General features: G+C 37.8%; 2 protein-coding genes and 2 pseudogenes across 3 annotated transcripts; 1 reads left to right on the forward strand and 3 right to left on the reverse strand.

The window, feature by feature from the left end:
• Window positions 1-16,772: 16,772 nt before the first annotated feature.
• Window positions 16,773-22,301, reverse strand: LOC149095567 (uncharacterized). The gene is made up of 4 exons (XM_089281900.1): window positions 21,567-22,301; window positions 20,477-20,519; window positions 18,636-18,683; window positions 16,773-17,381 (listed from the first exon to the last, which is right to left on the reverse strand). Exons 1-4 carry the CDS (start codon window positions 21,717-21,719, stop codon window positions 17,293-17,295), a joined length of 333 nt encoding a protein of 110 aa, XP_089138026.1. The 5' UTR covers window positions 21,720-22,301; the 3' UTR covers window positions 16,773-17,292.
• An 87-nt stretch (window positions 22,302-22,388) lies between these two features.
• On the reverse strand, window positions 22,389-29,232 carry LOC149095568 (uncharacterized). Of its 2 annotated transcripts, XM_089281898.1 has the most exons (5): window positions 29,041-29,232; window positions 26,161-26,427; window positions 24,036-24,242; window positions 23,592-23,804; window positions 22,389-22,817 (listed from the first exon to the last, which is right to left on the reverse strand). In XM_089281898.1, the coding sequence occupies exons 2-4, from the start codon at window positions 26,227-26,229 to the stop codon at window positions 23,607-23,609; spliced, it is 474 nt and encodes a 157-aa protein (XP_089138024.1). In that variant the 5' UTR covers window positions 26,230-26,427; window positions 29,041-29,232; the 3' UTR covers window positions 22,389-22,817; window positions 23,592-23,606. The 2 variants fall into 2 exon arrangements, with proteins under 2 accessions (XP_089138024.1, XP_089138025.1); XM_089281899.1 differs by lacking the exon at window positions 29,041-29,232 and having other exon boundaries at window positions 26,161-26,573.
• Window positions 29,233-55,976: 26,744 nt separating this feature from the next.
• LOC149095569 (uncharacterized) lies at window positions 55,977-58,388 on the forward strand (annotated as a pseudogene).
• Window positions 58,389-65,154: 6,766 nt separating this feature from the next.
• Window positions 65,155-66,477, reverse strand: LOC149095570 (uncharacterized; annotated as a pseudogene).
• Between the last annotated feature and the right edge of the window lie 5,612 nt (window positions 66,478-72,089).

Consider the following 72,089-nt stretch of genomic DNA (forward strand, 5'->3'; position numbering starts at 1 on the left):
TTGGTTTAATTTGCAGAGAAATGGACACAGGTAAAACGATCTTTCCTCGGTTTCGAGCTTTTATGCCGAAATATAGCAAATCGAAAGGAAATCGAGCCAAGGTTGCTCAAGATCGGGATGTGCGCAAGGCGGTCTCGGCTACTCTTTCAGTTTTAAAATGAAGTGGGGCTATATTACGGCCTAAAAGCTCGAAACTGAGCGTGCGATCGTTTTACCTGTGTCTATTTCTCTGGAAACCACGGCCATCAGGAGTTACTTTAGGGACCCGGGACTGGAACATATCCCATAAATTCCGGGAAAGCAAGCCAAAGGTTGTTAAAATCACGACGCGCACAAGGCGGTCTCGGCTACTCTATTAGTCTTAAAATGAAGTGGGGCTATATTTCGACCTCAAAGCTCGAAACCAAGCGTGCGACCGCTTTACCTGTGTTCATTTCTCTGCAAACCAAGGGAAACAGGAGTTAGTTTACACTCCCTGGGACTGAAAAATATCCTTCAAGTTCCGGGAAATGGAGCCAAAGTTGGTCAAGATCACGATGCGCGTAAAACGGTCTCGGCTACTCTTACACTCTTAAAATGAAGTGGGACTATATTTTGGCCTAAAAGCTCGAAACCGAGTGTGCGATCGTTTTACATGTGTCCATTTCTCTGCAAACCATGACCATCAGGAGTTAGTTTAGAGTTCCTGCGACTGAAAAATATCCCCCAAGTTGCAGGAAATGCAGCCAAAGTTGGTCAAGACGACGATGCGCGTAAGGCGTTCTTGGCTGCTCTTTCAGTCTTAAAATGAAGTGGGGCTATTTTTCGGCCTAAAAGCTCAAAAGCAAGCGTGCGATCGTATTACCTGTGTGCATTTTAATGAAAACCAAGGCCATCAAGAGTTAGTTTAGAAGCCGTAGAACTGAAAATATCCCCCAAGTTCCGGAAAATCGGGCCAAAGTTGCTCAAAATCACCAAGGGCGTTAGGCGGTCTCTGCTACTCTATCCGTCTCAAAATGAAGTGAGGCTATATTTCAGCCTAGAAGCTCGAAACCGAGCGTTCAAATATTCTTCCTCTGTCCATTTCACTGAAAACGAAGCACATCACGAGTTAGTTTAGAGTCCCCAGGACTGAAAAATATAACGCAAGCTCCTGGAAATCGACCCAAAGTTGGTGAAAATCGCCCTGCGCGTCAGGCGGTCTCGGCTACCTTTTCTTTAAAGTGAAGTGGGACTATATTTCGGCCTAGAAGCTCGAAACCGCGCGTTCAAATATTTTTCCTCTGTCCATTTCACTGAGAACCAAGGCTATCAGGAGTTAGTTTAGAGTCCCCAGCACTGGAAAATATCCCCGCAAGTTCCAGGAAATCGAGCTAAAGTTGGTGCAAAACGCTCCACGCGTAAGGCGGTCTTGGCAACCTTTTCTCACTCTTGATATGAAGTGGGGCTATATTTCGGCCTAGAAGCTCGAAACCGAGCGTTCAAATATTTTTCCTCTGTCCATTTCACTGAAAACCAAGGCCATTACGAGTTACTTCAGAGTCTCCAGGACTGGAATATATTCCGGAAGTTCCTGGAAATCGATCCAAAGTTGGTGAAAATCGCCCTGCGCGTAAGGCGGTGTCGGCTACCTTTTCTTACCCTTAAAGTAAAGTCGGGCTATATTTCGGCGTTGAAGCTCCTAAAGCGAGCGTTGAAATATTTTACCTCTGTCCATTTTACTGAAAACCTAGCCCATCACGTGTTAGTTTAGAACTCCTGGGACAGGAAATATCCCGCAAGTTCCTGCAAATCGATCCAAAGTTGCTTAAAATCGCCCTAGGCGTAAGGCGGTCTCGGCTACCTTTTCTCACCCTTAAAGTGAAGTGGGTCTATATTTCGGCCTAGAAGCTCTAAACCGTGCGTTCAAATATTTCTCCTCTGTCCATTTCACTTAAAACCAAGCCCGTCACGAGTTAGCTTGGAGTTCCCGGGACTGGAAAACATCCTGCAAGTTCCTGGAAGTCCACACAAAGTTGGTGAAAATCGCTTTGCGCGTAAGGCGGTATCGGCTACCTTTTCTTACTCTTAAAGTAAAGTGGGGCTATACTCGGCCTAGAAGCTCCTAAACGGAGCGTTCAAATATTTTACCTCTGTCCATTTTACTGAAAACCAAGGCCATCACGAGTTACTTTATATTCCCCGGGACTTTAAAATATCCTGCAAGTTCCTGGAAATCGACCTAAATTTGGTGAAAATCGCCCTGCGCATAGGGCGCTTTCGGCTACCTTTTCTTACTCTTAAAGTGAAGTGGTGCAATAATTTGGCCTAGAACCTCAATATCAAGTGTTCAAATGTATTTCCTCTGTCCATTTCACTGAAGACCACGGCAATCACGAGTTAGTTTAGAGTCCCCGAGACTGGAAAATATCCCCGAAATTCTTGGAAATCGACCCAAAGTTGGTGAAAATCGCCCTGCGCGTAAGGCGATCTCGGCTACCGTTTCTTACTCTTAAATTAAAGTGTAGCTATACTTCGGCCTAGAAGATCGAAACCGAGCGCTCAAATATTGTTTCTCTGTCAATTTCTCTAATAACCAAGGCCATCAAGAGTTAGCTTAGAGACCCCGGGACTGGAAAATATTCCGTAACTTCCTGGAAATCGACCCAAAGTTGGTTAAAATCGCCCTGCTCGTATGACGATCTCGCCTACCTTTTCTCACTCTTAAAGTGAAGTGGGGCTATATTTCGGCCTAGAAGCCCGAAACCGAGCCAAACAGAGCGTTCAACTATTTTTCCTCTGTCCACTTCACTGAAAACCAAGGCCATCACGAGTTAGTTTAGATTCCCCAGGACTCGAAAATATAACCCAAGCTCCTGGAAATCGACCGAAAGTTGGTAAAAATCGCCCTGCGCGTAAGGCGGTCTCGGCTACCTTATCTCACTCTTAAAGTGAAGTGGGGCTATATTTTGGCCTAGAAGCTCCAAACCGAGCGTTCAAATATTTTTCCTCTGTCCATTTCACTAAAAACCAAGGCCATCAGGAGTTAGTTTAGAGTCCCTGAGACTGGAAAATATCACCCAAGTTCCGTCAAATCGAGCCAAAGATTTTCAAAATCACGATGCGCTTAAGGCGGTGTCGGCTTTTGCTCAATTTGCCGAAACTTGGGGGATATTTTCCAGTCCCGGGGATTCTAAACGAACTCTTGATGGCCTTGGTTTGCAGAGAAATAGACACAGCTAAAATGATCGCATGCTCGGTTTCGAGCTTTTAGGCCCAAATATAGCCCCACTTTATTTTAAGACTGAAAGAGTAGCCGACACCGCCTAACGCGCATCGTATTCTTGACAAACTCTGGATCGAGTTGCCGGAACTTGGGATATATTTTCCAGTCTCGGGGGACTCTAAAATAACTCCTGATGACCTTTGTTTACGCAGAAATAAACACAGGTAAAACGATCGCACGCTCAGGTTTGAGCTTTTAGGCCGAAATATCGCCCCGCTTCATTTTAAGACTGAAAGAGTAGCGGAGAACGCCTTGCGCGCATCGTAATCTTGACCTACTTTGGCTCGATTGGCCGGAACTTGCGGGATATTTTCCAAACCCAGGGACTCTAAACTAACTCTTGATTGCCTTGGTTTGCAGAGAAATGGACACAGGTAAAACGATCTTTGCTCGGTCTCGAGCTTTTAGGCCGAAATCTAGCAAATCGAAAGGAAAGCGAGCCAAAGTTGGTCTGTGCTACTCTTTTAGTCTTAAAATAAAGTGGGGCTATATTTCGCCCTAAAACCTCGAAACCGAGCGTGTGATCTTTTTACCTGTGTCCATCCCTCTGCAAACCAAGGCCATCAGGAGTTAGTTTAGAGTCTCCGGGACTGGAAAATATCCCCCAAGTTCCAGGAAATCGAGCCAAACTTGGTCAAGGTCACGATCCGCGCAAGGCGGTCTCGGCTACTCTTTCGGTTTTAAAATTAGGTGGGGCTATATTTCGGCCTAAAAGTTCGTAATCAAGCAAGGGATCGTTTTACTTGTGTCCATTTCTCTGCAAACCAAGCCCATCAGGAGTTAGTATAGAGTCCTTGGGACTGGAAAATATCCCCCAAGTTTTTGGAAATCGAGCCAAATTTGGTCAAAGTCACAATGCGTGTAAGGTGGTCTCGGCTACTCTTTCAGTGTTAAAATGAAGTGGGGCTATATTTCTGCGTAAAAGCTGGAAACCGAGTGTGCGTTCGTTTTACCTTTGTCCATTTCTCTGCAAACCAAAGCCATCAGGAGTTAGTTTTGAGTCCCCGGGACTGGAAAATACCCCGCATGTTCCAGAAAATCAAGTCAAAGTTGGTCAAGATCAGGATGCACGTAAGGCGGTCTCGGCTACTCTCTCAGGCTTAAAATGAAGTGGGGCTATGTTTTGGCCTAAAAGCTCGAGTTCGAGCGTGCGATCCTCTTACCTGTGTCCATTTCTCTGCAAACCAAGGCCATCAATAGTTAGGTTAGAGTCTCCGGGAATGGAAAATATCCCACAAGTTCCGGGAAAGCAAGCCAAAGTTGGTCAAGATCACGATGCGCGCAAGGCGGTTTTGTCTACTCTTCCAGGCTTAAAACGAAGTGGGGCTATATTTCGGCCTAAAAGCTCGAAACCGAGCGAGCGATCGTTTTACATGTGTCTATTTCTCTGCAAACCAAAGGCATCAGAAGTTACTTTAGAAAATCCGGGAGTGAAAAATATCCCCCAAGTTCCGGCAAATCGAGCCAAAGTTGGTCAAGATCTCGATGCGTAAAAAGTCCGGCAAATCGAGGCAAAGTTGGTCAAAATCTTAATGCGCGTTAGGAGGTCTCGGCTACTCTTTTAGTCTTCAATTGAAGTAGGGCTATATTTCGGCCTAAAAGCTCGAAATCGAGCGTGCGATAGTTTTACATGTGTCCATTTCTCTGCAAACCAAGGCCATGAGGGGTTAGTTTAGGGTCCGCGGGACTGGAAAATATCCCCCAAGTTCCGCCAAATCGAGGCAAACTTGGTCAAGATCACGATGCGTAGAAGGCGGTCTCGGCTACTATATCAGTCTTGAAATGAAGTGGCGCTATATTTCGGCCGAAAACCTCGAAACCGATCGTGCGAACGTTTTATCTGTGTCCATTTCTCTGCAGACCAAGACCATCAGGAGTTAGTTAAGAGTTCCCGAGACTGGAAAATATCCTCCAAGTTCCGGGAAATCGAGCCACAATTGATCAAAATCACTATGCACGGAAGGTGGTTTTGGCTACTCTATCATTCTGAAAATGATGTGGGGCTATATTTCGGCCTAGAAGTTCAAAACCGAGCGTTCAATAATTTTTCCTGTCTCCATTTCACTGAAAACCAAGGCCATCACCAGTTAGTTTAGAGCTCCTGGGATTGGAAATATCCCCCAAGTTCCCGCAAATCGAGCCAAAGTTAGTCAAAATCACGATGCGCGTAAGCCGATCTCGGCTACTCTATCAGTTTTAAAATGAAGTGGCGCTATATTTCGGCCTAGAAGCTCGAAACCAAGCGTTCAAATATTTTTCCTCTGTCCATTTCACTGAAAACCAAGGACATCGCCACTTAGGTTAGAGTCCCTGAGACTGGAAAATATTCCTTAAGTTCCGCCAAATCGAGCCAAATTTGGTCAAAATCACGATGCGCGCAAGGCGGTCTCGGCTACTCTATAAGTCTTAAAATAAAGTGGGGCTATATTTTGATTTAGAAGCTCAAAACCGAGCGTTCAAATATTTTTCCTCTGTCCATTTCACTGAAAACCAAGGCCATCACCAGTTAGTTTAGAGTCCCTCGGACTGGAAAATATCTCCCAAGTTCCGGCAAATGGAGCCAAATTTGCTCAAAATCAAGATTCGCGTAGGGCGGTCTTGCTACTCTATCAGTGTTAAAATAAAAAGGGGCTATAGTTCGCTCTAGAAGCTCGAAACGGAGCGTTCAAATATTTTTTCTCTGTCCATTTCACTGAAAACCAAGACCATCACGAGTTAGTTTAGAGTCCCTGGGACTGGAAAATATCTCCCAAGTACAGGCAAATCAAGCCAAAGTTGGTCAAAATCACGATGCGCGTGAGGCGGTCTCGGCTACTCTATCAGTCTTAACATGAAGTGGGGCTATATTTCGGCGTAGAAGCTCGAAACTGAGCCTTTAAATATTTTTCCTTTCTCCCTTTCACTGTAAACCAAGGCCATCACGAGTTAGTTTAGAGTCCCTGGGACTGGAAAATATCCCCGAAGTTCCGGCAAAGTTGGACAAAATCACGATGCGCGTAAGGCGGTCTCAGCGGTCGATTTTCAGCAACTTGAGGGAAATTTTCCAGACCCAGGGACTCTTACCTAACTCGTAATGGGCTTGGTTTTCGGTAAAATTGACAGACGCAAAGGGATCGCACGCTCAGTTTCGAGCTTCTAGGCCAAAATAGAGCCCCACTTCATTTCATGACTGAAAAAGTAGCCTAGACCGGCTCACGCGCAGCGTGAGTTTGACCCAACGTTGGGTCGATTCTCTGGAACTTAAGTTTAAATGCTTGGTGTACTTTACATGCTTGGTGTACTTTACTTGCTTGATGTACTTTAATTGCCTGGTGTACTTTACTTGCTTGATGTACTTTACTTGCTTTGTGTACTTTAATTGCTTGATGTACTTTACTTGCTTGGTGTACTTTACTTGCTTGATGTACTTTACTTGCTTGATGTACTTTACTTGCTTGATGTACTTTACTAGCTTGATGTACTTTACTTGCTTGATGTACTTTACTTGCTTGATTTACTTTAACTGCTTGGTGTACTTTACTTGCTTTGTGTACTTTACTTGCTTGATGTACCTTAATTCCTTAATGTAGTTTATTTGCTTGGTGTACTTTACTTGCTTGATGTACATTAATTGCTTGGTGTACTTTACCTGCTTGATGTACTTTACTTGCTTGGTGTACTTTACTTGCTTGATGTACCTTAATTCCTTAATGTAGTTTATTTGCTTGGTGTACTTTACTTGCTTGATGTACATTAATTGCTTGGTGTACTTTACCTGCTTGATGTACTTTACTTGCTTGGTGTACTTTACTTGCTTGATGTACCTTAATTCCTTAATGTAGTTTATTTGCTTGGTGTACTTTACTTGCTTGATGTACATTAATTGCTTGGTGTACTTTACCTGCTTGATGTACATTAATTGCTTGGTGTACTTTACCTGCTTGATGTACTTTACTTGCTTGGTGTACTTTACTTGCTTGATGTACCTTAATTCCTTAATGTAGTTTATTTGCTTGGTGTACTTTACTTGCTTGATGTACATTAATTGCTTGGTGTACTTTACCTGCTTGATGTACTTTACTTGCTTGGTGTACTTTACTTGCTTGATGTACCTTAATTCCTTAATGTAGTTTATTTGCTTGGTGTACTTTACTTGCTTGATGTACATTAATTGCTTGGTGTACTTTACCTGCTTGATGTACTTTACTTGCTTGGTGTACTTTACTTGCTTGATGTACCTTAATTCCTTAATGTAGTTTATTTGCTTGGTGTACTTTACTTGCTTGATGTACATTAATTGCTTGGTGTACTTTACCTGCTTGATGTACTTTACTTGCTTGGTGTACTTTACTTGCTTGATGTACCTTAATTCCTTAATGTAGTTTATTTGCTTGGTGTACTTTACTTGCTTGATGTACATTAATTGCTTGGTGTACTTTACCTGCTTGATGTACATTAATTGCTTGGTGTACTTTACCTGCTTGATGTACTTTACTTGCTTGGTGTACTTTACTTGCTTGATGTACCTTAATTCCTTAATGTAGTTTATTTGCTTGGTGTACTTTACTTGCTTGATGTACATTAATTGCTTGGTGTACTTTACCTGCTTGATGTACTTTACTTGCTTGGTGTACTTTACTTGCTTGATGTACCTTAATTCCTTAATGTAGTTTATTTGCTTGGTGTACTTTACTTGCTTGATGTACATTAATTGCTTGGTGTACTTTACCTGCTTGATGTACTTTACTTGCTTGGTGTACTTTACTTGCTTGATGTACCTTAATTCCTTAATGTAGTTTATTTGCTTGGTGTACTTTACTTGCTTGATGTACATTAATTGCTTGGTGTACTTTACCTGCTTGATGTACTTTACTTGCTTGGTGTACTTTACTTGCTTGATGTACCTTAATTCCTTAATGTAGTTTATTTGCTTGGTGTACTTTACTTGCTTGATGTACATTAATTGCTTGGTGTACTTTACCTGCTTGATGTACTTTACTTGCTTGGTGTACTTTACTTGCTTGATGTACCTTAATTCCTTAATGTAGTTTATTTGCTTGGTGTACTTTACTTGCTTGATGTACATTAATTGCTTGGTGTACTTTACCTGCTTGATGTACATTAATTGCTTGGTGTACTTTACCTGCTTGATGTACTTTACTTGCTTGGTGTACTTTACTTGCTTGATGTACCTTAATTCCTTAATGTAGTTTATTTGCTTGGTGTACTTTACTTGCTTGATGTACATTAATTGCTTGGTGTACTTTACCTGCTTGATGTACTTTACTTGCTTGGTGTACTTTACTTGCTTGATGTACCTTAATTCCTTAATGTAGTTTATTTGCTTGGTGTACTTTACTTGCTTGATGTACATTAATTGCTTGGTGTACTTTACCTGCTTGATGTACTTTACTTGCTTGGTGTACTTTACTTGCTTGATGTACCTTAATTCCTTAATGTAGTTTATTTGCTTGGTGTACTTTACTTGCTTGATGTACATTAATTGCTTGGTGTACTTTACCTGCTTGATGTACTTTACTTGCTTGGTGTACTTTACTTGCTTGATGTACCTTAATTCCTTAATGTAGTTTATTTGCTTGGTGTACTTTACTTGCTTGATGTACATTAATTGCTTGGTGTACTTTACCTGCTTGATGTACTTTACTTGCTTGGTGTACTTTACTTGCTTGATGTACCTTAATTCCTTAATGTAGTTTATTTGCTTGGTGTACTTTACTTGCTTGATGTACATTAATTGCTTGGTGTACTTTACCTGCTTGATGTACTTTACTTGCTTGGTGTACTTTACTTGCTTGATGTACCTTAATTCCTTAATGTAGTTTATTTGCTTGGTGTACTTTACTTGCTTGATGTACATTAATTGCTTGGTGTACTTTACCTGCTTGATGTACATTAATTGCTTGGTGTACTTTACCTGCTTGATGTACTTTACTTGCTTGGTGTACTTTACTTGCTTGATGTACCTTAATTCCTTAATGTAGTTTATTTGCTTGGTGTACTTTACTTGCTTGATGTACATTAATTGCTTGGTGTACTTTACCTGCTTGATGTACTTTACTTGCTTGGTGTACTTTACTTGCTTGATGTACCTTAATTCCTTAATGTAGTTTATTTGCTTGGTGTACTTTACTTGCTTGATGTACATTAATTGCTTGGTGTACTTTACCTGCTTGATGTACTTTACTTGCTTGGTGTACTTTACTTGCTTGATGTACCTTAATTCCTTAATGTAGTTTATTTGCTTGGTGTACTTTACTTGCTTGATGTACATTAATTGCTTGGTGTACTTTACCTGCTTGATGTACTTTACTTGCTTGGTGTACTTTACTTGCTTGATGTACCTTAATTCCTTAATGTAGTTTATTTGCTTGGTGTACTTTACTTGCTTGATGTACATTAATTGCTTGGTGTACTTTACCTGCTTGATGTACTTTACTTGCTTGGTGTACTTTACTTGCTTGATGTACTTTACTTGCTTGATGTACTTTACTTGCTTGATGTACTTTACTTGCTTGATTTACTTTAATTACTTTGTGTACTTTAATTGCTTGGTGTACTTTACTTGCTTGGTGTACTTTACTTGCTTTGTGTACTTTACTTGCTTGATGTACTTTACTTGCTTGATTTACTTTAATTACTTTGTGTACTTTAATTGCTTGGTGTACTTTACTTCCTTGTTGTACTTTACTTGCTTTGTGTACTTTAATTGCTTGGTGTACTTTACTTGTTTGGTGTACTTTACTTGCTTGGTGTACTTTACTTCCTTGTTGTACTTTACTTCCTTGTTGTACTTTACTTGCTTGGTGTACTTTACTTGCTTGATGTACTTTACTTGCTTGATGTACTTTACTTGCTTGATGTACATTAATTGCTTGATGTACTTTACCTGCTTGATGTACTTTACTTGCTTGGCGTACTTTACTTGCTTGATGTACTTTACTTGCTTGATGTACTTTACTTGCTTGATTTACTTTAATTGCTTGGTGTACTTTACTTCCTTGTTGTACTTTACTTGCTTGATTTACTTTAGTTGGTTGATATACTTTAATTGCTGGGTGTACTTTACTTGCTTGGTGTACTTTACGTGCTTGGTGTACTTTAATTACTTTGTGTACTTTAATTGCTTGGTGTACTTTACTTGCTTTGTGTACTTTAATTGCTTGATGTACTTTAATTCCTTAATGTAGTTTATTTGCTTGGTGTACTTTACTTGCTTGATGTACATTAATTGCTTGGTGTACTTTACCTGCTTGATGTACTTTACTTGCTTGGTGTACTTTACTTGCGTGATGTACTTTACTTGCTTGATGTACTTTACTTGCTTGATGTAGTTTACTTGCTTGATGTACTTTACTTGCTTGATGTACTTTACTTGCTTGATTAACTTTAATTGCTTTGTGTACTTTTCTTCCTTGATGTACTTTACTTGCTTGATTTACTTTAGTTGGTTGATGTACTTTAATTGCTTGGTGTACTTTACTTGCTTGGTGTACTTTACTTGCTTGATGTACATTAATTGCTTGGTGTACTTTACCTGCTTGATGTACTTTACTTGCTTGATGTACTTTACTTGCTTGTTGTACTCTACTTGCTTGATTTACTCTACTTGCTTGATGTACTTTACTTGCTTGATTTACTTCAATTGCTTGGTGTACTTTACTTGCTTGGTGTACTTTACTTGCTTGATGTACTTTCCTTGCTTGGCTTACCGTACTTGCTCGGTGTACTTTACTTGCTTGATGTACCTTAATTCCTTAATGTAGTTTATTTGCTTGGTGTACTTTACTTGCTTGATGTACATTAATTGCTTGGTGTACTTTACCTGCTTGATGTACATTAATTGCTTGGTGTACTTTACCTGCTTGATGTACTTTACTTGCTTGGTGTACTTTACTTGCTTGATGTACCTTAATTCCTTAATGTAGTTTATTTGCTTGGTGTACTTTACTTGCTTGATGTACATTAATTGCTTGGTGTACTTTACCTGCTTGATGTACTTTACTTGCTTGGTGTACTTTACTTGCTTGATGTACCTTAATTCCTTAATGTAGTTTATTTGCTTGGTGTACTTTACTTGCTTGATGTACATTAATTGCTTGGTGTACTTTACCTGCTTGATGTACTTTACTTGCTTGGTGTACTTTACTTGCTTGATGTACCTTAATTCCTTAATGTAGTTTATTTGCTTGGTGTACTTTACTTGCTTGATGTACATTAATTGCTTGGTGTACTTTACCTGCTTGATGTACTTTACTTGCTTGGTGTACTTTACTTGCTTGATGTACCTTAATTCCTTAATGTAGTTTATTTGCTTGGTGTACTTTACTTGCTTGATGTACATTAATTGCTTGGTGTACTTTACCTGCTTGATGTACTTTACTTGCTTGGTGTACTTTACTTGCTTGATGTACCTTAATTCCTTAATGTAGTTTATTTGCTTGGTGTACTTTACTTGCTTGATGTACATTAATTGCTTGGTGTACTTTACCTGCTTGATGTACTTTACTTGCTTGGTGTACTTTACTTGCTTGATGTACCTTAATTCCTTAATGTAGTTTATTTGCTTGGTGTACTTTACTTGCTTGATGTACATTAATTGCTTGGTGTACTTTACCTGCTTGATGTACATTAATTGCTTGGTGTACTTTACCTGCTTGATGTACTTTACTTGCTTGGTGTACTTTACTTGCTTGATGTACCTTAATTCCTTAATGTAGTTTATTTGCTTGGTGTACTTTACTTGCTTGATGTACATTAATTGCTTGGTGTACTTTACCTGCTTGATGTACTTTACTTGCTTGGTGTACTTTACTTGCTTGATGTACCTTAATTCCTTAATGTAGTTTATTTGCTTGGTGTACTTTACTTGCTTGATGTACATTAATTGCTTGGTGTACTTTACCTGCTTGATGTACTTTACTTGCTTGGTGTACTTTACTTGCTTGATGTACCTTAATTCCTTAATGTAGTTTATTTGCTTGGTGTACTTTACTTGCTTGATGTACATTAATTGCTTGGTGTACTTTACCTGCTTGATGTACTTTACTTGCTTGGTGTACTTTACTTGCTTGATGTACCTTAATTCCTTAATGTAGTTTATTTGCTTGGTGTACTTTACTTGCTTGATGTACATTAATTGCTTGGTGTACTTTACCTGCTTGATGTACTTTACTTGCTTGGTGTACTTTACTTGCTTGATGTACTTTACTTGCTTGATGTACTTTACTTGCTTGATGTACTTTACTTGCTTGATTTACTTTAATTACTTTGTGTACTTTAATTGCTTGGTGTACTTTACTTGCTTGGTGTACTTTACTTGCTTTGTGTACTTTACTTGCTTGATGTACTTTACTTGCTTGATTTACTTTAATTACTTTGTGTACTTTAATTGCTTGGTGTACTTTACTTCCTTGTTGTACTTTACTTGCTTTGTGTACTTTAATTGCTTGGTGTACTTTACTTGTTTGGTGTACTTTACTTGCTTGGTGTACTTTACTTCCTTGTTGTACTTTACTTCCTTGTTGTACTTTACTTGCTTGGTGTACTTTACTTGCTTGATGTACTTTACTTGCTTGATGTACTTTACTTGCTTGATGTACATTAATTGCTTGATGTACTTTACCTGCTTGATGTACTTTACTTGCTTGGCGTACTTTACTTGCTTGATGTACTTTACTTGCTTGATGTACTTTACTTGCTTGATTTACTTTAATTGCTTGGTGTACTTTACTTCCTTGTTGTACTTTACTTGCTTGATTTACTTTAGTTGGTTGATATACTTTAATTGCTGGGTGTACTTTACTTGCTTGGTGTACTTTACGTGCTTGGTGTACTTTAATTACTTTGTGTACTTTAATTGCTTGGTGTACTTTACTTGCTTTGTGTACTTTAATTGCTTGATGTACTTTAATTCCTTAATGTAGTTTATTTGCTTGGTGTACTTTACTTGCTTGATGTACATTAATTGCTTGGTGTACTTTACCTGCTTGATGTACTTTACTTGCTTGGTGTACTTTACTTGCGTGATGTACTTTACTTGCTTGATGTACTTTACTTGCTTGATGTAGTTTACTTGCTTGATGTACTTTACTTGCTTGATGTACTTTACTTGCTTGATTAACTTTAATTGCTTTGTGTACTTTTCTTCCTTGATGTACTTTACTTGCTTGATTTACTTTAGTTGGTTGATGTACTTTAATTGCTTGGTGTACTTTACTTGCTTGGTGTACTTTACTTGCTTGATGTACATTAATTGCTTGGTGTACTTTACCTGCTTGATGTACTTTACTTGCTTGATGTACTTTACTTGCTTGTTGTACTCTACTTGCTTGATTTACTCTACTTGCTTGATGTACTTTACTTGCTTGATTTACTTCAATTGCTTGGTGTACTTTACTTGCTTGGTGTACTTTACTTGCTTGATGTACTTTCCTTGCTTGGCTTACCGTACTTGCTCGGTGTACTTTACTTGCTTGGTGTACTTAACTTGCTTGCTGTTCTTTACTTGCTTGGTGTACGTTAATACAGGTGAAACTTGACTTTGTTGATAGCTTGCAGCCATGCCTGATGGGGGAAAGATCATTCACTTTGCGCCACGTTAAATATGAAGAGGTCCTCAAGGAAATCAAATTAATTCGTTCCGATACATCGACAGGACCTGACCAAATACCAGCTAAGTTCCTAAAGCCTGTAGCCGACCTGATTGCAGGACCTTTGACAGACGTGATAAATTCCTGTATTGCCACATCAACATTTCCCGACGCTTGGAAAGTTGCGAGGATAACCCCAATCCCTAAGACCAGTGGCTCTACCTTCAGTGTATCAGACATGAGACCGATATCAATACTTCCGGTCCTTTCAAAAGTTTTTGAAAGACTCGTACACCACCAAGTCATCGATTACATTGATTCTCACTGCCTGTTAAAAGAGAATATCTCAGGCTTCAGGAAAGGACACTCAACGACTACTGTTCTATTAGGGATCAGAGATGACATTGTTCGCGCCATGAAGCGAGGAGAAGTTACCCTCATGGTACTAGCCGATTTCTCTAAGGCGTTTGATACCATCAAGTACAAGACTGTTCTTGAAAAGCTCAGCCTGTTGGGCTTTTCCAAGGAATATCTTAAATGGACGATCCAATATCTTACAGGAAGGAAACACTTTGTGCAAGTCGACGACAAAACGTCAGAGCTTTGTAGGGTGAGTTTCGGCGTACCTCAAGGTTCTATCATGGGGCCACTCATTTTCAATCTCTACGTGGCTGACCTTCAGTCATATGTACGCGGAGTTAAATGTCATCAATATGCTGATGATACCACATTGTACACACAGTGCAAACCAGCAGATCTTCAATCAACTCTAACTGAACTTTCTGCAAGTATAGGCAAATTGGAAGCGTGGTCACGTGAAGCAAACTTAGTCATTAATCCTTCCAAGACTAAGCTGATGTTATTATCTACTCCGCAGTTATCAAAGGTCCATCATTTAAACACTGAAAAGTTCGACATCACAATCAACAGCATCCCCTTGGAACGAGTGACCACCACTAAATTATTGGGGTCTCACATCCATGAGCATCTGAACTGGGAAGGAAATGTCAGACAAGTAGCAGCGTCCTGCTATGCTACTCTAACAACCCTAAGGAAGTTAAAGAACATCCTGCCTTTCCATATCAAAAAGAATTTGGCACAGGCATTGGTTCTAAGCAAGCTATATTATAATGACATAGTATACCACTCACTCCCAGATTATTTAATGAAACGTCTCCAGAGAGTACAAAAGGCTACAGCTAGTTTTGTGCTTGGTAGACTTGTGTCATCCGAAGACATCCTTACGAAACTCAAATGGCTTCCCGTAAAGGAACAACGCGAATGGAACCTACTTAAGGTTGACGGAGTCTGAGCTGGGCTTTCAGAATTAAAAAGCCCTTGAAGTGTCTGCTTATTACAGGTTTTGTGCAACAAAATGGGTTAATATTGGTGTCCGTGTCCGCTTAACTGAGGTGTCCGCTGAATGCACGTTTATTTTGGAGTAAATGTAAGAAAAAAAGGTGGGACTTGAGCAGGTGTCCATTTAATAGAGTGTGTCCGCTTAATACGGGGTCCGCTTAATACAGGTTTCACTGTACATACTTGAGACTTTTCGCTATCTCGATCGAGATGTTTTTGCGTACTGTTAATTCGTTGATTACTAAAGATGCGTTCCTTACTTTCCAGCTGTTGTTACTGAGAAGAAGCTAATTCAGGGCGTGGGGAGAGGGGTTTCTACCCTATATAAGGTATGTGCCGCCTTTTTGAAGGCTATGGCTTGTCAACCGTTTTGGTTTGAAAATGGGTAGAATGATTTCGCCGGTTTGGTCCGCGAAAGTATGGCTTAATTTGAAATAAACCATAATATAGACATTACTTGAAATTTATGTCTCTTTTTGTCGAGTTTATCATCTTCAAACAAAAACGAGAGGAATCAATTTTAATACCACGATAAAGCGCGATTTGCCTCGCAGAATACACTGAACGGTCATGCATATTTGAAAACAGCATTTTAGAGGTCAAGCCTAGAAAAGGGTATGAAAAGTGACATTTATTGGTCTGAAATGGGGTCAGGATTTACAGAACTGGCAGGCACGCGCCTGCCAATGATTCCAAGGAATACTGCACCCCCTTTCGGTATTTGGGAAGCCTACAGTGTTTATTATTTTAAAGTGCTCTACAGCCTGCGAATGCAGACGTATTTCCGCCTGTCGCTTGTCTACACCCAAAAATAACGTCAGCGAACTCGAGCCAGAAAACGGTTCTGTGACATAGCAACTTTTGTTTTCTGTTGGCCAATCAGATTTCATGATAGAATTAAACTCGAGTGGCTCGCGGCTAATCTCATACCCAGATTTCACTCTGTTTGACCCTGAGAAGTGAAATCTCCCTTCTGCTTGGTCTTGGAAGATCTGGGTTCTAGATTAATTCGCGGCTTCCCCGCTCGATGGTCGATTAATAAAACACCAACGAATATTTCTCATGTTTTCATTCCGCCGTTCCTCACTAACCAAACGCCTGGAACAGGCTATTTGCAGTTAACTGTAAGTCCGCATGTGTTAATTACACTGGACACCAACCGGAGGTGCACCAATCTCTGGTGGTTTCAAGTACGAAATTTGAAGCTAAAATTTGAAAGTTCTAACAAAAAAATTCTGTAATAGGAGATTTCGAGTCCACATGGAGGAGGGTGGCTCACTATGGAAAAGCACTACTTTTCGGCGGAGAGGGGGACAAGACATGCTTTACGGCTGAAGAGTAAATGATTGCCATGCCGTCCCACATGTTTGATACCAAAAGAAAACATTCACTGTCAGTTTTGCTTTTTGTGCTCATGTTGACTTCATAAAATATCCAAAAACACTGACGTTCTCCTTTCAGCGCGCGCGGATTACTCGACTTTTCGTCCTCAGTGCGCGTGCGATCGTAAAACTATAGGGAGCCACCTTAAATACTGATTATGTGAAAAGAGTTTGGGGAAATACAACACTAAAATAAGGTGGCATTGTGGGAAGCTTTATTATAACAAAATAGAGAAATTTACAGAGACCGTGGTAGTGTGAAATTCTTCAGAATGTGCAATGCTCTTACTTACAAACACTATTGAGTACAAGCTGAATAATGCGATAACAGCCAATATCCCTCATTCGCACTGTTCTTGAAAAACATTTGCCAGGAGTTGTAAAATAAGCCCTATTTATATTCGATTTTAAGTAAACCAGTAATATTAGTGTTTTAATATAAATCACTGACTTAACGCTTTTCTCAGTACTGTAAAAAAATCCAATTTCATGTTAAACCACACCTGAAAAAAGTAAAAATCGATCTACATTTGTCAGGAACGGGAACGGGAACGATGGTTAAAATTGATGAAAAGAGCATTTCGACATTATTTAGCTATTCGAAGGAAGATATGATTATCAATCTTGTTTGACCATGCAGTCGTAGCCACCTTAATTGCATCCTCCGCAAGGCCTTTCGTTAGTACAATTACGAGACAAAGTCAGTTGGATGAATGATTTACAGTTCCCAGAACTGAATTGTCAGAGAAAAAGAGTAATCCTCTTCAAGGTGTTTCTTCCAACTTTTTCCTTTACGGTTCCTCTTGCCTAGAAGATAATAAATTATAAAAGGTGAGTGCCTTTGTTCTTATTTGTTGTGTCTGTTGACTACTTGATCCTAGCAACTTTGAAGAAAAGTATCCAATGAAGACGCTTATTGAGAATAAGGGGAACCATCCTCGTAAATGGATCAAGAACGTTAAAGGTTAAGTGTCTTTTCTTTGGCTCTTTCAAGTTAAAATACTGTGTATAATATGTAATTATGAATCATAGTTGGCCAGGAAATATGGGATCCGTAGAGTAGGCAGCATAGAGGTTTCGGTGCTTCACAAATTCAACTGTGTTCGTTCTCAATTGGTTTCAAATTTTCTGGACTCCTAAACGACACTGGTCTGTATACGAAAAAGATCACCTTCCCTGGTTCCGATTGGTCATTTTTCTTCGAAGTGGCCAAATTCCATGCAGGTCAGAAATGGGTCGAGGGCTTCATTTTGAAATATTTGCAAAGCTCTATTTCAGTGCCCTCCAAACCGTCCACTTAAGTTCTATTCCTGTCTTAACATGTAATTAACGGCCTGTTGAGCTGATCTCTGTATACTGGAATTCAAAATGCTTCATTGTGCCCATACTAGTTCCACTCCTTTCTACAGCTAGAGACAATTTATGTATTTAAAAAGTAATTAGTTTTGCTCTGCTCCACCCCTTTAAATGTTGAGCTTACTGCAAAATTACCCACATGGAATTGTTTTGTGTTGCTACAGCATTGGAAGAGGAGAGGGAGGGCAGCCTATCAAAGAGTTTATGTTTGGTGTTTCCTGGGTTGAGTTTGCAAATTGCTGGAAACGTTATACTTTTAAAACAATCCCAAGTGCGTTTGTCTTTGGAGAAAGCTGCTTTAGGTAGCCTTGCTGATAGCTTCAGTACAAGGCAGGAAAAAAACACCACTTGCGATTGCCCAGGGCAAGTAAATTTTGCTCTTGGGCTAGTGAAAATGGAAGATTGATAGTCCGGTGGGCAAGTGAAATTAGCCTCAGCAGTCTTGTTAAGGCCGCCGCACACTAGCCGATTTTTTGTCGGCCGACAAAAAATCGGCTAGTGTGCGGCGGCCTTTAGTTGATAAGGAATGAACAAAGCAGACTTATTGGGCAATTAATATTTTAGTAGGGGCAGCTGAAAACTGAAATGTACTGGCCCACTGAGCAACAGGATTTCATTGTTTTCCTGCCCTGCAGTACCATTCATTTTCTATTGGTGCCATTTTGTTCAGTTCATTTTTCCACATTTACTTTGATGTAAAAATACCTGTTGTAAGACCTTGGTGTAGGCCATCTACTAACTGCTTGTCAGCACCTAAAACAACAAAGAACTGAGTCAATTTAAATCACTATTACTGTTACTGTTATTAAAAACCATAAAATGTAACCCCTTTACAACGACCACAGAGGAGAAACAAAAATGGGGTCGTATAACATGTGTACCAGGGTAGATTCTAATTATGATAGCAGTACTGATGTGCGTAATGAAATATGCATTTTCCTTTAAATCATGTGACCAACGACTACCTTTTGGAGTCCGAACATCATGCTTTCACTTTGAATAATTTACTTCTTTGATACTATCATCCAAAATGCCTGATGAGCAATTATAAATTAGGGACAAGAAAGGCGGCAAATAGTAAATATCAATTCCATTGACGTCATGACGCGCGTTCCAGTACGACTTTCCGGCCTTGCTTTTCCCTCGTGTAAGCCAGCTGTTTAATCCTCATTTTAACGCTTTTTTCACTGTTTAAACAGCCTAGTTCGAAGATAAAGTATGGAATCATAAAATTCCGTCCAAAATAAATGTTTCTTTGTCATTTCTGCAGAAAATTTAAACGATTTAACCATCTACCGTGAGCGACAGTCGTATTTGTACCGGGCCGAACAGTCGCAGATGACGAGCTCCGTATGTACTGAGCTGAGCTATAACTGTTTTTTGCTGTTCAAAATGTATTTTATTAGGATCAAACTTTTTTTCTTGCTGATCACGTTGTACAAACACCATGATCCTGCTGTAATCGAGCTTTTTATCAGTATTATCTTGTTTTGTGGTTGAAATTAAGCCTGAGAGGCAAATCCACATAGGTCTCGCAGATGTAAAATGGATGCAGGAGAAAGAAATCCTCGTCATTAATCAAGCCTATGTGGTAGAATAGAATAAATTCCCTGGTTTTGGTGAACGAAGCCATTTTTGTTAAGACTCGTAGAGGCCGCACACGCCGTTGCGCATGCCGTACAGCACAATCTCAATCAAGTCCATCCTTCATTCATTCATGAGCGCGCACTTAAATAAATAACCACGCGTGACACCACGCGTGTTTTCCTGATTTTTTTGGCGTCAGCGTGACCAAATAAATGCTAATTTTCTCGCGTTCCCTTGGGTGAATTTTTCTTTAATTTGGCTCAGTTCTAACCACAAACAATTCCAATAAAATACCCTATTTTTGTGAAAATCTCTCAGAGCTAATCTAATATATTTAGAATAATGACAAATTACAGATTATTGGAAAAACCGTCTGAACAACCTTGACTTTTTACCAATTCAAAGTGTCAGCCAGTATCGTTTCCATGATGTGGAGAAGTATGAAACAATTTCACCAAAGGAAAGTATAAATATTAAGGAGTTTAGGTCAAAATGAGGAATACATCTGCCTGTCATTAGATTAGATTTTGCCATAGTAACGGCGTTAATCCAAAAGTTGACAACCAAAACATAAGCCTTATTTTAACAGTACCCATACTGGTAAATCTCTTCGGGTAAAACTTTAAGAGAAATTAACTAAGTTTCGTTTTCTAACTCGCGCTCTATAGGGAGGGTGTTCGTAATTACCCTAGGGAGCCACCTTAAAAATAACCAATGAAAATGCTTCATGGAGGCTGCTTTTGGTGTTTTTACTTTATGTGCACCACAACATAAATGGTAATTTTGCAATATATTGCTTATTTTGTTGCCTTTTAACGCAGCCTAACCTTAATAAATCAGTAACTGAAAGACTGACAGACTGATTTACTGACTGACTGACTGACTGACTGACTGACTGACTGACTGACTTACTGACTAAATTAATACATTAAGAAATAAATAAATATTATGACATTTACCTTTTCTAACCAGGGCAGCCTTTGTGAACTCTTCATCCAAAGCCTGTTGATCAGATGTTGATATAAGAATCATGAACAAGTACTGTGAAACTAAAGCAACTGATATTTTACTAGGCCGAGTTCATACTTAAGTTTTCACTTGTATTAAATGATTCTAAAAACTCATCACATGTGATCAGTCAGTCACATTTGATGAATTTCGCATTCGGATGGTAATATTTACCACTAATTAACCGAGAGTGAGGTCTTTACGGGAAAATCTCAAACCGGGACCATGCCGCATTAACCGAGCAATAGAGAGTTTAAGAAAGCCACGACGGCAACGGCAACGTCGCTAAACAAAAGGTTTAATGAGCAGAACAATGACTGTGCACGCGCGTTATGATTCTTGGTACATTTCTTTGCCGTCCCCTGCAAAACAAGAACGTGAAATGGCCAAATTCCGCGTTGTCTGAACAACGTAAACCACAACAGCTAAGGTTTGAAATTTCTATTTCAAATTTATCTCTGTGTCCCAGATTCAGTTTCGTGATACTTTTGACAGTCATAAACAAAGTAAATGACTTAAGAGTATCACGAGATTCGTAGGTAACATATAAATTCATTTTTTAATCGACGTTTTCCTCGGCGTCGTCGTCGTAGCTTCTTAAACTCCCTAATAGCAAAGTCAATACGGCAAGGCCGTGGCTTGAGATTTTTCCTTATGGACTGAATGTTCGAGGTTAATAAGTTGTTTATTATATGGCTTTTTGCTTTAGTTTAGCAGGCCCGTAATCGACCCGTGGGCATTACGGGAGAATAATGCCGTATAATAAGCTAATCAGAGCTCGCATTCTAAAGGCTACAAACACAAGCCATCTAACAAAGCGTTGTATTGTTTTTCCATTTTTTAGAAGAGAAGTTTTCATTCCTTTTCATCCACCTTATTGCCAAATTACATCATTTGATTACAAACTTCTGCAAGGAATTACTTTCCAACATGCCTGTCTGAGCATTTACTTAAACCTTTTGTGTAAAACATTGTGGTAACTGAAAAAACGTCAGTACTGTAGTGCTTTAATACACAGCTAATCCCAATAAACAGATTTACCAATTTGTCCACATCATCCTGGTCCATTCTGGCATTACTGTTGGTACCTAAATATATAGAAATCAACAAAATTGAGACAGAATACTTAGTTGTTTGAGCCACTAGTTGGACATTTGTATAGAATTCTGTATAGTTTCTTTCAGTACCTCTCATTTCAATAAAAATATCATGAAATAAATATTTTAATTTTAATTATTATAACTTAGAGATATATCATTGCCATCAGAAAGTAGCGCAACTATTGCATTTCTAAAGTGCATTTATACTGCCAAATAAAATTTATAATTCATCACCTTCTTCCTTTCCAGTTTCTGGCCCTTTAGACCTATGAGATTCCATTTCTGCAGGTATCAAAGATGAAAAGACCACAGTCAATTATAACCATTTGTCATGGTTTGAACATACAAAGCGTATTACAAAGAGAACTGTTATTTATAGCATTAATTTTGATAGACAGTCAAGTCCTTTTTAGGACATAATTTGCTCTAACTTTGTCACGATAAAAGGGCATAATATTGTTCCAAAAAGGTATTTTCAGTATTTGGCGAACATTCTGAAGTAAAATTTCGTCATCATCAACAACAGTCTCCAAAGGGGTTGATACCTATAAAAACAATAATCTAGAACTTACTTTATTAACATATTACAGAAATTGATTATAAAAAATTCATTAATACTCAATATAATTACTTTTGTGCTCTTGCCTGTAAATATGAAGAATCATGCAACATGCAGGAGTGAAATTTTATAATTTATTTTATTTTACCTGAAAGACCCTTTGGAAAACTATTTTCAAAAATTATGTTTACAAGTCCTGCTGCATTTTTAGTTTTGTGAATTTAAGAAAAGTTCAAAATACCTACAAATGCCCATGTGGGCCCCCAGAAAAATTGTTAAAATCATACATCTTTAACAAGTTAAGGTTGTGTGCATAAATGAAACATTGTGTAGTTACGTCATTTCAACAGTGAATAAACCATCCACTTCCCTGTTCTAGAATATAAAAATTAGGAGTCAATGGGTTAAAGTGAGAAGCTAATGTCTCACAATATGGCAAAAGAGAAGGATTAAAAATTAATTTTTAATTGGCAGTACTTTATAAAGACAGACAGCACAGCTGTTAATGGGAACTACATTCGTTTGTTGTTAAGATTATTACTAACTGTTAGTAAGTTATAACTTGATCAATTTTAATTATTTTACCTCTTTGAGGACATCCCCAAAAACTTGATTCTCTGGTTTCTTCATATGCTGAACGAATGTTTGAAAACAAAACAGAAAAAGTGAGTTCTGTACATTGACTTTATTCCCAAGTTGGTATATAGACCACATTTCAAAAAAGCCAAAAAATTATTTCATGGTGTCTGTTATTGTTATCTCAAAAAAGGCTTTAAACATGACAAGGAGGTAAAAACAATGATAATACAAAAACATCAAAGAAAATATATTTTTGACAGATAATGTTATCTAGTAACTTTAACAACAGTTTAAACTTATTACTCAGGGGGCTAATGCAACCACCACCATGACAGAAACACGAATGCCACCAAACAAAAGATTCAACAAGCTGTATAAGGGCTCTGCATCTGAGTTATCAATCTTGGTACATTTCTTAAATCAATCTGCATTGTACAAAACAACAACTTGGAATAATAAAATTCTGCATACTGTTTGAGGAAAACGGAATCACTATCAATGGTAAATTTGTAAATTTTCAAGTTGGAATTCAACATGATCATATTTAGTTAGCTCTGACAGCTATAGACAAAGTGAATGCACGCATGCAGATTGTCATGAGATTATCATTATAGTTGTCCAACACATCACTGTCTTGGCTGCATAACTAATAACAGTCAAATGGAACCAGGGGAACAGTAAATGCTAGTCACAGTGGCAGTCACTCATTGACCTGTGACATCATATATCCTCAGTTCCTAGCCCTGGACACCTTTGGTGTGTTGTTTACTATCACCATCAAAAAATACTGTTAAAAGAATGTCACAAGTCTTCTCTATACGCATATACCTTCATCATTGTTGATTAGTATCTCGGTTGAAATAAAGGCGCCTTTGAACGTGCAAGCATCCTGACAACTGTCCTCTTCCTGGCAAAGTCAGTCATCCCACACATCCTCTTCCCAGTGAAAACAAGTGCTTCATCTACAAGTACTTTAAATCCTAAGACATCGCCACACTTCCATTTGGTTAAAGATGTTTTTGGGATAAAGAAATGCTTTGTCTGAAAAAAAATATACAATTACATAGTCAAAATGAGATTGGTTAAACAGTATTAGGCTATAATGAGCAATGTGTCTTACATGTATGTGTGATTAATTCCTGCAGCCTGACTTACATGTAACTCAGGATTGTGTCATTTGTACATTATTTTTCACTCAAGCAAATTATAAGTTATTGCATTTGACATGTTATCCAAAAGTATATAATAAACCAAAACCAAATTAAGCAAGACCTTTTCAGGAACAACGGAACAGCTTTGAACAATCCTGTTGACCACTGCCGTCATCTCTGCCACTTCCTCCTCATTATAATCAACAGCACTGTCTGCCCTCCCTTCATCTTGATCCAGAAGCTGCATGTGCCTGGGCACTACTTTCTCAGAGAAGAGGCTCTCTACTATATTAAGATAGGCTTCTTTCAATTGGAGTTTCCCTAGTATCTACAAGGAAACAAATTTCAAAATTAAGCTCCCTTGCGGTATTTTATTGATGTCAGTCTAAGGTAAAGCTATTACAAATAATTTGCCAAAAGTACATGTTGTAAGATTTTTTTATTTTCTTACTGTTAATGAATAACCCTCTATGACTCAATTCTTAAATGCCATGACCACATCCGTAATATATAACTGTTTCCCATCTAACAGTCTAGGGAGTTTTGAAACCCAGGTTTCATAAATTTCATTCTATATTACTACCATTGATCTCATTCTTAATCTCCATAGCAATGTATGTCTGCTCAACAAAACTGTCTGTACAAAGATCAAGTCACAATCAAAAATATATAGTCTTGTGTTTGTAGCCCATCTTCATCAGTTGTCAGTGGTTATAGAGAGACTCAATTTTACAAGTACATTTAATTGTTCACAATGACTGCCTACTTTCTTGCACGATCACTGGCTTACATGTATTTTTCTCATCAGTAGGAGTACAGACTCACAGCTGACATCATCGTGAACGGTTTCAGCGACATTTAGCATATGATTTTGCTTTCTCAATATAGCCAAAAATTGCATCTAAACAGGATTAACAGATAGCTAACCTGAAGATCAGCTTGTGAATATAATGAATTCAACTGTGAAGTGAAAAAGATTGGGTAAATTATTGTAGTTTGGCATGAAAATTTACCGCAATACAGTAGAACCCTTTTTTTGCTGTGTTCGAGTATTTGATGAAAATAAACTAAACTTGGGAATAATTCAGTATGTTTTCAGGAATTTCCCAGTGGAATAAAGGCCGTGATTCTATGGATCATTTTGGCTTAATTCAATTTAGCTTTTAACCGGTGTTTTCCTCTAGTGAAGCCTCCATTTGACAATTTTGGATTTTGTTAACAGTGAAACCTGTATTACGCAGACCCCATATTAAGCAGACACCCTCTTTTAAGTGGACAACAGCTTTAATAAGTCCCAAAATTTTTTTCCCACATTTACAGTAATTAAAAATCAACCGGCATTCAGCAGACACCTCTTAATTAAACAGATGCAGACACCAATATTAAGACATTTTGTTGCACAAAACCTGCAGTAAGCGGACACTTAAAGGGCTCATTTTACTTCTAAACGTTCAGCTGAGACTCCTGTACATTGTTCAGCAATATCGTTTTTAAGCTGAGTGATTATTCCAGATTGATGCAGTGATCAACTGGACATTGTGCTATGAGCAGTCTTCGCTATTCTTTGATGTTACATGCTAAGTTGTGTTACAAAACGGTTAATAATTGACTATTATTGCACAACATACTAGAACCTGTTTTGAGCAGACAGCCTGTGTTAAGCAGACACTAGTAAGGGTGTCTGCCTAGCAATCACTAGAAGGGTGTCTGCCTAATACAGGTTTCACTGTAATGAAAATAAAAAACACAGCAAGCAGATTCTTATGCATCTGTGTTCTTATTGATGATAAATTTGGTCATAAATATTACATTGTCAAAGTTGTATGGATGAAGGCAAGTGGATCTGCAGACTACTTTGACAATGAACTTTATGATGCAATTTACCATTAATAAGAGGACAGATACTTAAAAAACCAGTGTCAATTTGTTAAATTTCACAACTTTTATAAGACCCACATTCATAAATATCACATATTTTTAAAAGTATGGTATGGATTCACATACTTTGCCCTGGCATGGAAACCAGAATTCAAATAACTTCCACTTCTATAATATTACTGACATTTTGATAACACAGACAATAAACTCTACTCCTTAGGTTCAACTAAATTGAAAATTGGAGTACAGATCAAACTCTGAAAAAAAAAAGGAAATTTCTCTTACTGATTCTCTAAAGTATTTTCAGAGAACCGAAAACAAAATCAAGATTGTCAGAATTTTGTTGCATTACCTGCCTATATACTTACCTTTCCAGTTGCAAACAAAACAAGAGCATAATTCATTTGGCTCCTCATATCCAGTCTTGTTTCTCCCATGATGTTACATACATCTCTTTAAAAAGGTCATCTTCTCTCATTGTTGCAAAGGAGGATCCCAGCTCTATCAGTGTCCCTACACTGAGAAATGTCCTTTCAAGGACTGGCTGTAATTCAGCTTTTAAACTAAGGCAGTGTTCCAACCTTTGTTTCCCACCAACTTTACTGATAGGAATAACTGCTATTCTTGAAAAAACCCTGGAATGCACATTTCAAAAAGAAACAATCAATTACAAGTACAAAATACTTGATGCACTACACCTGAAACTGAGAATGCAATTCTCTTGGAATGATGGTTACCTATATGCAAAACCGTGTAATTGATAAACTGGTAAATAATTATCCATGTTGCAGTTATGCAACTTTAACATACTAATAACAAAACTTGTAATCATATATACAAATTTATACCAAAAAATATCTTACCGTATTCATCTATACAGGTGATACTCTGAATCTCCACAGACAAGCAGTGGTGATTAAATTTTTTCAAAATGAAATGATTTAGAAAAAGAGGAACAAACATTCCATCCTGTGCAAAATCATAATAATAACAATCACATTCTAACTGGCTGCAGTACTACTACAGTGCAGCTCAGATATATCCGAACCAAAAAATACGCGTAATTCGCGTCAGCCCAATATGCGTATGTGCGTATACATACATATATACGCACATACGCGTATGCATATACACATAATTATACAGTATATACGCATATGCCTGATTAGTACATGTATGTATGAGCTAACCTATTGTTTTTTTCTTTTCGTAACAGGTCATTGTTGTTTTCAATGGCTTGACAGCTTGCCCCAGAGCAAGAAAGAGTTTTCTTTATTTTGAACACATGTATACAGTATATGCACATATGCCTTCAGACGACTTATTAGCAAAATGTAAGCTGAAACTAACATTTTGCAATTGGGCACTTGACACAAAATTAACTGACTGAATATTAATTAAAAGAGAGAGTATTTTGCCATTAAATCATAAATTTACTGTTTTTTGTCAAATAGAACTGGGGATACACGCTTCAGCAATTTCATCTTCATGGAGCAAACACAACCGAAAGATAACATTTTTTTGACGCAAAGTGAACACGGGTCCAAGCAAGCAACTTGGAGACGTGTGCTGAAACACCCAACTTTTCCTTGAAGAAAATTAAAAATAACAAAATGTGAGCAGCGCACCATAGAAACTTCGAGTATTTTACCATTTGAATGAACGGTTTGTGTCAGATACATGTACATGTATAATGGGAGATATCATTTTTCCACAAGGTCTTCGGAATACTTCAAAGTAGCCTTCAAACAGTAAACATCTCGCAAGCGACTTGCCGACGCATGCTGAAACACAGAACTTTTCCCTGAAGAAAAAAAATAACTAGATGTGAGCAGCACGCCATAGCAACTTTGGTAAACAATTCTTTGGCTAAAGAAGGATTATTTCACAGTTTAAATGAACCAGAGATATCATTTTTTCAAAAAGGATCCTCAGAACGGTTCAGACAATAAACATTTTGCAAATGACTTGCCAATGCATGTCGAAACACAGAACTTTTTCTTGCAGAAAAAATAACTAAACATGAGCAGCGCACCATAGAAACTTGGATAAACAATTTTTTCGTCAAGGAAAGAGTATTTTACCATTTGAATAAATGATCTGTGTCAAATATAACCAGAGATTTTATTTTTTTGACTAGGATCTTCAGAACGCTTAATTCAGACAAAGAAACATTTGCAAACAACTTGCCGACACGTGCTGAAACATAGATCTTTACTTGTAAAAACATAGAGTTCACGTGTTAAAATAGGGAGTTCAAGAGACTGCTTCAATTTTCTTCCCATTTTTGGTAGCTAAAGATCAAGCAAGTGTTAATAAACGGTAGTTTGTCAGTGAATTTGCGAAGTGATTGAAAACTCAAAATATAATAGCTTTCATTGATTGGCACGATGTTTTAACCATATGCAAATTTCGCTTTGAAGCATTTTCATTCCCAGAAATATAATGTCCTTTGTTTGACTAACAATGCTTCACATAAAGAAACCTATGGGAATGCATAACAAAGAGACATATATGCACATATATACCTGTATATGTGGGCATATACACGCACATATGTGCGCGTATTGATGTACGAGTATATGCAAAATATGGTCGTATAAAATGCGTATGCGTAGTTTGCATATATCTGAGCTGCACTGTAATTTGGGGTACCTAACTAACCTAGCAAGAAATCAGGCAGGCTCCTAAGTGCATACAACTATATTGGAAGTAAGTAATATACTAGGCTAAATAAAAATACATATGATTAAACAAGGGTAAATAGATTATGATGAAACATTCAAAAGTTTTAGTGGCAATGTATAAAATATAGTGCTAGCAATTATAACTGATCTGTTGTTTCTGGTTGTTTCTAGCTATAATTAGTACACTAGTACAATTTGTTAGTTTTATAACATTGGGTAACATGTACGGTCAACGGCCTTAAACCAGCTTACACGTAAACTATCACGATGTAGCAGGATGTATCCTGCTACATCGCTGCCAGTCATTAGCAGATAGCAGACTGAAGTTTGAATTAATAGTGTTGGCAGATAAGGTTACTTCTGAACTAGGTGGGGTTAAGATTAATTTCTGTGTGATTGTTCTTGGATAAAACGTATTTTACTACACAGATGTTTTACACACGGTGTAAGCTTATATATTAAAGCTAATAGTTTGCAACAACTACATGTACGTATAAATGTACATTTAAGTAAAGTGAGTCAATTTTTTTAAATAAAGAGATGATCAGGTCATTGCTGTACCTTCTACAACTCTAAAACATGGTATGTGGTGATACTGGAATGAAGTTTCCTAGCCCATTCGCGACACAAAAACGTTTGAGGCCCACAGTAACGGCATCTTATTGCAGTTGAAGTTTTCAGGCACCAAATACAAACTGCCCCAGTTGGAAGGGAAGATTTCTCAATGGCAACATAACCAAGGCGATCTCTGATCTTAGTTCACTTTATCTCTTGCTGTATTCGGCGATTTTCATGAGTAGTAAACGCTCCTCCACTACTCTGACGGCCTAAGGACAAAGAAATAGCTTGCCTTCTTGAACCCCTTCTGTCAAGGAAAGTAGCTTTGAAAGAAACAGCCTTTCAACGCTTCAGGATTAGGGGAACAAACTACCCCATGAGTAGAAATTCGTCCGCCATGTTGGATTTAGATTGGGAAATTTTAAGCTAAACGAGGATTGGTCAGATTTCTAGTACGTCCCTTTCCATTGTCAGAAACCGCTGTCAAACGAGACTGTACTCGCAACCACTCGGTGTAGGCCTACTCCTGAGGAGGTTAGTCCGAATGTGTTCAAATATTCAATTTGGGGAAGACGCGGGAGTTTTTAAATCAAGTAAGCTGCAGTTATTTCATCGTGCTTTTGACCAAAGATGTTGCTCATGTTTAGTTTACGGTCATTTGAAGGAAGTCTAGCTTTGATATCTATGTTTAACCAGGTCACTACAGTAGCTGTCGCTGCTTTACAACCCTAGCTTGAATTGAAAGGCCCAAGTTGTGCATGCTATTTTACGGTAAGATCACAAAATGTTTTTAATTGTGCAGGTTATGGTTATGAACAAGTAAAATCTGGATATGGGCTTTATGAGCAGTGCTTCATTCCACTGAAAATTATGGTGACAAGATCAACTTGTGAGATAGGCCCTTCGGTATATACTTGAGCGAACTACAAACTATAAATTTAGTCTTAGTGAAGTATCCATCATACCTCAATGGAAAGTAGATATTTGTTTGGTCGGTTCTTGATTTTTTTCCCAAAGTTCCTTGTTCTCTTGCAGCATTTCATCGCTGTTGCTCGCATTTTGGTGGATTTGCAAAATATTCTTTCCTGCCTCGAGTGTGTTTATTGTCCATTGCTCACTGATAGTTAGATTGTTTGATATTGCATTATATTAGTGTACTTAACAGGTAGTGGATGCTGCCTGTAAGTTAGCATGTATAGAACCATATGTCGTGGAACAGAATAATTTTTTGTGGATAAGATACAGCAATAAAGAGGGGTGAGGCGTTGTGTGACACCTAGTCACAAAAGAGATAGGTGAAGGTGAATGAAGAGGGTTAGCAGAAGAAAGGAAATTAAATAGCCCCCAAAAATGGAATAGCAAAATTGTGTTTTGTTGTCTTGCTCTTGTTCTGAAAAAGAATGAAAAAAAATTACCAACAGGGCTCTACACTCAACCTCGTTCCCAGGGTCTCTCATCTTACCGCTCCCTGGGGTGAGTGAAGAGAGACCCTGGTTGGCCATGTTGCAAGAAGAAATGGAAATTATCAGTTGAGCGGAGTCGTTTGATTATGTTACAGCATTTTTAGAGGTCACAGGTCTGCATGGTTTCCGCTGTTAAGTGCACGTCGCTTCTCAGAGTTTGACACCTCTGTAATTTGCCATGCCGTGCTTATACTTTGTTTAGGTTCGTTTCTACTGCAAGATATGTTTTAAGGCTCTAAGTATTGGCTCTCCAGGGACAAAGATTAAAATATTCCACGAAGATATTGCTTACTTGCACTCGATATTGTGACACCGCAGGTGACGCCGGGCCTGGCTATTTGATTAGAACTGTTTGCAAAGTGCGTTGCACGAATATCATATTTATCTTCGTCCAGCTTTTCTTCAGAGACTGTCGTAGCTTTACTTTGGGAAAGTTATACGTTTTCCTGGAGACATTCTTATGTTTTTTGCACCAATTTGATCGTGTGCATTCAGAGGAGAAACAACAATTACTACGGGATGAAATTGTGCTGCTCGACGCCCACAGTTGAAATATGAGTGACTTTCCATAAATCCAGTGGGTAAGACGGCCACACTGAAAATCACGACCACTAAATTGCCTGAGACAGACTTGCTTAACCTTTAGGTAAACGTTGGAGTAGATATTATTCAAAATTTCAGCCTGAAAGCTAAGTATTGATAAACGCCGTAGATAATGGCAGTCGCAGGGCAATACTTTGAATTCGACAAAGCTCAACGCAATAAATTGCTGATTACAGAGGACCCCTCCCTGATGTTCTCAATTGTCAAAGTGGGATGTGACCAGACCCAGCCAGGGTCTCTCGTCGCTCGCTCCAGAGGGCGGTAAGATTAGAGACCCTGGGAACGAGGTTGCTCTACACTAGATTTTCAACTTACTAGCTTAGTGGCTAGTGACACCTTATGTTACTAGTCAAATAAAAATAATTAACTAGCCAAGTGTTGACATTGGCTGGGTAAAACAACAGCAGAATTACTAGTAAGACTTGAAAGCACAATGCAAGCGACTCTCTTTAATACCTATTGTTGGTAATTACTTTGTGTGTAAACCAGCTCCAATCGATTCATGGGAGACTCTTGCCAGTGACAGGAGTGCGTGGAAAACAAATTGCACCAAAGCCCTACGAGAGGGAGAAAAGCTTCTGCACATCACAGCGGATACCAGGAGAGAACGTCAGAAGGCCAGGGCCCTTGCTCCATCCACTGATTCCACTTATGTCTGTGGTTCTTGTCATTGCATCCGCCGATCACGAATCGGACTCCAAAGCCATCTCAGAAAATGTTTAAGGAAATGTACAATTACTAACATGCTAAAATTATGGACTAGATTGTCCAATAATGCCAATACTACTACTAAACCAGTTCCAATAAAAGACTTTCAGAACTCTGTTTTTCTTTGAGACTTCCTTGTAAAAAATATCGATATCCCAAGACGTCATTGTAAAAACTGTCAAGGCCTCCTCACTCTCTTCACAGACAGGAGCTGTAGAATTCAAACTGTTTCAAAAGCAGCATTAGTGGAATTTGACTAATAATAAATGTCAAAGGAAATAAATCTTTCTCATGTAATTATTTCTGCAGTAGTAAGTTTTGTCAGTATGGACACAATGACAAATCACTTATGTTGTTATGCTAAATAAAATGTTATCCCTTTGCAGTTCTGTATGATTTTGTGCATGATTTTCTCAGTTCAAGATGCTCAAGTGTATCTCTTGCAGGAACTACAGTGCAAGGATTTTCTGGCTGTGATGAAGGAAAATCATCCATGCATTGAGGAAAAGTACCAGGTGATGAAATGACACATCTTGATGAAGAGGTGGCTAACAGCAATTGCGTGAACTGAGGAGGATTCAGGTTGTCTGCCCAAAGGTGTCACAGCAACAAAGATGCTACACATGCACCCCTGCCCACACACGCCAACCTTTGTCTCCAACCATGCACTCCAGTGTTGCACCATCACCACAGCTGCATTGCCTCCACGTTTGCTGCTGTAACACCTTTGTGCAAAAGCATGGTGAATCCTCTCCACCTCATGTCACTGGTGTAAGCTACTTCTTTGTCGAGGTGTGTCAGTTCATTGCTTGAGACTAACCCAAAGCAGCTAGTGGAAATCAGAAACCTACTAGCCACAGGGCTTGACATTAATGGTAGACACCTCGCCACAGACTAGGAGACATTTTGTTTTGGCCAGTAGGTTTCTGATTTCCACTAGCCACTTTAGCTAGTAAACAAAATGAAATTGGCCAAACTAGTTGCTGTCTTCCTCAATGAAGACAAACACTAACACTTTTCTCGGAAACAAGGTAAGAATTTCATTGTGGTGTTATCATGTTTACTTTTCGTTGTTTGGTACTTGAAAGGGTATAAAAACTGAGCATGTTATTATGTTGAAAGAAATATTTGACAAACAAGACAGCATTTTCTGAAAGCATACATCGATGTTCTTTTCTTGTTACAAATTAGTAGCACAAAACATGAGCACCCTGATAAAATCATGTACAAAATCGTGCAGAACTGTAAAGGGATAACATTTCATTTAGCGTAACAACATACAGGTGATTTGTTGTTGTTTCCATACTGACAGAACTTACCACTGCAGAAATAATTATGTGAGAAAGATTTATTTCCTTTGACCTTTATTAGCAGTCAAATTTTGCTAATGCTGCCTTTGAAACAGTTTGAATTCTACAGCTCCTGTCTGTGAAGAGACTGAAGAAGTCTCGACAGTTTTTACAATGACGTCTTGGGGTCTGGATATTTTTACAAGGAGGTATCAAAGAGTCCTTAAAGTCTTTTCAGGAAAATCACTGGATTTTTCTTTGTGATCTGTTGGCTTGAGAGATTTGATGTGAGGAAAACATGAGGCCATTGAACAAAATTAAAACCAGTGCAATTCGGTCATAAATTGGTTCGCCCTTGTGTTTAATATTACCAGTCAAGCGTGACAGAAGGTGTGCCAACTGTATGTCAACTGGTCAAGAGGTTTCAGATGCAAAATTGCATTGTGTATTTTTTCCTTTAAAATTAATTCCATAATGTATTAAAGAGAGTCGCTTGCATTGTGTTTTCAAGTCTTGCTAGTGATTCTGCTGTTATTGCACCCAGTCAACATCAACACTTGGCTAGCAATTTTTTTTTTGTTTAGTGACATATAAGTTGTCACTAGCCACCAGGCCAGTAAGTTGAAAAAATAGCGCCCAGCTCTGTAGCCAAAACTTAATTCCTACTCTAGCCTGTGGCAAGTTGGCTACCATTAGTGTCGAGCCCTGACCAAATTAACAGGATAAAGCAAAACAAACGTCTAACCATAGGAAGAGAATACATTAAGAGTTCACTGGTTACTCTACTGAGAATGAGCCAGGCAGCAAAAAGAGAAACAATTGTAGTCTATATACATTGCTTACTGGTAAGCCCTAACTTTGCTCACTGCTTCTAATAATCAACTACATGTATCAAGGCAGGCTAAATTTGGCTACTTGAATATCAAATTTAATATATGGCATGTCACTGAGATGTTTTGTCAGAATTCTTCTCAAGTTAAAGGTGTTATCGCAAGTGTGCACTGTCAGCAATTACTTTTTGGCAATGTTGGGAAGGGGTGGTGGGCCGGCCGGGGGTTGTAGGTTGGGGTGGTGAGTTGATGGCCTAATGGTTAGTTAGTTGGACTTTGGATCAATACGTCCAACATGGAGCCCAAGCTGGGGTTGCTGTGTCATGTTCTCAGGCACGACACCTTACCCTTGCAATGCCTTTCTCCACCCAAGAGTGTAATGGTACTGGCCAATTTGTTAGGGCAACCTGACAATTGCTGGGGGTCACCTGCAATGGACTAGCATCCCATCCAAGGGGAGAAGCAACACTCCTAGACACTTCATGTTACAGAAACTGGAGGGGAGCACTCGTGCTGATGATCCATCTGGCTTCTCTGTTCCCTTGGGAATGGAACAGACTTTCGTGCCCTGTAGCCAGGGAAGACATCACTGGAATGTACCCATTCTTAGCCACAAAGACTGGCAGGGGGATCTGGTGTCCTGTTTGAAACAAACCTTTCACCATTTAAGTCCAACACCCTTTACTGGATATACAATGAAACGTTTAAGTGAGGGAGGGAAAGGGCATTTGTTAACATGCACTTTTAGCAAGCAGTTATGCAACAGACGACTGGAAATGTGAAATGGCAGATTGAGACCAGGGCAGTTGTGGATTGTGTAATGGGGTGGGAAATCAGGGAATGGTACCCCTTGAGTCTGGTGGTACAGACAGGTTGATTCAGGAGTCCACAGTGAAGGAGAATTCCTCAGTAGTGATTTGGTTAGCACATGTTATTGTGGTCACCAAGGTTAGAATTCAGACCTCTGAATGAGTCTTTTTGTTATAGGAAAAAGATAGGTTATAAAACAACAGTTATTCGTGCTTGATATTCAGATGACACACCTTATTTGGATGATGCGCAGCTTCTGATTGGCTGTTGAAAATTGGGAAAATGATGTATTGCATGCTTGGTTGGGATGATGTCACATGTTTTATACTATAACAGAGCAGCAGATGGGGTGGAAAGAAAGTCATGGTTGGTGATCCTTTTATCATTTCAGAGACGTCTCCATCCTTTTGGCATTTAGCTCAAGATGTTTGAGTGTGTTCTTGCAGGAACTACAGTGCAGGGATTTTCTAGTTGTGATGAAGCATTATCTTCCATGTATTTAGGAGAAGTCTCAAGCAATGAAGTGACACACCTCGACAAAGAAGTAGCTTACATCAGTCACATGAGGTGGGGAGGATTCACCATGCTTTTGCACAAAGGTGTTACAGCAGCAAAGGTGGAGGCAATGCAGATGTGGTGATGGCGCGGCACTGGAGCGCATGGTTGGAGGCAAAGTTTGGCGCGCGTGGGCAGGGGTGCATGTGCAGCATCTTTGTTGCTGTGACACCTTTGGGCAGATAACCTGAATCCTCCTCAGTTCATGCGATTGCTGTTAGCCACCTCTTCATCAAGATGTGTCATTTCATCACGTGGTACTTTTTCTGAATGCATGGATGATTTTGCTTCATCACAGCCAGAAAATCCTTGCACTGTAGTTCCTGCAAGATATACACTTGAGCATCTTGAACTGAATGCCTGAAGGACAGAAATGTCACTGACATGAAGGAAAGATCCGCCACCATGTCTCACTCTCCACCCCACCTACTGCCATTATGGCTTGGAACATGTAACATTATTTCTACTGGGCATGGAATGCATTATTCTCCCAATTTTCAACAAATATCAAAAGCTGGGTTTCATCCCTATCAGATGTGGCATTTAAATATCAAAAGGAATAACTGTTGTTACAAAGGCTGCCTGTCTTTTTTCTATAATAAGAAATGGCTCCTTCAGAAATCTGAATAGTGGCCTTGGTTACCACAACACCACATGCCAACCACATCACCACTGGGGGATCATCCTTCATTGTGGGTTCTTGAATCAACTTGCCTGTACAGCCGCACTCGAGGAGCATCACTCTCCGATGTCCTCTCCTCATTCCATGATCCACCATTACCCTGGTCCCAAGCTGTCATTTTACATTTCCAGCCGTCTGCAGTGTAGCTGTCTGTTTGAAATGCATATTAACCAATGTCCTTTTCCCTCCCTCACTTGAACGTTTTGTTGGTACATCCAGTCAAGGGGGTTAAACTTTTATGGGAAAAGGTTTGCTTTAAACAGGAAATCAAATCCCTCGTCTGGTCTTTGCGGCTCAGAATGAGAACACTCTAGTGATTATTTCACCGGCTGCAGGGCAGGGAACTCTGTTCCACCCCTTCGGGATATGGATGAGCCAGATGGCTCATCAGTGCTGGTGCTTACCTTTGGTCTCTGCAACATGAAATGCCCAGGGGTATTGCCACTCTCTTTCTGGATGGGATTCTAGTCTATCACAGGTTACCCCTTGTTTTTGTCAGGTTGCTCCTACAATCGGTCAGTACCATTTTCACTCCTTGGAGGGGAGAGGTACTGGGAGAGTCAAGTGTCTTGCTCGAGAACATGACACAGCAACTCTGGCTTGGGCTCCATTTTGGACCTATTGATCCAGAGTCCAACTGATTTACCATTAGGCCATCAGCTCCTACCCCCGCACAACCTCCCACTAACCCTTCCCAACATTGGCAAAAAAGTTATTGTCAACAGTGCACACTTGTGATGTCAACTTTAAATCATGAAGAATTCTGATTCAACATCTCAAAGGCAGACCATGCATCAATTTGGATATTCGAGCAGCCAAATTTAAGCTGGCTAGATACATGTACATGTAGTTGACTGATGCTAGCAGCTGGCAATGAATTGACTTAGGACTTACTGGTAGGTAACGCTTAAGTATAGTCCTTTCCCACCTTTTCCAGTTAATTTGTCTGGTACAGTTTATACCTTATAATGGGACTTTGGCTTGGGAAGTATTAATGGATATGGAAAAGACAAAATTTATAAGTTGGCCAGACTGCCACAGGCTATTTTAAGGGAACGTCCATAGATAATAAAGAGTCTCCAAGCAGCTTTGCTGGTCAAACCTAAAATTTTATATTATAAATAACTTTTAAGCAAACTTTCCTTCATTGGGTGGATTTAAGTTTGGGATAGCAATGAGAAACAGAAAACCTCTAAATTAGTAAAACTTGAAGTTGTGCATCCAGATTGGCATGTATTGGTATGGTGGATACTTCGCTCATAATTAATTTTAAGTCTGTTCTTGATCAGATTGATCATCTAAAATGGTGATAAGAGTGAGGAGTTTAATATGAAATCGAAGGTCTGTAGTGACTGGATCTTAAAGAGCTCATGTAACTCTCATGACTTGTAATTTAATACCAACCAGAATTTTGCAAGACTCAAAAGCAAGATGTCGAAGTCAACATATTTTGTCAGTGTCTAATCTTCCAACACATGCGAAAGAAAATGGCCAGCCTTTCAACCTGTTTAGGTCCAGCTTTGAAATGAAAAAAGTCAGGAAAGAAGTCAGGATGGATAACCCCACCTTCCCCTTCCTCTGCTCTAATTTTATTGCAGAATATATTTGTGATTGTGACAAATGTTAATGTACTTTGCATTTTTAGTATGGAACATGAAACTTAATATGAAATATTCTTGGAGGTATTTTAAAACAGGCATGATTCATGACAACTATATGGGAAACTACTTGAGAAATTCAACTGCATAGGATGGGATCAGTGATGATGTTATTAGAAAACTGCAACTGGCGATGGAGCTTGCGGAGTTTCAGGACAGCACAACAGCGTCAAGTTGATGCAAAATGAATCACCAGCCCTGCGTGTTGTCGGAATGCAGAGTGTGAATACTTGGTTTGGTTTAAGTTGCTTGAGGTAGATTACAGTACATTCAAAATGCATTGTATGATGAAGTTAATGTTGTCAGTCTTGTTCATTTGCTTATTCTTTGGTAAGAAGGTTTAAGGGGTTTATTTCAACACCTGCAGTGCACCAGGTGCTAAAATTTTCCCCTTTACTTGATCATGCAGCAAAAAGCTAACTGTTGCTTTAAAAAGGCAGAAACAGCTGTTTACAAGTGTCTTTGTAAGGATTAGATGATAAAAATTCCCCATAATCTTTTTTTTTATTTTAATTTTTATAGAGAGACGATAGAGTATTGGTTTGAAAATAATATACTCTATCATCCAGTTTAACATTTCACGCTCTGAGCAATCAGGGATGGTTAGACCAAATAGTCTAAAGCTGTGAAAAGTCCTCTGCAAGGCAGGGATCACACAGGGTGCGCAGATGTACATGTACACATAACCACACATTGTATGCTTGAATGCATGAATGTAAGGCCTCAATATAAGAAATGGTATGTTTCAACTAAGTGGAAAAACAGCAATCTTACATCATGCCTTTTCGTCTCAAAAGAAATTTTGAGACAAAAAGAATTTGAAAATTACTCTGCAAGAACAAAATTCTACTGAAGATTAGTCATGGTAGATGAGCAGACCTCCAGCTCCCCTCTTATGCAAATCCTATGGTCTCAACAACTTTTCATTAAAGAAGATTATAAAGCATCGCATGTTTAACCCAAAGGATCTATAACAAAGGGCAGAATTATATCTATGGCTTCCTGGGTTTTATTTTTGTTAGTGTCACTCACCTCTTGAATATGTCAAGCTTCAATCTGGTGTCAGAAGGGACGAGAGGCAGCAAATTTGTGTATTAGTAGCAGTGTGATCAAGGAATTTTTGCCTTCAAAAGCACCAGAACTGTGAATTTGAAGTTATGAATATTGCTATCTTAACTGATGCAGATCAGGAACACCCTGAAAAGATTCTGTATTCCTCAGTTAAGCAACCATTTTATGCCACAGAAACATGTTATTTTAAGGGGTCAAGTTTCAGAACAACTCGCATTAATATCGATCGAATTAATGTTAATCCTAATGATTATTATAATCCAGCAATGGATTATTATAATCCAGTAATAGATCATTATAATCCAGTAATAGATTATTATAATCCTTTACTGAGGTTCGAGCCATGCCTTAATTAATCAGGATTAATATTAATCTTATGTAAGATTAATATTAATCTGATAAATATCAATCCCACATAGGATTCCTATTAATCCTTTGTGGCATTAATATTATTCCTACCTAGGATTAATCTTTGACCAAAGCTTCTGAAGATTGACATCATTTAACAATCTAAGGCATCCTTATCACTATCTCTTGGCAATTTGTTAAATAATGGTATCAATCGCTTTACATAACTATATAAGTTGTGGAAATATTTCGTTCATATGACACAGACTTGGCAGCACAAATTTGTACAAGTCTGTCAATAAAGAAAATATTCTATTCCAACCACAATGGATATGCTTCTTGTGCTAGTAGTTTGTGAAGAAAACTCTTTTATGTTGTTACACTCAGTCAACTTTTGCAATCTTTATTAATGGTTATGATATTTTAGTAGCAGAAGTTGGCAGTTGTGTCAGCTCTGCTGGTAATACAGTACAGTTGCAACTGACTTTTTTGTAGGGCCATGAAAATTCTTAATGTAGAATAGAATAAAGATCTTGAGTAACTTAAAAAATAACAAAGTGAAATGGATGTCAGTACGCACGTCATCAAGGGAAATCTGTGAATCCCTTCCAGTTATTGCTGAAAGACTTAGCCTTTCTGAGTTGGATCCATAGAGATTGCCATTTCCTTGGGAGCATTTCATAAAATGGACCGTCTACGTATATACTGGACTTAGAGTAGGAGTTTGTGATGAAGGAGAGGGTTTCAGGATTGATGTCATAGAAGGGGCTATTGTTGCTGGTTGGTTAGCTGGTGAGGTCCACGAGGGCGCCTGACTTACTGAAGAGCTGCTGCCAATCTCAGCTGTACAGAAGAACCCTAGCATTATGTTGGCAAGTGACCTTGCTGATAATATATGCTGTATGCATTGATAATGATACTTTATACATGTCTTGTTATTCACTGTAATGAGAATGTTGCCACTTCTAACCTGGGACAATGATGCCAACTGTTCAACTGCTTCAACAATCCATAAAATTTGTATCTAGAGAAACATATAGCTTTCTTGAAGTAAAGCTACAGCATCTCCGAAGAAAACCATTCGAGGACAAATAGTATGATTTCTGTGATAAGGATTACCTACTGCTTGCAAACAGTTCTTATCACAGCCTGGCCCGGCATCATAATATATAATGCAAGTAAGTAAAATGTTCACGGAAAGCTTCGTATTTTGTCCCTTGAAAGCAAACATGTAGAGACTTCAAACAAATCTTGCAATAAAAATGAGTCTAAACAATGCGTAAGTACATGACAAACGCTAAAGGCAAAAAATACGCATTTGGGTACAATGGGAGTTGTGCAGGCCTGTCGCAACTTTTTAATTTCTGAGATTAATATTAATCCAAATGATATTAATAATCTAATCCTTCCAATTTTTTTGCCTTGCCTTAATCTATTACTGAATTATAATAATCTATTATTATTATAATCCATGGATTAATATTAATCCGAGTTGTCCTGAAGTTTTGATGAATTCAACAATCAAGCTGAACATGAGGTTATTGATTGATTATGATGTGAGTGGGCCAGCTGGCAGAATCCTGTGAATTTGAGGACCTGTGTGAAAGTTTAATCATGAGATATTAGTTATTGGCTTTCAAGATTCCAGTATTAAGAGAACGGCCAGTCTCTGCCTCACCACTATGCATACTGCACACCGTGTCCATTGTAATGTTGGGATGTCACCATTTCATGCCCCCATACTGATGGCTGAAATGGTAGTGCACAGGTCTATGCACACAAGTGGTTTGGACATACAGCCTGATCTAATCTCAGTTAGGTTGTTTTGTTTCATGCCTTATTGGGTATTTGATCCAGACTGAGGGCAAGTCACTTTCCCTTTACTATATAACATTGGACTTGGTTGGTCGACTGGACAGTCTGATATATTTTGAGATGGTGCTGCCATTGGTTCAGGGGCTGTTTCTGTTATGCTCTCCTGTGTTGGATTACCCAGGGTGTTTAGCTGAGAAGCTTGGGGTTTGGAGGAGAGCAGCACAGGCACAGGATTACTGTGGGTTGTATGTCAACAGTCGGTTGCTTCATGAAGACCATGGAAAGAGAGCATATATTGTTGGGGACATTGCTGGAGGCAAAACTGCTTTTTAGATATCTTTTTAATCATTTTATCTTTTATTAATTGTAACACTTGATATGCATTTTTATCAAATGAATAAAGACATTATGATTATTACTATTATTATTACTGTTGGAGGTAACTCTTTGACATTTATTTTGTAATTGTAGGTTGTGGACCTAGGACTTCTTCTTGTTCTAGATCTGTAAACTTTGCACCAATTAAAGGGTTCGTGTAACACTAGAAAGTACAATACAAATATACAAATTAATAGAAGTAACAAGATGAAAGAGTAAAACAAAGCAATGACAAATGATTAGTCACAAACAGAAGTAAATAGGCACCCTGCAAGGAAGTAAGTAAGGTTGGCCATAATTGAAAACTTCCTTGAAATTACAAACATGAATGAAGGGAAGAAAAGCAACACCAATATAATAGTAAGATAGTAAAAATCATATGCAAGCGTTTTGCAAAAGTAAAATTATATAAATACCTAAATGAACTTCAAGTTCATTTTTGAAAGCTGACAAATTGCCTGCTATAACGACAAGTGGTTGGTCGTTCTATGACTCAATTATCCTGGTAAAGAATGCCGAGTAATATTATATACATTAACCTTCCTGCCCTCAACGTTCAGCTTTTACAGAATGATTTGCTTTTGTTGACTTTAATTCAAAAACATCGTTTGAGTTGAGATGACTTCAACAGAAAACAACAAACTGCAGCATGCTGAAACATACAGTCACATTTTTTTTGCAAATCAAGTGTGAAAAATATTTCTCAACAGGCTGATGTTGACAGAAACTTTGGCTAAGTCTTGCACCTTACATGGCTGCTTGATTGGAACATACAATTTTTTTCCCCTTCAGGTCCATCATTTATGTACCTGATTTATCTATCTCCTGCGATCAGCCCACCCTCAGCTTTTTCAGCCATGCCCAAGTCAAAGGTCTGTTGCACTAATGTGTGCATAATTCCTCTCTTGCAGTCAAGAGGTGAAGCCAGCTTGACTTTGGACATAAAACGTTGTCCAGTGGATCTTAAAATTGCAACTGCACCAGGGACTGTTAGGGAATGTTATTCAGTAATCAGCTTTTAGGGCTGCCTTTGGTAGATGAAATAGCTGTTTTAAACACTGCCAATAGATTACAATTGTTGTTGGCAATGAGAGATCCTGGTGTAATGAGATGATACAAAGCTAAATATGCTAAAGTAATAATTAAACTGAAATAGTTGTCTTTATGAAATATTGTATGCAGTAGACAATATTATGTTATATTCATCAAGAAATAGTTTGTTTCACAGCTTTCGTGAAAACACCCTGAAAAGAACAAGCCATTTATAGGAATCGGTTGGTACAAACCGGTACACAAAACAATTAAAATGAAATGAAATAATTTCCACAATAATGATATGATGACAAATTACTGGTATATAATAATGAAAGGTGCATAGAAGAAACATCACTCAATTATTTTCATGCAAATGAAAATAATTTATTGCAAACTTAAATAAAAAAGATGAATAAGCTACACCTGTGCCATGGTCCTTAATTAATTTTGTTACTGGATTTTGTTTAGTTATATTGAACAGGATGATGGCCTATGAACTGATTTTTTTTAAACACAAAATGCATCAAAATTGTGGTCGAAGACTAAAAGAAGAAACAAAGAAAACATGTCTTAGCAACAATGGACTCATCATGCCCTGTAGGGTACAGGGCATTGTGGAGACTGGTCATCATTTTCATCTGACTTGCAGTCTTTTTGTGGCCTTTGCCCTGGCCATGTGGCATTGCATTTAGCTTGGAGAAGTTTCTCTGATTAGCTCTTGAAACCTTCCTTCCTCAGCAACATCAGAGAGAGAACTTCCCCAGATTTCGGCATGGGCGAGGATTGGTGCTTGTAAGCTGATCAGAGCTCAACGTTGTGACTGCTGGGGTCACCAATGCAACCCAATTTTTTCACTGGCAACTACCTTTCCATGCTTTTTGCTGACTGAAATACTTTTGCTGGTGACTAAAATTAATATGAAAACTAAGGGGCCAGCTGGCCCCAAGGTTTTTTCCTGAAAGTCGAGCCCTGCTGAAAGTATCAATCAGTCATCTTTCATGTTTTTAAGAGAAAAATTATTGGCAGCTGCTGTCATTTTGTGTAGCATACGGTGTTGATCCATTGCCTTAGTGGTAATAAGTTGGCAAGGCTTTTACAATAAGGCGAGAGATCTTTCCTTTCTAGTTTGCAGCCTTTCTTTTGCAATAACTGGTAGCACACTACAGACAACTCTTGCCTTGCAGACCCCCTGCTATTATGGACAGCCTGATGTTACTGATAGAGGCTATATATGAAAAACCATAATTTAGATGTCAAAATTGGCAAAATAGAATATAACTACATCTGCACTTAGTTAAGTCGGTAAAAATCCTGTGATATCACACCAACTGTAAAAATCTCAGAAAAAAAATATAATAGGATATTAAAACTGAAACATTAAAGCTAATATTAAAACTAATACAATGGACTACAAACTACTAAGTGTTAGAATGAAAATAGCATTTATTATTAAATCTTAATAATAAATCTTTCTGAAACAGACGGTGTCTTATGGCCTTAATGAATGAAAATTAATCTGTCAATTTTCTGACACTGTCTGGCAGAGAGTTGAATGATGGAGCAGCCATTGATTTATGGCTATTATCCTATCCCTATTGCAAAATTGTGAACACTTCATATGATCCCACACTGATTCTTTTAGTGTTTCTCAATCGTTACGAGGGACACCTTGAATGTATTGAGTGATTTGTCATTGTTCTGTTGTCTTGGAGTATTTACTACTGGTAGTTTGTACACTATTTTGACCTATACTACATATATTACAATTTTTTGCTTAAAAGCACAAAGCAGTATGTGCACTGCATGTGGGTTTATATGACTTGTATTGAGTCATTTTCATCTCACCCCTCTACTGCAGGCAGCCCTGCTATAACGGCAACAAATGACGATCTCAAGGATGTGCACTATAACGAGTCAACTGTATTGGTGTCCACTTCTATGGTGAATTTGATAGAGGGATGGTAGTTGTTGAGGGTTTCAAGGAAAGTTACTGCTGAACTTGAACCAGTTGTTAGTGAAGTGGTTTTTCTAAGGTAATGAGTCTGATGTCAGAATCTGTGAATTGGGTGATGGTTGGGAGCCTCATTTCTCGATAAATTTTATGGTTTAGCTTTCTGTGTAATAGTTAAAACAGGGGTCCCACACCAGGTCAGGAAATGGTCAGGAAAAAATTCTTCTAAGGTCAATGAATTTTTTGTTAATTTAGGGAAAATTGGCATTTTGAAGAAGAGTCAAGGAAAATATTCAGCACAACTGGTTTAATACCTGTAAAAGCTGGAGAACATTTTGGGTCACTGTTATCTCAACTTTGTTTTTTCCTTAATAAAGAAGGAAAATCTGTTGAAAATTTTAAGTTTAATGAATGGGTAGAAATGAATGAAGCCACTGCTATCTGCTATGTGACATTTATCTGACAGCATTGCAAATCTTACTTTGGGAACATTTGTGGTGATAAGGAAAGCACTGGTATTGAGGAAAGAGTTCCCTAATTTGGATATGTTATTAATATTCCTGAAACTGTGATCAATACGATGTATAGGATTTAATGATAATAATAAAAAAATAATAATAAACTGATATTTTAAAAGGAGGCCTCCAATCACCTAAAGGTGGTTTCCAGGAGGGTCCTCTAAAAAATACAAGTCTAAAATATACATTAAAATTAATGTCTAAAATACAGAAGTAATAAAAAATAAAAACGTGAGACTAAAACTAAGGTTTTAAAATAGAACTAGGATTAAAAATCTACTTCCAACTAAGGTTAAAATGATTAACCAAGGAACAAGGTAAGACTGAATGGCAGTCAGTGAGGAGAATTACAACAATCTCAGTTCTGACACTGGACGAGATAAAATTGAATGACAATTTGGATGGTGAATTCAACGATATTAGTTCTGATACTGGACAAGATAAAACTGAACGACAACCTGTATGGAGAATTGCAATATTTATTCTCACACTTGACAAGATAAAACTGGAGGACAATCAGTATGAAGAATTACAACAATTCTTCTGAACACAGACAAGATAAAACTGAATGGCAGTCAGTGTGGAGAAGTACAACATTATCAGTTCTGACACTGGACAACATAAAACTGAATGACAATCAACATGGAGAATTACAACAACATCAGTTCTCACACCGGACAATATCAGTTCTGACACTGGATAAAAAATGAATGACTATCGGTATGGAGAATTACAACAATATGAGTTCTGACAATGGACAAGATAAAACTGAACAACACAATCAGTATGGAGAATTACAACAATATCAGTTCTCACTCTGGACAAGACAAAACTAAAGGACAATCAGTATGGAAAATTGCAATATCAACTCTGACACTGGACAAGATAAAAATGAATGAGAATCAGTAGGGAAAATTACAACAATATCAGTTCTGACACTGGACAAGATAAAAACAAAGGGCAATCAGTATAAAGAATTGCAATATTAATTCTGACTCTCGACAACATAGACCTGAATGACAATCAGTATGAAGAATTACAACATTATCAGTTCTGACAATAGACAAGATAAAAATGAAGGATGAGTGTGGAAAATTGCAATATTAATTCTGACACTGGACAAGACAGAACAGAACGACAATCAGTATGGAGAATTACAACAATAGTTCTGATAACAGACAAGAGAAAACTGAATGGCAGTCATTGTGGAGAATTAGAACAATATGATTTCTGACAACGAGCAAGGTAAAATTGAACGGTAGTCAGTACGGAGAATTACAACAATATTAGTTCTGACAATGGACAAGACAAAAATGAAGGATAATGAGTATGGAGAATTGGAATATTAATTCTGACACTGGAGAAGATAGAACTGAACAACAATCAGTATGGAAAATTACAACAAAAGTTCTGACAACAGACAAGATAAAACTGAACGGCAGTCAGTACGCAGAATTACAACATTATCAGTTCTGACTCGGCACAAGATAAAACTGAACTGGAGTCAATGTGGAGAATTACAACTATATCAGTTCTGACACTGGACAAGATAAAAATGAAGGACAATTAGTATGGTGAATTTCAACAATATCAGCTCTGACACTGCAAAAGATAAAACTGGATAAAAATCAGTATAGAGAATTACAACAATATCAGTTCTGACACTGAACAAGATAAAACTGAGCGGCAGTCAGTGTGAAAAATTAGAACAATGTCAGTTCTGACACTGGACAAAATACAAAATGAATGACAATCGGTATATACCTCTTACTAACCGAGTTTGAGGGCCGTACCATAAGTTACGGACCGAGTTTTTTTCCCCTTTAATTTATGGCTCAAGGGCAAAGCACGCAGGCCATAAATCGAAGGGGAAAAAACGAGGATCCGTAACTTACGGTACAGACCGAGAAAACAAGGTTAGTAAGATATTTATTATATCTCTATTGTGTGTATGACGGGCTCAGGAACGATTTCTATTTAAGCGGAATGCCTTCAAATTTCTGATGCACCTCAAAATCAAAACAAGTCAATTTGAAATTGTTTTTAAGTTGTTAGCATGCTTTAATACACAATTTAGAGTAAAAAAAGTCTTAAATGTTTACTTGCTATAAAAGTTAGGAACACTTGGCGATAAATCACAAAACAGTTTTTCAACAAAACCAGCTTTAAATTTTAGTGTGCCATACAGGAGAGTACGGCCTGATAAATTGACCAATCACAGCACGTGTACTAACTAAGAGATATAAGAAAGTTAATTACAGCACTATCAGTTCCAACTTGGACAACATAAAACTGAACAACTATCAGTATGGAGAATTACAGCAATATCAGTTCTGACACTGATTAAAATAAAACTGAAGGGGAGACAGTGTGGAGAATTACAACAATATCAGTTCTGACACTGGACAAGATAAAAATGAACGACAACCAGTAGGGAGAATTACATGTACAACAATATCAATTCTAACTCTGGACAAGTTAAAACTGAACGACATGCAGTATGAAGAATTACATGAATAGTTCTGACAATGGACAAGATAAAACTAAATGGCAGTCAGTATAGAGAATTACAACAATATCAGTTCTGACACTGCAAAAGATAAAACTGAATGACAATCAATATGGAGAATTGAACAATATCAGTTCTGACACTAAAGAAGATAAAAGTAAACGGCAGTCAGTGTGGAGAATTACATCAATATCAGTTTTGCCACTGGACAAGATAAAAATAAATGACAATCAGCATGGTGAATTACAACAATATCACATCTGACTCTGCAAAAGAAAAAACTGAATGACAATCAGTATGGAGAATTAAACAATATCAGTTTTGACACTGAACAAGATAAAGAGAAACGGCAGTCAGTGTGGAGAATTACATCAATATGAGTTTTTGACACTGGACAAGAAAAAATTAAATGGCAGTCAGTGTGGCGAATTACAACAATATCAGTTCTGACACTGGACAAGATAAGATTAAATGACAATCAGTATGGTGAATTACATCAATATCAGTTCTGATACTGGACAAGATAAAACTGAACGGCAACCTATATCGAGAACTGCAATATTAATTCTGACACTTGACAAGATAAAACTGAAATACAAGCAGTATGGAGAATTACAACAATCATTTTGACAACGGACAAGAGAAATCTGAAGGGCAGTCAGTGTGGAGAATTACAACAATATCAGTTTTGACACTGGACAAGATAAAACTGAATGACGATCAGTATGGAAAATTACTACAATACCAGCTCTGACACTGGACAAGATAAAACTAAATGACAATTACTATGGAGAATTAAAACAATCGTTCTGGTGATGGACAAGATAAAACTCAACCGCAGTCAGCGTGGAGAATTAGAACAATATTAGTTCTGACAAAAGACAAGATGAAACCGAACAGGAGTTAGTGTAGAGAATTACAACAACATCATTTCTGATACTGGACAAGATAAAAATGAATGACAATCAGCATGGTGAATTACAACAATATCACATCTGACTCTGCAAAAGAAAAAACTGAATGACAATCAGTATGGAGAATTAAACAATATCAGTTTTGACACTGAACAAGATAAAGAGAAATGGCAGTCAGTGTGGAGAATTACATCAATATGAGTTTTTGACACTGGACAAGAAAAAATTAAATGGCAGTCAGTGTGGCGAATTACAACAATATCAGTTCTGACACTGGACAAGATAAGATTAAATGACAATCAGTATGGTGAATTACATCAATATCAGTTCTGATACTGGACAAGATAAAACTGAACGGCAACCTATATCGAGAACTGCAATATTAATTCTGACACTTGACAAGATAAAACTGAAATACAAGCAGTATGGAGAATTACAACAATCATTCTGACAACGGACAAGGGAAATCTGAAGGGCAGTCAGTGTGGAGAATTACAACAATATCAGTTCTGACACTGAACAAGATAAAAATGAACGGCAGTCAGTGTGGAGGATTACAACAATATTAGTTCTGACACAGGACAAAATGAAAATGAATCATAATCAGTAGGGAGAACTACAGCAATATCAGTTCTGACACCGGACAACATAAAAGTGAACGATAATCAACATGGAGAATTACAACAATATCAGTTCTGACACTGGACAAGATAAAAAAGGAGGACAGTCACTATGGAGAATAGCAATACCAGTTCTGACACTGGACAAGATAAAAATGACTGACAATCGGTATGGAGAATTAGAACACTATCAGTGTTGGCAATGGGCAGGGTAAAACTGAACGACAGTCAGGATGGAGAATTACAACAATATCAGTTTTGACACTGGACAAGATAAAACTGAATGACGATCAGTATGGAAAATTACTACAATACCAGCTCTGACACTGGACAAGATAAAACTAAATGACAATTACTATGGAGAATTGAAACAATCGTTCTGGTGATGGACAAGATAAAAGTCAACCGCAGTCAGCGTGGAGAATTAGAACAATATTAGTTCTGACAGAGGACAAGATGAAACCGAACAGGAGTTAGTGTAGAGAATTACAACATCATTTCTGATACTGGACAAGATAAAAATGAATGACAATCAGTTTGGTGAATTACAAGAATATCAGTTCTGATACTGGACAAGATAAAACTGAACGACAATCTCTATGGAGAATTGCAATATCAATTCTGACACTTTACAAGATAAAACTAAACGACAATCAGTATGGAGAATTAAAAAAAATAGTTCTGACAACGAAGAAAATAAAACTGAACGGCAGTCAGTATGGAGAATTACAGCAAAATCAGTTCTGACACTGGACAAGATAAAACTGAATGACAATCAGTATGAAGAATTACAACAATATCAGTTCTGACACTAAGCAAGATAAAACTGAACGGCAGTCAGTGTGGAGAATTACAACAATATCAGTTCTGACACTGGACAAGATAAAGCTGAACAGCAATCAGTATGGAGAATTGCAATATCAATTGTGACACTGGACAAGATAATACTGAACGACAGTCAGTATGGAGAATTGCAACAATAGTTCTGAAAATGGAGAAAATAAAACTGAATGGCATTCAGTATGGACAGTTACAACAATATTAGTTCTGACACTGCAAAAGGCAAAACTTAACGGCAGTTAGTGTGGAGAATTACAACAATGTCAGTACTGACACTAAAGAAGATAAAACTGAATGGCAGTCAATGTGAAGAATTAGAACAATATCAGTTCTGACACCGGACAAGATAAAAATGAGTGACATTCAGTGTGGTAAATTACAACAATATCAGTTCTGATACTGGACAAGATAAAACTGAACGACAAACTGTATGGAGAATTGCAATATCAATTTTGACACTGGACAAGATGAAACTGAACGACAATCAGTATGGAGAATTACAACAATAGTTCTGACAATGGACAAGAGAAATTTGAATGGCAGTCAGTATGGAGAATTACAAAAATAGTTCTGAAAAGGACAAGATAAAATTACACGGCAGTCAGTATGGGGAATTACAACAATAGTTCTGACAACGGACAAGATAAAACTGAACAGCAGTCAGTATGGACAATTACAACAATAGTTCTATTAACGGAAAAGATAAAACTGAACGGTAGTCAGTATGGAGAATTACAACAACATCAGTTTTGACACTGCACAAGATAAAACTAAATGAGAGTCAGTGTGGAGAATTAAAACAATATCAGTTTTGACACTGGACAAGATAATATGTAAGGAGAATTACAACAATATCAGTTCTGACACTGGACAAAATAAAACTTAACCAGTATCAGTATGGAGAATTACAACAATATCAGTTCTGACACAGGACAAGATAAAACTGAACGACAACCGTAGGGAGAATTACAACAATATCAATTTTGACTCTGGACAAGATAAAACTAAATGAGAGTCAGTGTGGAGAATTAAAACAATATCAGTTTGGACACTGGACAAAATAATCTGTAAGGAGAATTACAACAATATCAGTTCTGACACTGGACAAAATAAAACTTAACCAGTATCAGTATGGAGAATTACAACAATATCAGTTCTGACACAGGACAAGATAAAACTGAACGACAACCGTAGGGAGAATTACAACAATATCAATTTTGACTCTGGACAAGATAAAACTGAACGACAGGTAAAATGGAGAATTACATCAATAGTTCTGACAATGGACAAGATAAGACTGAATGGCAGTCAGTGTGGAGAATTACAACAATATCAGTTCTGACAACGGACACGATAAAACTGAGCGGTGGTCAGTATAGATCATTACAACCACATCAGTTCTGACACTGCAAAAGATAAAACTGAATGACAGTCAGTTTGGAGAATTAAACAATACCAGTTCTGACACTGAACAAGATAAAACTGAACGGCAGTCAGTGTGGAGAATTACATCATTATCAGTTCTGACAGTAGACAAGATAACAAGTGACAATCAGCATGGTAAATTACAACATTTTCAGATCTGACACTGCAAAAAATAAAACTGAATGACAATTCGTAATGAGAATTACAACAATATCAGTTGTGGCACTGAAAAAGATCAAACTGAAGGGCAGTCAGTGTGTAGAATTATAACAATATCAGTTCTGACACTAAACAAGATAAAACTGAACAGCAGTCAGGGTGGAGAGTTACAACCACATTACTTCTGAAAATGGGCAAGATAAAACTGAACGACAATCAACATGGAAAATTACAACAATATCAGTTCTGACTCTGGACAACATAGAACTGAACGACAATCAGTATGGAGAATTACAACAATATCAGTTCTGACAATGGACAAGATAAAACTGAACGACAATCATTATGGAGAATTACAACAATATCAGTTCTGACACTGGACAAGATAAAACTGAACAGTAATCAGTATGGAGAATTGCAATATCAATTCTGACATTGGACAAGATAAAACTGAACAGCAATCAGTATGGAGTATTGCAATATCAGTTCTGCCGACGGACAAGATAAAACTGAACGACATTCAGTATGGAGATTTACTATTTAAGTTCTGACACTGGGCAAGATAAAACTGAATGACAATTAATGTGGAGAATTACTATCTTAGTTCTGAAATGAGCAAGATGGAGCTGAATGAACATCAGTATTGAGAATTAATATTGCAGTTTAGTTGACACTGAACAAGATAAAAATGAATGACATTCCATATGCATGGTGAATTAATCCTTAGGTTCTGGCACTGGCTAGAGCAGGAATTGTTTGTAATAATCTGTTGATCGATTATCGAGATGCTGTTTCGCATTGTAAATGACCTTTTATTGAAAAAAAAAAACGAATACTCGAGGTGATGGCAAGACTTGGCTAAATGCAGCTTAATAGTAGTGTTCATGAGAAGTATTGAATATTTTGGCCTGTTATTGACATTGCTCCCTTTGTTTTCCTCTTCGTAGATATGGATGTGTTTCCAGCTTTTTTTTAGATAATATTACTATCCTCTGTTTGCTTTGGAATGTTTTAGGAATAAAAATTAATTTGTGTTTGCTGTACATTGTGGTATTTCTTTTCTGTTACCTTTGCAGCCGTGTCACTGAAAACATTATTTTACGGCTGTAATGATATTTTTGTTATTTTTATAATGATAAGCCATGTATACATCCTGCATAGCAGGTGTAAACGGGGAGGGAATAGGGGGTATCCTTTCGCACGCAACGCTTATGCAGCGCTTTCTCTTGTGTCACTTGTATTTTCTTTGTATATACCAAGTGAATACAAGTGGGATATTCCAATGTATACCAAGAGAAAACGTTACATAACTAGTTTATATTTCATCACTAAGTTAGTTCAGAGGGTTAAGAACTCAGATTAACCAATCAAATTGCTTCATTGCTGGCACAGTATTCCCTAAGTATTGGACCGGGCACTGTCCAGAATGATCCCCCACGATCACTGTTAAAGATTTTCGTTAGTGTTATGACGTTTCTGAAAGAGCTTGCTTTGATCACACGAAACACTCGTTTTGTTTTCTTTCCAACTCTTTTTCCCTTCTGTTTTGTTTAACATCAGGCGCGAGTATGCGACTAGTCGGCTTTCAATCAGAATTGCGCGTTTGAAGTTTGCAATGTTTCTCCAGTTTGTGATTGGGCATTTTTGTGAACATTTTCAGTTGCGTAATAAATCCCTTATTAACGAAGCTTGCAATTCTTGTTGCCTAATTACTTGTAGAAATTTATGGACGTCCGGCCCATTAAATCCCAGGCATTCTGGATAAAAGTCAAAGTAAATTTATGGCCACACATTGTTTAAAGAGTTGGGTTTGCTTGACAGTATCACATCTGACAACGTCTCAGATGTTGAGTCTTGTTAGTGAGCTTGCATACAACATATCCAGTCATAAAAAGAGCCCTTAACCATTTTTCACCGTGATTATACACCTCGCCCCCAATCAGTTTTGTAATGAATTTCAAACATTTCTTCTGGTTATTTATGGAAAAAAAACTCAACAACTCAACAATCAACCAGTCAACCAACTTTGGGTCGATTTCCAAACACTTGGGCGATATTTCCCAGCCCTAAAGACTCTAAACAAATTCGAGAAGACTTTGGTTTTCAATAAAATGGCCAGAAGAAAAAGTTTTGAACGCTTACTTATGAGCAGTCTGGCCGAAATAATAACTCCCTTAGTGACTATGACCAGAAAGTCGCCGCGACCGGGCTACGCGCAACGCGATTTTGACCAACTTTTAGTCGATTTCCTCTGGTCGATTTTTCTTCTGGTCAAAATCACGCTGCGCGTAGCCCGGTCTAGTCATAGTCACTAAGTGAGTTATTATTTTGGCCAGACTGCTGATAAGTAAGCGTCCAAAAATTTTTCGTCTGGCAATTTTCCTGAAAACCAATGTCTTCTCATATTAGTTTAGACTCCTTAGGGCTGGGAAATATCGCCCAAGTCCCTGGTAATCGACCCAAAGTTGGTATAAATCGCGCTGCGCGTAGCTCGGTTTCGGCGACTTTCTGGTCATAGTCACTAAGTGTGTTAATATTTCGGCCAGACTGCTCATAAGTAAGCGTTCAAAACACCTTTTCTCGCCATTTCACTGAAAACCAAGGTCTTCTGGAATTAGTTTCGAGTCCCTAGGACTGGAAAATATCGCCCAAGTTCCTGGATATCGACCCAAACTTGGTATAAATCGCGCTGCGCGTAGCCCGGTCTCGGCGACTTTCTAGTCATAGTCATTAAGTAAGTTAATATTTTGGCCAGACTGTCCATAAGTAAAAGTTCAAAAATATTTTTCTGGTCATTTCACTAGAATCCAAAGTCTTCTCGAATTAGTTTAGAGTCCCTAGCGCTGGGAAATATCGCCCAAGTTGTTGGAAATCCACCCAAAGTTGGTCAAGATCGCGCTGCCGGTAGCCCAATCTCGGCGACTTTCTAGTCATAGTTGCTAGGTGAGTTAATATTTTTGCTAGACTGCTACTAAGTAAGTGGTCAAAAATTCTTATCTGCCCATTTCTCTAGAAACCAAGGTCTTACTAAAATTAGTTTAAAGTCCCTAGTGCTGGGAAATATCACCCAAGTTCCTCTAAATTGACCCAAAGTTGGTCAAAATAGCGCTGCGCGTAGCCCGCTCTCGGCGACTTTCCAGTCATAGTCACTAAGTGAGCTAATATGTCGGCCAGACTGCCCATAAGTAAGCGTTCAAAAATTTTCCTTCTGGCCATTTCACTGAAAACCAAAGTCTTCTCGAATTAGTTTAGAATCCTTAGGGCTGGGAAATATCGCCCAAGTTCCTGGAATTCCACCCAAAGTTGGTCAAAATTGTAAAACAATAAAAATGCAAGCAAGATATAAATTCCCAACCATATTTATTCGTTGTAATAATGGGTAAAAAGATAATGGTAATGTTTTAAGAAATAGGTGTTGGGTCATTCGAAATATAATATTGGAATATTTTAGGTGTTTGGGATACATTGACATTATGGACTTGCTCCTTGACTAGCTGATCAAATGTTGCCTTTCTTATCGTTGTTGTTGTATACGCAGGTGCTGCGTTTCCTAGGAACTAGTTCTTCGTATGTGTAAATTACTTGACTGTTGTTACACTGGAAATAGTGCCATGTAATCTAACTATTTTGAATATAGTATCTACTTAAATAATTTGTTAACTGATTCTTGTTAGACCTGTTAAAATACTTTGGTACATTTATGTTGAGGGCCATTAGGTTATCAGTTTTATTACTGTCAAATGCTACCCTAGTAAAAAAAAGTCTTACTACTACTACTACTACTACTACTTCTGCGAGCACCGTTGCTACACTACATGTTTTCGGGTCAGCTGCGGTGTTCAGCAACTCGTTTGTTTACTCGCGGGTGTCGATCGAGAAAACAAAATAAAAATTGAAATCTAGATTTTGGAAGCGCTCTTTTTGGAATTAGTCGCGTTAGAATCCTTAACTTATTTTTAGTCTCCTGTCCAATTTTTCAGAATTTTCAACAACAACTTTTATTAGAGATCCTGGCACTTTTCCTTGATTTTAATTTGTAAACTTATTCTTGATAATTGTTATATTGAACGTGCTGATTTATTTGGATCATACACCCTATGCTTGATAGTGGAAATTCAGAAATGAAAAGATTTTTCACGAAGTGAATTCTGCGAATTCATGCTAGTAGAACACTGCGCATGTACTGAAATCAGCGTTAATTTTCGAATTAGACGAATTAGACAGCTGATTGACAGCACGGGTGTGATCCAGATAAAAGAGCGCGGGCCAAACCTACGCATCAGAGTTGTAGTAATCGCTGTAATCAGTCAAGAGTGGCAGTAGGGGAACGTTGTCAGTATTGTAATGAAGTCATCAATGGTGGAAATAAAAAGCGAGCTAACCAAACAAAGAGTGTTTAAGTGATCGGCTAATTTCCCCAAGGTCGCTTTAACAAGCTGGTGGAGTTCCGGTTTCGGTGCCCGACGGCCCGGATTTTGTGTCGAAAATCCGATCAGTGGATGACTAGACGTGGCTATGGCCGTAATGTTTTAACCGGACCACTCCGGTTACCAACTGCTCGACCGTGGATGTTGTAATTAACATCATCATCATATGCAGACGGTGGATTAAACGCCAACATTAACGTTTACAGTCGCTGTCTAAAGGGAACTGAGACAAAAAATAAACAGAACTGAACATTGAGGGTTAAGTTCCAAGAAGTAGAAGCCGACGCGTGCGTGTCTTTCTTTTACGGAGTTACTGGCAGAACTAAGAGAAACAGGACAAGCTGAGTCAAGCCAAGTCAAGCCAGCACAAACCAGGTCAAGCCAGGACAAGCCAGGAAATCAACCCGCCAGATGGAGCGTAAGGCCTACTGATGTTGCGTACTCATTATTCCTTTTTCGTAACCTTTTCTAGCACCCTATGTTAGTTTTAAATAATATATTTGTTAGTACTTACGTACTTGTGCTACTGTTCGTTGTGGTGATCCAATTCTGTTATCTTTTAGTTAAAAGTTTGCACCGACATTTAATTGGGATTGATAGGAATAGTGGTTGTTGCAATTTATGCCACTTAGGCCTAAAGCCTCTAAAAAGATCGTTACGCGTTCTCAAATACATCAGGCACAGCTGATTGAAACGCACAGAGAAAGTAATATTTGTGTTTGTCCTGTATCCGGTATCATGAATGCTGCCCAAAAAGAAGAATTTAAAGCCTTCTTTACCTCTTTTCTGACGACAATAAAAGGCGATCTAGAAAAAGAAGCGCATACGACACGCACACAATTAGATTCTCTACAAAATAAGATTGACCAAAAAGCAACTAGTCATGATCATGGCTTGAAGCCAGAAATTTTTGATGGAAATCCTATAGCGGACGCGTCAGTATGGTTGGATAAGTTTCGTGGCATAGCCAAATTAAATAATTGGTCGGAGGAGTTGCAACCTAATGCTTTTTCACTCTATTTGCGGGGCATTGCGCACGCCTGCTTTGTCACATTAGCTGAGGAAACTACCAGCACTTTATCTGCTCTTTTTGATGCGTTTCGCGCACGTTTTGGCTCTGGCCCACAGGATTGGATTTTAAGTCAACAATTAAGTGCGCGTAAACACGCTCCAAACGAGCCCATCGACGATTACATTACTGATATTACGCGCCTATGCAAACGATTAAAATTGTCTGACGTAGAAACAGTGAGATATTTTATTGAGGGATTACAGGGCGACCTTCAAGCCTATGTGTCACTATAGGTAGGCCAAAGACGTTTCAGGAGGCCGAGTCTCAAGCGTATGAAGGACATCGTCAATCGCCGCCAGGCTGCTTCAGATACTCAATCTGTGTTAACGAAAATGCAAATCACGTTTACTAAATTCCTGGAGCAACCTTCAAGTACTTGAACAATGCGGTGATAGCCACCGCTGCGCCAGCTCCAGGTCCTTTAGCTGCTGAAAAGAAACTGGACGAATTGTCTAATCACATTAAAACACTCCAAAAACAACAACAGCGTCAGCAGCAGCACATAAACGCGACTTATGCTATGGCTGCTTATGATGATCAGCCTCCTGGGACATCGCGCCCTTTTCAACCTAGTAATTGGCAGGGACCAAACAGTCAACTAGACCAGTTACAGCGACGGTTAACATATTTAGAGAGTGTTTTAAGGCGGTATCAGAATCCGCGCCATTCCGCCAATCGCTCATATGACCGATCTTACAGAGGCTGGAATGATGAATATAGTAATGAATTCCGTATTCACCCCTTCTACAATCGACGTTCTATGTTAGCCATAGAGGAACCACCAAATTCCAACCAGGGAAACGCCTAAGGACTCTTGTTGGTACCCCAAGAGTCCGTTTTGGCAGAACAAAATTATTTAAATATTATAGACAAGGTTTTCGAAGAGCAACTAGAAACAACAATCAAGTTAGTTATAAGCCCAGAAATTGTTTTACCACTATAGATAGCAGATTCTCTCCAAGACATTCGGTTGCTCGACATAATGTTTCTACTTGTAAAACAGGTGTAAATAGTATTGATGATATTCGCACGGAATCGCCAATTGTAAATAGTCACAATCGCCTTGATGACAGTTTTTCTGACTCGCCTATTTCGGATATCGTGGTAATCCCGGGACACCCATATCCTACTAAAAATATCGTGTCTGAAACACAGTCTAGGGAATCTTTATGTCCGCTTTCTTCGGCGACGAAAAATAGTAATCACAATGTAACTTTTGATAATACATGTTGAGAAAATTAAATACAGTTACCAAATTGAACCAGAGTTCTCAACATACGAGACGCAATAAAAGAAAGGTTAACAGAAATACACAAGTGAAAGTGCGCAAATATCATTTATCAGAAATTGAAAATAAAATGGAGACTGGCTATGTCCATATTAATATTACCAAGAGAATACCGCAAAATCAGACAGTTTTCTCACTCAGCGATGACGCCGCACAAGGTGTTAACAACATGTCAATTTGTCCCGATGGAAACATTAACGCTGGCGTTACCGTGATTATTGATAAACATCATAGTACCTACGTAGATGACCTAGAAAGGAAAGAATTACATCTCAAAGATGTTATCACCACAAACAGTGACGAAACCATAGGAAAACGGAAACGCATTGAAGAAGTTAAAAATAGATACAAGAAATCATAATATATCGTCAGTTAAATTAAAACCAATATTAAAACAGAAAAGAAGTTACCCAATTTTAAGAGAAGAGATTAACGAGAAAATATTTCACACAGAAATGGAAGACGCTCCAAAGGAAAATGAACAAAGCATTGTGAGTAAACAACCCTTGTAAACCCCTGATCAAGTTGTACAACAGGTTTTACCAAAATCTGACTTACGCAGTCAGACCACTTCAGGTATTTTCAGGACTAGGAATTTAGATTCGGAAGCCATACCCAATTTGCACACAAAGAAAACCGAAACTCTTTCGTATTCCCAGGAAATTACCACTGACTCTCGTCTCTTTGTCTTGCCCAGCCAAGCAAGCTGCCAACAAGACTTAGTTCACGACAACGCGTGTGAAACACAGCAAATTTCCAGCTCCAAACATAATGAAACAAGCACAACAGTTGACTCAGCTAAAGATTTTTCTAAATTGCCAACTTACGAAGAAGCAGTAACCTTTCCTAGTTTAACAGAATATCTGACCAATACTCCTATGACGGAAGAAATAAGGAAAGTTTTGGATTTTGCAAGGCACAGCCCTCTAAAGGAAGCGATTGTTACTGTTTGTCAGGCCAATACACCTCCTTACAAATTCTTCATGCCAAAACAACGTAAACCACCCGATAAATCAGAAATTCCGTCTTGTATTACTAGAATGAGCCATTGACACGCTTTGGTTATTTATAACTACCAATCATTCACGAAAACAAAGAAACATAAACTAAACCAAAAAAAAACACTGAAACAAACAAACAACAAACAATTTTGTTAAGTATTTCATGAAGTTACTAAGCGGGGTTTGACACGAATAATACTAAATTTTTGTCTGTTAACTCAGCAGTAAGAAACTCAACTAGGTTTAATCTTCCGTTTACACTTTATATTACAATTAAGATTTTACGTGAGCATTTTTGAACACTGTTATTCCTATCAACCCTTCGCTTATGTGATTTTCTTTTAATGCCGTATGTCCACATAATTTTTACTTGTAGGTTATACATTGTTCAGCTGTAGTGTTGAGTTCGTGAAGATATATATATGTATATATATATATGCCTCCATTTTTTTTGTTATGGTATTGTCATGTTATCTTGCTTGCATTCTATTAACTCACTGTGAGCTAGGGACTAGCTCAATCTAAGGGTGGAGAATATGTAAAACAATAAAATGCAAACAAGATATCAATTCTTAACCATATTTATTCGTTGTAATAATGGGTAAAAAGGCAACGGTAATGTTTTAAGAAATAGGTGTTGGGTCATTCGAAATATAATATTGGAATACTTTAGGTGTTTGGGATACATTGACATTACGGACTTGCTCCTTGACTAGCTGATCAAATGCTGCCTTTCTTATCGTTGTTGTTGTATACGCGGGTGCTGCGTTTCCTAGGAACTAGTTCTTCGTATGTGTAAATTACTTGACTGTTGTTACGCTGGAAATAGTGCCCTGTAATCTAACTATTTTTAATGTAGTATTTACTTAAATAATTTGTTAACTGATTCTTGTTAGACTTGGTAAAATACCTTGGTACATTCATGTTCTGCGGGCACCGTTGCTATACTACATGTTTTCGGGTCAGCTGCGTTGTTCAGCAACTCGTTTGTTTACTCGCGGGTGTCGATCGAGAAAACAAAATAAAAATTGAAATCTAGATTTTGGAAGCGCTCTTTTTGGAATTAGTCGCGTTAGACTCTTTAACTTATTTTTAGTCTCCTGTCCAACTTTTCAGTCAAACCTTGCCCTTTTTACTGAGCTGTTCAGGGAGTTTTATAGCGATGTTTAATTACTTTATTCCTACAATCTCCGACAAAAGTCTTGGCACACCTTCCCACTTTTGCAATATCTGTCAGGGCAATTTATCAGTTCGCCCCGTTCCGCCCAAATCAATTTTGTTAATCGTGATGAAGTGGTCATTGCCCGCTTACAACATTGTCGAGGGGGAAGGGGGTTCCCCCTTCTAATGATGTGATTAGGTATTGTCCCCAAAATACCTTGTCAACGCATTTTCGTGCTGTCTGATCCAGGTGTGCCAAGGACTTTTGTTGAGGATTGTCGTTCACACTTCGACCCAAATAAAGAAAAGATCCCTTACAATAGCAGCGGCACCTCGTTAAGATATGTTTGTACCAAAAGAGCACGTTCACTTAATGAGATGGATGGCTTCAACTGGAACTCCCTCCTACGAAGCTGGGAGTTTGCATACCTATTTCTTGTAACACTTTAGTCGTACAGAATTTTCAACAACAACTTTTATTAGAGATCCTGGCACTTTTCCTTGATTTTAATTTGTAAACTTATTCTTGATAATTTTTATATTGAACGTGCTGATTTATTTGGATCATACACCCTATGCTTGATAGTGGAAATTCAGAAATGAAAAGATTTTTCACTAAGTAAATTCTGCGAATTCTTGGTAGTAGAACACAGCGCATGTACTGACATCAGCGTTAATTTTCGAATTTGACGTATTAGACAGCTGATTGACAGCACGGGTGTGATCCAGATAAACGAGCGCGGGCCAAACCTACGCATCAGAGTTGTAGTAATTGCTGTAATCAGGCAAGAGTGGCAGTAGGGGAACGTTGTCAGTATTGTAATGAAGTCATCAATAGTGGAAATAAAAAGAGAAGTAACCAAACAAAGAGTATTGAGGTGATCGGCTAATTTCCCCAAGGGTCCCTTTAATCACGCTGCGCGTAGCCCGGTCTCGGCGACTTTCTGGTCATAGTCACTAAGTGAGTTAATATTTCGGCCAGACTGCTTATAAGTAAGCGTTCAAAAATTTTTCTTCTGGACATTTCACTGAAAACCAAAGTCTTCTCCAATTAGTTTAGAGTCCCTAGGGCTGGGAAATATCGCCCAAGTTCCTGGAAATCCACCCAAAGTTGGTCAAAATCGCGCGGCGCGTAGCCAGGTATTTGCGACTTACTAGTCATAGTCACTAAGTGAATTAACATTTCGTCAACTGAAACCGCGCTGCGCCTAGCCCAGTCTCGGCGACTTTCTAGTTATAGTCACTAAGTGAGTTAATATTTCGGCCAGACTGCTCATAAGTAAGCGTTCAAAAATTTTTCTTTTGGCCATTTCACTGAAAACCAAAGTCTTCTCGAATTAGTTTAGAGTCCCTACGACTGGAAAATATCGCCCAAGTTCCTGGAAATCCACCCAAAGTTGGTCAAAATCTCGCTGCAGCGTAGCCCGGTCTCGGCGACTTTCTAGTCATAGTCACTAAGTGACTTAATATCTCAGCCAGACTGCTCATAAGTAAGCGTTGAAAAATTTTTCTTCTGGCCATTTCACTGAAAACCAAAGTCTTCTCCAATTAGCTTAGAGACCTTAGGGCTGGGAAATTCCTGGAAATCGACCCAAAGTTGGTCAAAATTACGCTGTGCCTAGCCCGGTCTCGGCAACTTTCTAGTGATAGTCACTAAGTGAGTTAATATTTCGGCCAGACTGCTCATAAGTAAGTTTTCAAAACGTTTTTCTTCTGGCGATTTTTTTGAAAACCGAAAGTAGTATAGTAAATGGCGGTACTAGGACATTATGCAAAAAACGGCATACCCACTCCCCTAGAAACCCAAAAAATACCCTCGCCGGGCCTCAACTCGAAAAATGCATTTTCAGGCCTCTTAGGGTATGTTTTGTCCTAAGCCCTCTCATTGGCAAATTTCATGTCTCCCAACCCTCTAGAAATCAAAAAAATCCTTCTACTAGAAACCCTTCGCGAAGTCGGGTCATGACCAAAAAGTACTCTTGCCACCCCTCTGGAAATCAAAAAACTCCTTTAGCCAGAAACAGCATAAATTAGGCTATCTCAGGCCTCTGCAAATCAAAAACTTATTCACCAAGTGGCAAAACAGAGCTTTTGAATTTTATATAAAAGAGAAACGTTATTGATATATTGGTAGTATGAGTATGAAAAATGAAATTGAAATATATAAGGTTCATCCTTTGTGTAATAAATATGCCGCGTCGAATCTTGGCAAGGTTATTAATACCAGAACAATGAAAATAGTTGGGTGCAGCTTAAATCATTGTGGATATAATCGTTGTTCTGTCAGCGGGCTGGGATTCAAACAAAACTCAATGCTAGCTCACAGATTTATATGGGAATGTCTCAACGGTTCAATTCCGAGTGATAAAGTCATTGATCATATTAATGATGTGAAAACTGATAATAGACTGTGTAATTTACAATTATTATCACAAAGTGAGAATAGTAAGAAAGCAGCAAAAAATCGAGATTATTCTTTTGTGAAGTATAATCATTTGAATAAGAAAAAAGTCAAATCAATAAACCGCTCCGATGGGACGATTATGATTTTCAAAAGTTTATCCAGTGCTGGAAAAAAGCTTCATGCTAGTGCTGGTTCAGTGAAAATGACTTGCGATAAAAAATATGGTTATAAATATGCCTTTTCAAAGTTAGACGGCTCCAAGTATTCATTTGAATATATGGCTTTATATAAAATATACATATAGCCAGAAACAATAATATTTTTGGCTATCATAATAGCAAAAGCAGATATGGCAAAAATAACACATCTGATAGACGATCTATCTGTATATATAGGCTATACTATTTTCACCACAACCAAGTAATGTCGCTAATATACATTACTCGATTAACGCTTATATTTTCAGCACATCCTTTAGTGGTACCCAACTGTTGAAATCATCACTGTATCTCTTCCACTTTACTAACGCTTGCTTCTTCTTATGATTTCTCCTTATGATTCTTTCAATTCTGAATATATCCTGTTTGGCTTTTAACAGCTCAGGGTCATAAAAACTGCCTGTTATCTCTTCACCGTGGAGATCTTTTAATTTGTAAGTGACTGGATTCGCATATTGGATCTTATCAATTGTAAATACTTCCTCAGTCCAATTAGGGGTATATCCTTTGTCGAATACTTTTCTCTTGCCTTTGCTTATTCTAACCTTATCACCGATTTTAAACTTCGGTTTTGATGATGGTTCTGTATTACTATTCAGATTAAAGTATACAATTCCTTCATTTTTTCCTGACTAGCTTCAACAGGTGTCATTTTTATTGAACCATGTTTGGTGTTATTATACTGTTCTAATATTTTGGGTAGAATATCCAAATACTGATTACTGTATTACCCCAAATAGTAAACTGCTTCCACATTTTGGTTTTTATTGTTTTATTCCATCTTTCACAATGATTTTTCTTCATTTACCGTGGAATACAGTGTTATGTTATTCTTATCCAACAAGTCCTTCAAATGCTTGTTATAATAATCTTTACCCTCATCAGTCCATAAGTACTCAGGTTTTCTTTCCTCTCTGATAATGGATTTGAATGCTTCAGTTACAGATTCACGTTTTTTATCCTTCAACGGTACAATCCAACCGTATTTACTAAACGCATCTAAAACCATCAGAAGATATCTGTAGCCCTTGTTCCACTTGCTGAGCTGCTGCATTTCAACTAAATCAGAACACCATATTTCATCAATATGATTGACTGTTACACGCCGTCGAGTAAAGTTACGTTTTACTGGTTTGTGTAATTCATCAGCTAATTTTTCTTGCCAGTTCACTTCACTCGACGGATTCTTCCGTTTTTTGATACCCCAAGACCCAGTTTCTGTTTTTTATCGATCAATCAAGAATCGTGCTGTTGATCCCCTCTTTGGCATTTCACCATATGGTATTTCATCCAGTGATGAAACCATTTGCCAATCACAATCACCTTTGTTTTTTTTTTCCCATATCATAACAAATATCGTGATCAGCAGCTGTCTCATCCACCTTATTACACGGTTGTACGTACCATTTGAGAACTCACCGGTGCATGGGTTGTATTCTAATTGCTTATTCAATGGATTATATGGTCCCATTTATTTGTACTTTCCTGGTGTCCATCCAGCCTTTGGTTTTGGTATTTTGCCAATCGCTTTTTGGATATCAATTGCACCTCCTTTGTACATGTCAGCATCAAGATCCATTCTGTCAGTTTTACATTTGTAATTTGGTCTCACTTTGGTTGATAATTAATTAATTAATTGCTTCAGATCCAACTTTTTGAATAACAGGAGTTGCTTTCTTAATTCCCCAATCAATCGCTTTCTTTTGCAATTTTGGATTTCTTATAAATTCCTAGTCCGGAACCTATTTGTTTATTGGAGAGTTTCAGAAGAACATGCGGATCACCTCTTGCTAATACTCTTGCCAAATCTCTAGCTTGTTTTCTGGTTAATAGATGGTGACAAGTATTCACAAGATCACTAATACTATTATTTGGTATCATAAAAACACCACCTGTTTGGCCTCTTCCCGTTATTTTCTTCACAATTTGGAAAGCACCTTCTGAAGCTAATCCGGCCAATGCAGATAATGCAAGGTTTTCTTTGCTATGGTAGGTGCAAAAGTACGACCTAAACTTAATATGCTTGTCAACAGACTACCTCGAACCTCGTTTCTGATATTAGTCTTAGCCAGTTTGATGTCCAATCCTTTATTCAGCTGTTTATTCTTGTGCAATCGTTTCGGCACATTTTGTGCAACGTACAAAACGTTATTTCCAGTTAGTGCATCTTTTGAAAGCCTGAGAACAATGGTTTCACGCTTATGAAATGCACTAGCAAGATTCTTTTTCTGATTTGGTGATAATTTCACCCTTATTTCAAATAATTGCGTCATATATTATATAGATTATATAAAATATGTATTTTGAAAAACATCCTCGTATTGAGGAATAACTAACTAACTTCTATATTTGCTATTCTATTTATTTACACAATAACTAACTCATTACCAATTTTGTTAATCACAACCAGCATCTCTTCGTAAAAGACAATTGCGTCAACATTGAATGCAGCTGCTGGAGCAGCATTTATTTTGTATCTGAAAATTAAGTGTTTGGGATCCCTTGTAACTTTTTCTGTTTGGTTTGTTAAATCAAAATATATCATACCATAAAGACCATTAAAATTTGCAAGATTCAGTTGTGTACCAGTATTAAAATCATTTCTTCTTGCAGCATAAGACAAATCGTTAAAAATTCTCACCTTAGTTTCTGTATCATACTCAGTTCTGGATAAAATATTCCACTTCCATATTCTAATGTACATGTCGTCAGATAACTATTAGCATCAGCGGCATTCAATTTATAAGTATCAAATAAGTAAGGATTTTCTGCCACGACATTTGTTTTATTTCTTTGGAGATATACAAATATATGTTTAACATAATCCACACTTGCTGAAATCTGATCAAAACCACTTGCTTGTGCTGGAGCGGACATTTGATACACGATCTCAGATAGGACCATTTAGTTTCTTTCAAAAATGAGCTGACAAAATTGTCGTATAGACTATCTTTTGGAATTAATTTGGGCACCCATAATAGAAAACGATTAATGCCGACTCTTCCATCATCGGCAGCATCTGCTTTTTGAATTAGCTCATCATCATTCTGAAGTGTTATATTGAATTGTGATTGCATTGGTATAAGCATCTTATCTTCTAACACTTCGAAGAATGAATATCTATTGACAGGAATAATAACATTGACATCAGCATTTCCCACTGTTAACCTTCGTCTTGCTTCAAATCCTGCATTCTGATTAGCATTAGCAATCTGATGGCTAGTATCCAAATACCAAAGACCGTTTTTTGCAACTGATCTGCTGAAATCATCAGAATACTCCAATAGATTCTTAACAAAATTGACCTTGTGGAGATTATCTGTATCATATACGATTTTACCAGCAGATTTGATCATCAGATGATTGATGAAAGAGTGTGAGCCATTGATGACCGTAATTCTATCACCTCCACCATAAGCTGTTCCATCAGCGAGTTTTGGTACTTGAAACTGAATTTTTAAAATAAGCATTATACCAATCGTAAAACGCTGATCTGTCATTGATTGTAAATTTGTATCCATTTTTATCTTGGTGTTCACCATTAGCTGGTGCTCTGATTGCATCATCTGACTGGTATCTTACAAACTCATTTCGTTGTAACATTTCACTTGATCTAAAAGCCATTATACTATTAGTTTAGATAAAAATTCGTGTTTTATAATATTTGACCAAGTATTGGAATTGAGTTGAATGGACTGTTTTTTCCGAGCAGTAGTCCCTTTCCTTTCCTTTTCCTTACACCTTCTCCTGATATTAAACGATTCAATATTATATCTCTACTTTCTTCTTTTATCGTTGGAAGTGTTGGTGTTTTTTGTTTCACACCTCTTAGTCGTTTCATCATCAGATCACCTGATTTCTCTGCTGCTTTTTTTACCCAAACGCTCACCAGCGTGTTCTACTCCAGATTTTATTGCTTTTTTCGCGATTGGTTTGGCAACATTTTGGAATACAGATGATGCTATACTTCTTATCGGTTTGAATATATTGTCAACAATCAAACCGTTTCGTTTGTGTTTTTACACAAATTTACCCATTTGAGGATGGTAAAATCTTTTGAATTCATACGATTTCATATAAATAAATTCGACAATTCTTTTCAACAGTAAGCTAAAAGCTGTATCTGCGCCATTAAGATTTATCTGTCGTCTTTTGCCATCGGTTATATATATTCTCATTCTCGAAATGGTGTTCTTATTCACGGGATTAAATGTGACTCTTTGCGGTTCCATAGTGAAACTAAATGACGGTTTGAGGATACTGGTTGAGAAAGAATAAATTATATCTGTATCTCCTCCATTAACAAGGCTGATATTAACCAAATCACAGTGTATGTTTAGCATTTCTGTATCTTGACTTAAATCAGGCATTCGTGACCCATAATTTTCAGCATCTTTAAGAAAGCCAACGAGCTCGTGAAAATTTGATTGGGTGAGATCAAGTTGGTAGCCTGTTTTCAATTTTATTAATACTCTGTAGGTGGAGTACTGAAATTTTAAAATTATTGGATGTTTATCAAGATCATCATCATCATCTTTTTTATCATCGTCATCATCTTTTTTTCAGACTGGTCATAAATTGAATATTAACGGTGGAACTTCCATGAATGTGGATTTAGATATGGGGAACAACAAAATAATAAACATTACACCTGGCAGCGACAACAATGATGCAGTCAATTATCAAGAGTTAACAACCAAAGCAAACGAAAATGAAACGCTTTTACTTGATGGTTCAAATAAAATGGCTGCTGATTTAGACAGGAGTAACAACAAAATCATCAACTTATCCACTGACTCCCACAACGTGCTGTCAGCCACCAATATCAGGTACGTAAACCAAGTCAACGGGGCTATGATTATAACGCTGACTGATAGTTTTACAAAAAAAATAAATGACTCACATATCAGCGACTCAACAAACAAAAAAAGTGTTTTCCAATATCTTATAGATGATGTTAATCAATCAACACGTGAGAGTAACGTTATTGTTGATGGTATCGAAGACTTTTCTGATTCACCTCATGATATTAGTAAGAAAGCTTACAGTTTCAGAATTGGAAAAGACGCACAAAACTGGTATGCATGTCGACTGGGATTCAACATGTATCTACTTCCTGAGGGTGAATTCACTTTGGTGATTGAATTCTTCCCACCAGCTATGGATCAGGTGACAGTGTCAGTTGTTTCCTCCTAACTGAATATCAGTCAACAAACAATCAGGCTGTTTTCGAAATATAGTGGATTCATCATTCACTTCCATAAGTACGATGTAACTCCACCTGAATACAATTACGTTAATAATAATAATAATAATAATAATAATAATAATAATTTATTCATTTATAGTGCGCTTTTTAACATACCAGCTGATCAAAAGCGCATTACAACAATAAATAACCTAAAACTATACAAGTATTAAAAATCTACAATAAGATTTAAAAATAATTAAAAAACACTACATCATTTATTTATATATACATATTTAAGAAATATTAAAAGCTAATTTAAAAAGATAAGTTTTAAGATTTGACTTAAACGTGGAAATACATTTGATCATGCGGAGGCTAACAGGAAGAGCGTTACACAGAGTGGGCGCAGACACACTGAAGGATCTGTCACCAAATGACTTTTTCATTCTCCCCGAAGGATGCTTTAATAAAACACCTTCACAGAAAAATGCGAGTCGAACCAGGCGCCTAGATTACGCACTACCTTAACAGGCTTAATATCGATCATGCCAACACGGACTGAACTGTGATTAATTTTCAGCAACTGTTGTCTCGATCCGATAACAAGAAATTCAGTCTTGTCATCGTTGATCTTTAATTTGTCCCGGTACATCCATTTACGTAAGTCACTAATGCATCGCTCCATAGCTTCCAATGCCTTCACTTGATCCATAGGCCTGTTAGGATTAAAAGACAAGTAAAGTTGCGTGTCGTCAGCGAAGCAGTGCGCATTCGGCAGGTGGACTTGTACTATCTCAAAGAGCTTGGAGGCGTAAACCACAAACAGAAGCGGACCGAGACAGCTGCCTTGTGGGACACCAAAACGCAGATCGAAGCTACCAGATGTAGCCCCCTCAAACAAAACACGCTGGCTGCGTCCCGACAAATACGACGAGAACCACTCTAAAGCCTTCCCGCCTATACCAAAATCAGTGGTCAAGCGTTTTAGCAAAATCGCGTGGTCTACGGTGTCAAAAGCAGCGCTTAAGTCTAAGAGGACAAGTAGTGTAACACGCTGCGAGTTCATATTCAACGTTGACTTGAAATGTCAGGGTATTACAAACAGTCTATCTTAGGGGCGTGGTCATTTGGTTATTTATGGGATCGAGGGAAAACAGAGCGCTCTGAGCTAAGATGTCTTCGATGAGCTGTATTATTTAGAAAATGGCAAACTGACATTCGAAACTGCTGTTGAATTTCAAACGGCAAACTTTAATGAAAATATTGACATGAAAAATCAGATAAAAAAATGTCCAAGACGGTGTCGAAAATAATGATACTGTGAATATCAAACAGTTGAATGAGTTTGAAGATAATCTTGTAAAATTTTTCAGAAGAGAAATGCAAACCAAAATCGATCCTTTAAACGACAAAATCACTGAACTGACAACAAAATTATACGTTGCTGAAAAACAAATAGCCCGAGTGGCATTGCACGACGAGGTGTTAAAAAGATTATTCGAATTTTACGCAGACTTGTTAGATCCAGAAGAGTTCAAAAGAAGTGGTCCTAGTGTGACTGCGTTGGACGATTTGAAAGTGACTACTCGGACTGGTTCACCAAGTAGTATACCATTTTCTGATTTCAATTTAACTTACCGTTTCCGTGGTTTCTATGGCGAAATGAATGTCAATATCGACGTCCAGAAAGATTTCACCATGTTTTTCGTTATCAAACATGATACTAATTTTTCAGAGAATTTTGGCGCGTTTGTAAATACTCAGAGAGACATATTCTATGTAAGAATACTGAATCGTTTAGACAGTAGTGGTAGTGGTGGTAGAACTTACCGACTTACAATCACATTCAATCGTAACGAACAACTATTTATCGATATAACAAATAATTTCAAAAATAAACAATTCATGATATGGGTTGTTAAAAACGGTGAAAATATAAATGCCGAAATTGCAGGAATGTCTGGTACAATAACAACAACACGTTCTTTTCCTCAACCTACATCTTCAAAAATACATATCGATACACTTCATGGTTATCTTATAAGAATGGGGTTCACAAGAAACCTTTATGCAATTGGTGGAGATGCTTTTCACGCTATGGTAGCAGCAGAAAAAAAAGGTTGGGGACATATTTTGAATTGGATTAAATAATATCTAAACCATATATATGAAAGCATCAAAGACTGCTTTCAATTTCAATCATATCGATAACAATTTAACCGAAGCTGAGATATCAGAGTTGAAAGCTTTGTAGAAATACTATCATAATAGACATGTGTCCATTATACGACAAGTTTGAGGATAAGTTTAATAAATTGTTCACAAGTGAATAAGATTAATTATTTTACTCCAATAATATTCAACATCAGCAAAGTTTTTTGGACCTCGTTATTGGTATATTACCAGTCGGTAAATCCAAAAATTCGAAAATTCTTTTGAATAAAATTAATGTTAATCATTCGTTTACGATCACCATTAATTTGTGGCATTATCCTGTCTATTTTTCGGAAAATATCATGTATTCTATTTTTATTGTGTACTGATAATTGCCATCCATTTTTACTAGTGATGTCGTTTAGCACATTGTCTAAATGATATTTTCTTTGTTAAACCGACAATCTTGTACTTGTTTTCATGAAAATCAACGTACTCACTGGCTGTATCATAACCACTTACTGTACCACAATTGCGGCATACATTTGTACCCTTGTTATTTATCATGTCTTGTTTTTCACAACATGACACTATTTTAATTGTTGGCTGTTGTAATTCTTCATCGCAAAATGGACAATTGATGTAGTCCATTTTGATCATTTCTTCGTGGATAACATTTCCACAATTAAACTTATTTGTTTCACTCAATTCCATCACCAATAATATATCTTGTTTTCTCTCCATATGTTTTTAGTCTGAATCAGTTTCTTCGTAGTCTGATGGCAACCATTCTTCACCCGAAGGTTGAGAATCCCAGATTGAACTCTGACTTGATTGGCTTGATTGACTTAGTCTTTGGGTTTGACTTTGGCTTGATTGACTTGATTGACTCGATTGGCTCAATTGGCTTATACTTTGGCTTGATTGACTTGTGTCCCATGATTGACTCATATTAATAGAATGGATAAAATCATGTACCAATATTGTATGAACAAGTATGAAGTATACTCATTTGTATCAAGTAAATTTTCGAATAAAAGGTTCTACTTTGTTTACAAAAAAGAATCATTTTGGAAGAAACTGAACCGATTATTATTGAAGTAATATATATGGAAGTTACACGTTGGTTCTGTCCGTATTGTTTAGAATATTATTTGTTGGTGTATATAGTCCCACATAAACTAAATATGAAGCATCAAACGAATAAAGTAGAGTTTGAGAACAGATATGATGAATAAGAACGATGCGTTTCTAAGGTTTTAGAAATAATAGGGTGAATGTGTTTCTTACGCGTAAGAAATAAAGTGAAAACGATTAGGGAAAGTCCAGTGGATTATGTGTTTCTTACGCGCAAGAAAAAAAGTAACAACGATTAGCGAAAGTCCAGTGGATGATGTATTTCTTACGCGTAAGAAATAAAGTGAGAAACATTAGGGAAAGTCCAGTGGATAATGTGTTTCTTACGCGTAAGAAAGAATTAAAGCGAGAACGATTAGGGAAAGTCCAGTGGATGACGTGTTTCTTACGCGTAAGAAATAAAGTAAAAACGACTAGGGAAAGTGTAGTCCATGATGTGTTTCTAACGCGTAAGAAAAAAAGTGAGAACGATTAGGGAAAGTCCAATGGATGATGTGTTTCTTATGCACAAGAAATAATTAAAGCGAGAACGATTAATAAAAGTCCAGTGGATGATGTGTTTTTACGCTTAAGAAATAAAGTGAGAACGATTAGGGAAGGCCAGTGGATGATGTGTTTCTTACGCGTAAAGAATAATTAAAGCGAGAACGATTAGGGAAAGTCCAGTAAATGATGTGTTTCTTACGCGTAAGAAATAAAGGGAGAACGATTAGGGAAAGTCCAGTGGATGATGTGATTTTAACGCGTAAGAAATAAAGTGAGAACGATTAGGGAAAGCGTAGTGGATAATGTGTTTCTTACGCGTAAGAAATAAAGTG

Source organism: Orbicella faveolata, unplaced genomic scaffold, assembly GCF_042242905.1.
Source record: "Orbicella faveolata isolate gen_17 unplaced genomic scaffold, um_ofav_v1 contig_50, whole genome shotgun sequence".
NCBI lineage: Eukaryota > Metazoa > Cnidaria > Anthozoa > Scleractinia > Merulinidae > Orbicella > Orbicella faveolata.

Bases quoted from the DNA above. Each gene is read 5' to 3' on its own strand.
- LOC149095567 (XM_089281900.1), bottom strand. From the start codon at position 21,719: ATGAGAGGTACTGAAAGAAACTATACAGAATTCTATACAAATGTCCAA. The intron at 20,520-21,566 runs GTAAATCTGTTT...TCTGATCAACAG, and splicing joins AGGATGATGTGGACAAATTG to GCTTTGGATGAAGAGTTCAC. The intron at 18,684-20,476 runs GTAAATGTCATA...TTGTTGTTTTAG, and splicing joins GGCTGCCCTGGTTAGAAAAG to GTGCTGACAAGCAGTTAGTA.
- LOC149095568 (XM_089281898.1), bottom strand. From the start codon at position 26,229: ATGGGAGAAACAAGACTGGATATGAGGAGCCAAATGAATTATGCTCTT. The intron at 24,243-26,160 runs GTAAGTATATAG...GTTTCCTTGTAG, and splicing joins TTTTGTTTGCAACTGGAAAG to ATACTAGGGAAACTCCAATT. The intron at 23,805-24,035 runs GTCTTGCTTAAT...ATTTTTTTTCAG, and splicing joins GTTCCGTTGTTCCTGAAAAG to ACAAAGCATTTCTTTATCCC.